At 44.4% G+C, this 60,948-nt stretch overlaps 2 protein-coding genes across 11 annotated transcripts; one reads left to right on the top strand and one right to left on the bottom strand.

Moving 5' to 3' along the window:
* The first annotated feature begins 272 nt into the window (after positions 1 to 272).
* myo6b (myosin VIb) lies at positions 273 to 34,804 on the top strand. Of its 9 annotated transcripts, XM_048270884.1 has the most exons (35): positions 273 to 402; positions 6,589 to 6,730; positions 8,929 to 8,998; positions 9,250 to 9,323; positions 10,027 to 10,156; positions 10,299 to 10,404; positions 10,545 to 10,600; positions 10,711 to 10,808; positions 10,974 to 11,138; positions 12,342 to 12,422; positions 13,371 to 13,379; positions 14,036 to 14,216; positions 15,199 to 15,343; positions 17,508 to 17,665; positions 18,166 to 18,257; positions 18,626 to 18,698; positions 20,260 to 20,387; positions 20,626 to 20,721; positions 21,040 to 21,210; positions 22,479 to 22,517; positions 22,700 to 22,793; positions 23,002 to 23,132; positions 23,294 to 23,371; positions 23,623 to 23,752; positions 23,917 to 24,007; positions 24,218 to 24,368; positions 25,258 to 25,466; positions 25,732 to 25,810; positions 27,548 to 27,708; positions 28,490 to 28,528; positions 30,216 to 30,254; positions 31,369 to 31,472; positions 32,104 to 32,235; positions 33,961 to 34,179; positions 34,486 to 34,804. In XM_048270884.1, exons 2-35 carry the CDS (start codon positions 6,614 to 6,616, stop codon positions 34,683 to 34,685), a joined length of 3,846 nt encoding a protein of 1,281 aa, XP_048126841.1. In that variant the 5' UTR covers positions 273 to 402; positions 6,589 to 6,613; the 3' UTR covers positions 34,686 to 34,804. The 9 variants fall into 9 exon arrangements, 8 of the variants coding, with proteins under 8 accessions (XP_048126841.1, XP_048126842.1, XP_048126843.1 ...); XM_048270885.1 differs by lacking the exons at positions 273 to 402; positions 13,371 to 13,379; XM_048270886.1 differs by lacking the exons at positions 273 to 402; positions 28,490 to 28,528.
* A 2,099-nt stretch (positions 34,805 to 36,903) lies between these two features.
* Positions 36,904 to 56,900, bottom strand: impg1b (interphotoreceptor matrix proteoglycan 1b). Of its 2 annotated transcripts, XM_048270893.1 has the most exons (19): positions 56,239 to 56,900; positions 53,680 to 53,904; positions 53,098 to 53,264; positions 52,976 to 53,007; positions 52,729 to 52,769; positions 52,579 to 52,622; positions 52,000 to 52,152; positions 51,274 to 51,332; positions 50,795 to 50,970; positions 50,475 to 50,702; positions 46,345 to 47,165; positions 45,887 to 45,970; positions 41,385 to 41,604; positions 40,553 to 40,763; positions 39,980 to 40,165; positions 39,656 to 39,845; positions 38,679 to 38,762; positions 38,260 to 38,293; positions 37,614 to 37,693 (listed from the first exon to the last, which is right to left on the bottom strand). In XM_048270893.1, the coding sequence occupies exons 1-18, from the start codon at positions 56,303 to 56,305 to the stop codon at positions 38,282 to 38,284; spliced, it is 3,000 nt and encodes a 999-aa protein (XP_048126850.1). In that variant the 5' UTR covers positions 56,306 to 56,900; the 3' UTR covers positions 37,614 to 37,693; positions 38,260 to 38,281. The 2 variants fall into 2 exon arrangements, with proteins under 2 accessions (XP_048126849.1, XP_048126850.1); XM_048270892.1 differs by lacking the exon at positions 38,260 to 38,293 and having other exon boundaries at positions 36,904 to 37,693.
* Between the last annotated feature and the right edge of the window lie 4,048 nt (positions 56,901 to 60,948).

Genomic DNA, 60,948 nt, shown 5'->3' with positions numbered 1-60,948 from the left:
GTGGGAATCATGGGGATGTGTGTAAACAGGTTGAGCAAAAATGGTAAAGCAGGCTGAATCACTTATTTTCAGTTGTTTCAACATATTCCTACACTAATCAGATCTACAAGTCGTTATTTTATAAAGTTGCATTTTTTGGCACAAATGCCTTCCTTTATTGAAGGAGCATTGTGTCAAGTTGCCTTCTGTCAAGGCGCAACTTCACAGGTCTAGCCCGCTGGAGCGTCTCCCTCCGCGCCGACGTCACCACTTTGCTGGACTTCAGTCCAAAGCCGGGCCAGACAGGGAGTACTACCAACAGGAGAGAATAGTGACAGACTAATGACAGCGAATCTGTCCTGTGGAACTTGAACGCACTTTTTCCATTGCCTAAACGGACTGTACGGTTTGAAGGACCTGCGTGTAAGTAGTTGCGACTTCATCTTTTATTCCCATGCTGTGTTTACATAATGGGTTTTGTAAAAACGTTGGCTAGCTGTTATTTGCGAATTTAACGCTAGCTTTATTCTGAGGCTTGCTAACCGCTAGCAAGGAAGTGGAGCGCATCTAGGGGAAAGCCAGTTTGGAAGTAAGTTAGACAGCATCAGTGACATTTTGCTATGTGTCATGGTATAGGATATAGGCTTATGTAACAATGCATATGTTGTATTAATTCATGGATTGCAAAAGTGACAAAGTAACTCCGTTGTAATGCTAATGAATAACTTGGGTATGCACGGAATATAGTACCGTTAGCAAGTAACGTTAATTGTTTTTGGTTGTTACAATAGGTCCTCAGTGTTTAGAACTCGAAGTTAATTGTATACGTCCAGTCTGTCCCTAGCCAAACACTTCTGTGCCCCATTACAGGGGCTTTCAAAAGTGACAGAAGATCACTGTCCGGAGTGACCACGACATAGTTAGCAAGTGGTTACACTGAACGGCGTGCTTGGAATGTCCTACCCAAGCTGCTCATGAGCTTAGCAAGAATACATAATGCATGTTTACTGTTTATTTATGACTACTTGGATACTTTCATAGTTGTGTGGTGTTACAACAGTTGTGGGACCAGCCTGCTATTGCCTAATTATATGATAGAATAGGTCAGTTCATTGATTGGTCTAATGAATTCCATAATGAGTGAGTATCTAATAATTTATTTCACAGTAGGCTGCAGTTCTACAAAGCTACCTTATGACTAACCTTGACGCCTGTATGACACGCCTTTATGAACTTCATCTGGCTACTTTATTTGATTGAGAGCTGATATTTCATCAAGTTAGATTGTCATTCTGAAAAATACATGGTAGTAGTTACATGCAGAGTTGCATGAAGTGTTACATGCAGTAGCCTAAACACTACTCAGGGAACACATTGTGACCACATTTTAAGCATACCCAAATCAATAATTTAGGATAGATTCATGCTGCAACATGTTTGAATCACCCCATTTCAAATGAAAAAAAAAAAAGAATTCCATTATCCACTGTCTGATTTGAAAAAGAAAGTTGTCCTAGAAAGATAGGTGAGGTTGGTAACCGTAGCTGTAAGCTCTTGGGTTAAGAGTATGTGAAGATGGTGAATGATCTGTCTGCCTTTCTTTGTTGTGATGAGGTTTTGGTCTGATGTGACTTGACTCCAATGAAACATGCTCATTATGAATTATGATTTGGGCCACTTTGGTCGAAGTAGGGAAGTGAATGGTACGGAGGATGTCAGCCAGGAACGTCGCTCGCCCCTACATCCTGTTGGTCTGGAACAGATAGCACAATGCATTTTCCATATCCTCTTGCCACGTCGAGAGTAGGAAGTGGACCGATGTGCATAGGGGTGGGCGGATTGGGGATTTTTCATGTCCTCTCCAGGAAGTTCCCGTCTGCCCTTTGACCCCTCGGTGAACAGCCCCATGTGTTGCTGTTGCTCCTGGCAACAGTGAACTGTATGCCACTGCCAACAGAAACTCACCTGTATGTATGTCTGTCTAGAGTAGACATCACATCACAACTCGTCTCTCAATTCCTCTATAGGCCTGATTCTCACCTCCTCTCAGGATTAGAACAACATGCCAAGAGGATTACAGACAAACTAAAAGCAACCTGTCCCATATGTGACCGCTTGACTAGCAGGTCACTTGTTAACTTTCATGAGACCAGCAGAGTGTAATCCACTCTAATGTATTCTGCATGATGACGGGGATGCAGATGGGAGGCATTTCTCATAGTGACGCAGAATGACGTCACACCATATAGGCTGTAGGCACCTTATAGGCCCAGACTATATTTATAATAGTCTGGTTTTAAAGGTATGAAAAAGCTTTAAAACCATATTAATTTGACTTTGTGAAAGGTGTATCATTGACAGCTTGGAATCCATTCAGTTCAATTCAAGTTGGAATTTATTGACAATTTGGAATCCACCCAATAAGCTGTTTTACCAGAGTGGTGTGCCTGGCTCACATGATACTCTAGGTACAGTACAGTTTGATGCACTAGTTTTATAAAATCTGTGTCATTGTATATGTGAATGTATCTAGAGTAGTTATTGCTGTTGCTTTTAATGATATGTATATTAATCTTTAATATTTTATCTTTATATTTGTCTTGCATTTTTCTGTGGTGCGGACAACACTGAGTTTTGTGAGGGTTATGCAGCTGCTCTGTAGCTATTGTAGCAGGTTGTAAACAATGATCCTTTGTCTACAGTGGCTAAAATAGCAATATAGCGATAAAACCCATACAGTGTCTTGCCTAAGCTAGCTGTTGCTTAACAAACACATTATGTTCTAGATAGGTTTTATTGCATAGGTTACTGCCGAGTCTCCATGGCAACATTATGCAAGTTGGTGACTTATATGGCTGTTGACTAATACACTAACAGAGAGCTAATCCAGTACACCTAACAGACTTCACAAACCATGTGAAGGGCTGCCTGGGAATATGTGCTATTGACCTACTGTTAAGAGGGCTTAAAGACACCCTGCTAAGATTCTGATTGTCATGTTTGATCCATCTGGATCTTTTACAGTCTTAAATCAAGAGTTTAGTTAAATGTACCATCAATGTAGTCCTCCCTGACTAAAGTAAGTCTATGCTCTGGTTTCTCTCAATAATATCATGGCTACTCTTCGCTTCAGTATCAACAGTTGTGTGCTATACTATTTCATGCTAATCTGTTGTAGTAATCCCATCATTAGTGGAACAGAAATCCCCCTTCACATTAATGTCATACTGTAATTCTGGTGAGTTGTAAGAGCCATGTGAGCTGTTTAATAACTCCTCTGTCATGGCTGTTTTGCTTTTGCACTTGGCTTCTCTTTATTTCCAAGTTGGTGTGAAATTCCATTCCCAGTCTAATTCTGTTCAGTTCCTCAATTGACTTTTCTGTTTGCAGTTAGCAGTTGGACAGTTTAATTGTGTCTATGTAGTTTGTAGCAAAGCTGCATTTAGGGCAGTAACACAGCATTGAGAGCCATACATGCTGATAGTGGAACAAGAAAGAAGTAGGCTGCGAATTCGCTATGCAATTCCGATAACTCGAATTTTGCTGATAGGTAACGTAAGCGACTGTGCCTGTAACCTGGATAGCCATACAAGCTCCGGGAACAGATTGAGGGCCTATCTGATAACCCTTTCGCCCCTTGTTGAATCAACAACAAGGCAGATCGTCATGGCAACACAGAACAGGAAAGTGTGCCGGAGTCAGATCTAAGCATAATGACATCACCGCTAGTCTTAGCCCTTAGTAGCTGGCGGAATCATGCCCTGAGAACTTCTGGCACCAATTGGCGCCAAGGCACACAGAAACAGTTGGGTTTCGGAGTTATGGAGCCAAGGAGGAACTTTGACCCGCTCCCGTCTCCAAGCAGTTCTAAAGCCTGACCTGGGACACTTGACCTCAATCCCAGTTCTAATGGGATTACCAGTTGACTGGCCATGTTCTCTGTGCGGCTGGGCCTGTATCATATCAGCTACACAGGGATTACTGAATGACTCAGGTTTTTGTGATCTGCATTCACACTTGTGTGTCCAAGCGGTTCTTTGTTCTATGCTGATGTGTAGGTGATTAGGAGAAGCTTCTGAAGGGAATCTTGGGTATGATAACAACTAGCAAATACATGACCAAGGTTTTATTTTTAAGGGGTTTTATTTAGGCTAGACAGTTATCTGATTAGCTCTCTCTCACTCACTCACTCACACACACACACACACACACACACAGAAAGAGAGAGTCACACACACACACATCATATAAACAGACAACCCGGCATTGAGGCTGACATTGTTTAATGGGAATGTAGCCATTTTATTTATCTGGTTTTATTTATAGTCTCCCTGAGTCATTGTCATCGTTTCTCACACACTGGAATACCTCCTCTTGACCTTGCTTCTTTTCTTTCTGATGAAAGCAACATTCTTTTAATGAAGACTGGAGTTATCCTTGCTATATAATTCTCTGTTCATTTCCGTATATGTGTGGCTAAGGGTTGAAAATCATCTGCTGAAAAAATAAAAAACCTTTAACAGTACAACAGTGTCCATAAGTTCAAGTTGGGCTTTCTTTTCTAGAGCGATTGTCACTTGCAATGCTAAGCATTTTTCGCTAGCTATTATGGTAACGAGCTTAAATGGATTACAAACTGACCATTGTCTCTATATTCCCTGAATCAATGGCGTTTTTGACCTAAAGCCTCTAATTGGGACAAGGGTGGCATACCCATCCACTGTGGGGCAGTGCATTCATCCACAATTAATAGTCACAGAATCACAGTCTGATGAGGTAGCTGCCATTCTTGTCCTTTGGCCAGGACAACATCCTCTAGCCAAACAGAGCAATTCCCCAGTTCTGTCACTTTTTATCTCTGGACTCTCAGTCAGTGTATTAGAACGCATCAGATTGTGCTTGTGGACAACAAGCACCACAGCGCAAATCTGGCAAGTGGACAAAGTGCTTGTTTGATGGGACGGGATGAGAGTTTGTGAAGCATGGCCTACTTAATTGATCATTACGGTCAGGGGTTCTCACAGACCTCCAGGCAGTGGTCAGAGTGCTGGGCTGGCTGAAGCTTTTAGGGCCCCCCTGGCCTGAGAGTCTGGGACATGCATGTGTTGGGGGTAGGGGCATGGGAACTGTATCCTGTCTTTGTCAGCAAAGCAGTGAATCGGTCAGTGGCCCTCGTAGCATGTGTGACTGGCCCATGTTCATGCCTGTTTCCTGCTTCCTGTTGTTAGAAGCCACTATTCTGCTTTCAACATGGTCTTTAAAATCCTGGATGTCTAAAGTAGCATAGAAAAAATATATGGGCTTTCTGAGAGTGCAGACCTAGCCTAGAAATCTAGACGCGCCCCTAGCGGCAGCAAATTAATTTGCTGCCAGGGCTAGTCTAGCAACTCTCCGTTGGCTTGTGAGCTCCAGAAATCGAAACTTATTCAGGCCAATGAAATCGTGTATAGAGTCGTTAGGTGGGCTTAACATAATGATTGATGGCAGAGTTGCAACGGTTTGGCTTGAATTCCCTGCTACTTGAAAACAAATCAGATGGATGTTGCTGCTGGTGAACAGTGTGACACGAGTTAAGCTTTTATTAAGTTGGCAAACGTTTGAACTGGCCAACTAGCTCCGCTGGTGGGAAACGCATGAGACTCATAGCACTGCCGCTGTTCTATTGCGTGCAGAGGGAATTTGAAAGACAACTGATTATCCCGCCCCTTGGACTGAGCACTGCTAACGGTGAGTGTCCAGACCCTACATTTTAATGTGGGTCTGGCTCGCCAGGCTAGTGCAGACCTCTGCAAAGGCAAAATGTCTTATCTTGCTACTTTAAAGTGAAACTAAATTAGGGACCTCACCTCTAAGTTGGATCTGCTCCAAAACTGAATGGCTCCTTCCTCAACCTTTGCTATACCTTTCCACACCGCACTAAGAATATAACCTTCTAAGTGGAGGTAATAAGCCAAACACACTATAGTTGGAATGCGGTGCATTATGAACCTAGAAAGGTTAATTCGTCTTGCAGTTAGTGCTGTGACATGTTCATTTATCCATCAAAGAGAGTGAAAGGCTTTAAAGTTGGAAGGTTGAAGCAAATCATCAGTTTGAACAGACTGATGGTTTGAGCTGGTTGAGATTTTGCTTGCATGCATCTGTTGTGAAGACTAGGGTATCAAGAAAACATATTGAGGTTTACTGTCAGTGGGTTCAAGTGACACATTTCATACCTTCCACTGCATCAAACATGATTTGCATAAAATAAAACAGCTTTATCTTTTTCAAAAGGAAATTCCCAAGTGAACTATTTAAAATAGTACAAAGTGGTCCCATAGGAAAAGTGAATTGCCTTGTGGATCATCTCTGGGAATACTGTATCTGAATAACAAGATCAGGGAAAGTCTGTGGAGACCAGCAAATGAAAAGTCTCCACTGATGGAAAGTTCTTACAGTGCTAGTGGAGGCTAAAGACTCGCTGTTGCACACTACAAGTTTTACAAGCTGTTAATATAAACAGGAGGATGATGTAGCTGTTGCCACCACCTTGCGCCAGGTGTACTGCACACCTGACCCTGACCATGAATTAATGAATAAGGAAGGTCCCTCTGATGTTATGGTCTGCAGAGCGGGTGCATTGCTGTGCTTCGCAATGGATGATGGGAAGCCTGTGTGGGCGCCTCACCCAACAGATGGGTTCCAACTGGGCAATATTGTGGACATCGGTGCCGACAGCCTCACAATAGAACCCCTCAACCACAAAGGCAAGGTGAGTGAGTTTAGTCCCCGACAACCCGTTGTGTACGACAAACATCAATGAATGCCACAACAGGGTTGAGAACAGTCTACTGTATGATTAACCTTGCATGTCATAGCTTGCATGTATTTTTAATTAACTGACTTTGTTATGATTGCTAAATGTTCGACCACCAAAGAGGTTGTATACCATAGATGTCATCAACATACAGCAACAAAAAAACATCAGACATGAGAAAAACAAAAAACCAAAGAGCCTCAGGCTCAGGAGACATTAGGAAACAGACCCTCCAATGATCAGCAGCCAAGTGCTATGGCAACAGTTCTATATCAACAACCTTTGGCCCTCTCCAGTCATCTCTCTAAGGAACAACCTCACGCCACTCTTATAGATTTCCCTCCGAACAACTGTCCTGAGTTTCTGAGCCGCTCACCTGAATTACAGCATTTTTCCGAGTGCATACTAAGTTAAACGTGAGAGCAAGTAAATGTAGAATGGCCCCGAGCATGTTCGGGGTGTCGCTGGCTAAGGAGATGAATTAATGATGCCGGCAGCAGGTGGGTCGATCATGTTACAAGCTACGCTCAGCTCATTAAAGGAGCAGGCCCACCTGTGGCACCCAGGTAGGTGTCACCCAGGGCCTGAGCAGCCTCTCTCCTTCCTCAGGTGACAGGCATAAACAAGAGAAACGCCGCACCGATGCCACACCTGTGGCCCCAGCACTGTCTATAAACGAATCTTTTTCTGGCGTTGGTTATGTTTCCTGGTTAATAACTAAACACGAGGAAGCTCACAGGCAAATTTTCTTTAAAATGGTTTTATGTTAGCATAACCATCTACAGCATATCCATAGTATATCCTTCTGCAGCATGATGGATACTTTTACTTTTTTCCATCTGATGTTACAATAACAAAAGTTGGAAAGACTATTTTTTTCTGTGGAAAACAGATGTCTTATTGTGGCCTTTTTGGTTGCATGTTTTGCTACACTATTGCCGCAAAACATGCATGTTAAATTAAAGCAGAGTATTCGTGAGTTTAAAAATAGAAATGCGAAATGGACGCAGGAAAAGCTTACATTTGATTGAAAAACCCAAAGTGACCCTTTAGTGACAACTCCACATGTGATCTAGAGTATAAAAGCACACCCGACCCAATTCTCAAATAGTGAATGTGCTCATCCCTTACAATAAAACACACACCAAGGATTATAGCAGTGTGCTGGTAGGGGCTCTATACACAGATTAAAGGTTATAGAGTCACATAGAGGTCACTGGAAACACAGAGAGTAGCATTAAAAAAGCAATAATCTCTCAGACATGTTGAATTCTTGTGAAAATTCAACCTGTGGGATGTCCTGGAGTTTCCCAAGCAGATTAATGTGAAAAGTCCACATATGGACGTCTAAATTAATGTGAAAAGTCAACCTGTGGGATCTCCCGGAGTTCCCTCAACAGAGGCCATGTCCCTCACTGAGCCATAGAGTGTCTGGACCCCCTTTCTGTCTTGCTGATCACCCCACAGTGGAGATGGCTGTCCCACTGACCAGCTGTTTTGCCCAGACACCCACAGCATGATGTTAATGACTGCAAATGCCACATGAGAGAGAGAGAGAGAGCGACTCTTAGACACTAGTCATACGAACGCCTTTCCCTATTACTCTCCCTGTGTGTGTGTGTGTGTGTGTGAGAGAGAGAGTGTGTGTGTATGCATGTGTGCACTGAGACATCATTAATGAATCCAGCGAGGCCCTCAGAATCTCCGGGAGAACACAGTGCCCCGGGCCTGCGGCACACTTTCCGGCACCATGCTGCGCTCGCCCCACAGAAAAACACACTCAGACTCAGACGCGAGGTTCTCGATACGCCGTAACGATCTGGGCCCCAACAGAAGAGTGAATGCAAATCATTTAGAGAGAAAAAAAGAGGATGACGATGAGAAGAACAAGAAGAAGAAGAAGAAAAACAACATGACCCTTTTCTGTAATTCCTGAGTTGAGGGTTAGGCCATATTGAATCGATGAGCAGATGTTGGGTGGATTTCCTGTGGCTGTCAGATTTAAGAAGGGGGGTTCCTCTTAGCATGGGGCCGGGCTGGTTTCTCATGAGAATGTTGATGTTGATAAAGAGGGCGGGGAGGGAGGTCATGGCAAGTTTAAAGATGTACGCTCTGATGAGTTTAAAGATTCTGTTGCGCTTTGGTGTTTACAGACCTTTCTGGCTTCCATCAGCCAAGTGTTCCCCGCTGAGGAGGATGTCAACAAACATGTGGAGGACAACTGTGAGTTTGTGTCTCTGTGTGTTTATTTGTTCAGATATTTTGCAAATTTTGGTCACACGCTCCCCCTGTCAAAAAGTTCAACAGGATTAAGATTTCTTCCTATCACCCCCCCGATAGACCCTCTAGGATAGATACCAAAATCGGAGGGATTGTACAGGATTTCATTGGGATTTGTATAGGAGCCCATAAGGATTTATACTGGGGCACAAGACTAAAGCCTTTAATTTCAAAGCTTCAATTTCCTGTTTCAGGCTCTCTCATGTACTTGAACGAAGCGACCCTCTTGAACAATGTCCGCATACGCTATAGCAAAGACAAGATCTATGTAAGTATGACACCTCTCCCTTGTCACAAGTTGCCATCAACATTCACACCTACTATCCATTTGTTCCACCTATTCAAGAACCACACCACCTGTGCATCACCGTCTTACCACACTCCACAAATGGGCTCATAATGTTCAGGCACTTTAACCCAAAAGGGTCTGTACTTCAGATAGGGGACTCTATTTCATCCCTTGTCCCTCTGGGGGAAGCCCTATTGTTGGTGCATTTGGAGCCAGGGGCCTTGGGCCACTGATGGGGGACGAGGGTGGACATTGTTGTGCGTTGATCAGCGGAGTGGCCACGCCTGTCATCGGAGGCTCACCTGAGCCCCCGGGCCCTGCCCTGCCCTGCTGCGCGCACCTGGTCTCGGATGACCTGGCTAATCGTGCGGCGACACTATCACGTTGCCCCATGAAGTTAATGAGGTCTTCTGAGGTAGTGCTGCTCGACAGACTTCAGGAGTGGAGAGGCTGGAGGGGGCTGAGGGGGAGGACAGAGGGTACTCATTGTTTACAGAGCTCCTCAGCCTCCCTCACCTGGCACCTGTCGGCCGCTGTGGGCTTGGAGGATTTTTGATGGTTACTGGATATTATTGTGTTGTTATTGTGGCGTTATGATAATGACGCTAGTGATGAGTAGCTAAATGCAGTAGCTTCAAGTCAACTAACTGCATCTCTTTCTATTCTTTCCTCTGTTTTTAAGACATACGTGGCCAATATATTGATTGCTGTGAACCCCTACTATGACATCCCCAAGCTGTACGCCCCAGAGACCATTAAGATGTACCATGGCCGCTCTCTGGGCACGCTCCCTCCTCATGTCTATGCTATTGGTGAGAGGACGCCGCCTCTGTCGGCTCTGCCACCACCTCTATTCTGACTCTTAACATCATCATTTTTCATGCAAGTAGCATGCAAACAAAACAAATCTTGTCTTTTTTCCCTTTTCTCTCTTCATTTTCTTCTGTTTCTCAGCGGATAAGGCCTTCCGGGACATGAAGGTCCTGAAGATGAGTCAGTCCATCATTGTTTCAGGTGAATCTGGAGCTGGAAAGACGGAAAACACCAAGTTTGTCCTCAGGTTGGAAAACCTTTGACACTTATCCTGAGCTGTAGACATGCATACTAATAAGATATATTTCAAATCTGTAACACATTTATGTCATTTTATGGGAAGCAAGAGACCACCACTCAGGACATTCTTTTCCTTTTACGTTATAGGTATTTAACATCATCATACGGAACAGGCCAAGATATTGATGAGAGAATAGTTGAGGGTAAGCAAACTTTCCTTTTGGACAAAAATATTTGTTAAGCACCACACAGCTGATGGTCCAGACAACCAGTCTTTTTTGCTTATTTATTTTGCATTTTTGTTTCCCTCTAGCCAACCCTTTGCTTGAAGCCTTTGGCAATGCCAAGACAGTCAGAAATAATAACAGCAGTCGATTTGGGAAGTTTGTGGAGATTCATTTCAATGAGAAGGTAATGTCAGCCTGCTCTCTGTTCAGCTGTGGCTTTTGTTCTCAGAATAGACATAATACATTAAAATGAAACACTGTTACTTTAATCCTATAATCTGTGCTCTCTGCTTTGGTATTGTCACCTGTGATGTCATGAAAAGTTTCACCTTTGACCTTTGCCTCCCAGAATGCAGTGGTGGGGGGGTTTGTGTCCCACTACCTGCTGGAAAAGTCTCGCATCTGCATGCAGAGCTCAGAGGAGCGCAACTACCACATCTTCTACCGCCTCTGCGCCGGCGCCTCCGAGGAGATCAGGAACAAGCTGCACCTCAACTCCCCAGACAGCTTCCGGGTCAGTGGAGCCACCTGTGCCCTGCACATCCCCCAGCCTCCAACACATGCCCCATACACCTTACCACAGATGCAACACACACACACACTTGTACGACACCTCATACCGAACACACAATGAGCGGCTGTCAGGTTCTCTAAAGACTGGAGCGGTAGATCGTCTGGAATTACCTGTTCATATTTTTAGCACTGGACAGACAGATTATGGGCCCGGGGTAATGAGAAACTACTGGCCCATAGCATCATGATGAAGGTAGAGGCTCATCCATGCCGAAAAGAAATAGGAGGATTCTGCCAAATTCTCTTCTATTCAACAAAACTGGTCAATGGAACAGTTCTTCGAAAGACATGTCACGTGTCTTGTGTTAACAGTGGCATTTTGGTGATTCTGGGGTTGAGAGGAGATAAACTTAAAGTTAAAGTTAATGCTGACTGATATTTAGCAGACGTTTTTATCCAAAGGAAACCTGGGTCGACCGATTGTCAGTCACTTTGATTGATAGCTGCTGCTCCACCACGCCTGCAATGTTAGTCATGTATATGACAAATTGTTTATCACATATTCTTCCTAAAGAGTGGTATGCAAGTGGTATGTTCCTCTGTGCACATTGAAGACGCACAGTCCCACAGGACCATGTCGCGGCCTTAAGGCTTCAGTTTATCCAGGGCCAGTGACTTCACTCAGAAGTTTTCAATGCTTTGAATACAGTATAAATAATGTGCAGATGGAGTGTTTGTTTAGTCATTTCAGTTGTATATTCTGTTATATATATACTGTGATGATATGTACCATTTCTACCATTTCTTTAATTCTTTCCCATTTTTAAAATGTACAATACTTTCAGTTACAATTTGTAGAAAACTGTCTTCTTTCAGTTTTCTCATTGACCACTAGGTGTCACTTTTGCTTTGTAGTCTGCATTGCAAGCAGATGGCATCAACTGTAGTACACAGTAAAAAAAAATAAGTAAAAAAAAAGTTGAAAAAAATCACTAATTAATTTCTCTGGGTTTTGGCATCAGTAGATCTATCTTGGCAGAGCAGAAGCATCAATAATACATTATGATGTTCAGGAACAGCTCTTTATTTCTGAAAGGTCTGCTGCGTACATTAACGTGTGGTAAAATGGGACGACTATTAGCATATTCCTACTCTCACACAGCTTTTTGCCGCCCTCTGTTTCTCTCCCGTCTGCTCTGTGCAGTACCTGAACCGCGGCTGCACACGCTACTTCGCCAGCATGGACTCCGACAAACAGATCATGCAGAACCGGAAGAGTGCTGAGGTACCTGGCAATCCCTCTCCCTCCCTCCCTCCCTCTCTCTCTCCTCCCTCCCATCCTCCCTCCTTCTCTCCACCCCCCAGGCTGCAGTCTGGAGCCTCCCGCAGATTAAGCCCACAGGGTGGCAGTTCCCCCAGACCTTGGGGGTGGTCACTTGGGGTCATGTCTGGAGACGAGGCCCGCTGGCAAGGCCCACGCTCTGGGGCAGGCACGCTCACCCCGAACACTGAACAGAAAAGATTAAATACTGTGATGATGAATGAGAATTTTATTAAAATGTTTTAACTGTTTTATTAGTTAAGGAGACATAGACACATTTTCCTTAATTCTCTTTACGGTTTTTGTTTTGTTAGAAATTTAAAATAGCAGTCAGAGTCTTGCGCTAAATCTGTTGATTGGAATGCAGAGGATGTCCTCTCACAACAAAGTGATCCGTGCCCAATACTTCCTAATAATATTAATAACACTGCATCAAGAGGAATTAGTGATGCACCAAAATGAGTTCAGGGCTTTGATGAATAATGTACGGAGAGTGGCGAGAACCGCAGCACCGCGCAGAAATGTGGGGAGCCGTGTAATTCCTGTTATTGTTATCGGAAAAACAGTACACTGTTTCCCTCCCTCTGTGACCAGACTACGAGATTTGTTATCAGAGAGAGAAAGAGAAAGAGAGAGAGAGGGAGATTTTCATCTACTTTTACTGGAGTCAGGCGTGATCTGCTTCTTAAGATGACTCCCAATGTAAACCTCTCCATGAGTGCCGCTATTGATTGACAGCTGTGAACACGCATTCACTCTGCTCTCAAACTGCACTGGATTTCACCAAGGCGACTATGAATTCCATATTTTTGCAGAGAGCCATGTGGTAACTCTGCCCTCTGTCCTTATCATTTGCTGTTATTAACCAGAGTTGTACATCTCTCTTACTTGCTCCATTTCCCGTAATTGAAGGACAATAAGGTGACTTTTAGGGCATACAGTATTTTCTTGTGTGTCTCCTTCTGGATGTAAATTCTGGGCGTTGGGATTTCCGTACGCCCAGCATTTACACGTTTAAGCTGGTAGTGAGAATAATGCATGCCTTCTTTTGGGGTGAATTTGCATGGGGCTGTTTCTCTAGAAGTGCTTGTACTGAACAAAACATGGGTTTCTTATGGAGTGCCACACGACATTTGACCGACTGAAGCTTTGCATGGACCCCAGTGTCACAGTAGGATGCTTGCATTTCATCATGTTGGGAGAAAAAGCCAGCATATAGTTTTAACGAATTACTAAAAAGTGAAACTCTTTCATTGTTTCAACCTGTGTTCCAAGGGTATGCTTTGTGTTTGAGTGTAATCCACTTTGGATTCATCTTATTGTGACATGTTGGGGATTTATGTTGCTTCTGCTATGTAGCCCTCTAATCAGAACAGACTAGATTCTCCATGCAAACCTACATTTGACCTTTGAACCCTTTCTTTCTGATTAAAGGGTGCCTACAAGTTTGAGTTCTAACAAAGCTGCTGTAGCTCAAGTAGCTTGGATTCTAGTGAAAGGTTTCAAAGGCGTGTGTCCAGAGCTCTGTTCTGACTTGACCAGAGGCGAGACGTCTGATTTGTCCTGTGGTCCTGTAGCACGACAAGGTCGGAGCGCTGAAAGACCCGCTGTTGGACGACCAGGGTGACTTCAACAGGATGTGCGTGGCCATGAAGAGGATTGGCCTGGACGACACAGAGAAGCAGAACCTGTTCAGAGTAGTGGCAGGTGTGCTGCACCTGGGCAACATTGACTTTGAGGAAACAGGAAGCACCTCGGGTGAGTTGCAGATTTCTTAGCTCTTGAGATCTCTACCCACACGCACCCCCCTTCACACACACACACGCATATTCACAAGCTGTCGAAGCATTCATTGCAACATTGTTGGATCACTCTCTTAATGATTCTTAGTCTCTCTCTCTCTCTCTCTCTCTCTCTCTCTCTTCCCTCTCTCCCTCCATCTCCCTCTTTCACTGCTCTTTATCTCCCTCTCCCTCTCTCTCTCTCTGTCCTTCTCTGTCTCTTCTTCCCTGTCTGGTTATTCTTCGAGCTCCTCTCTGGAGCTCATTAGCGCGGCTCAGATATGTTGCCAGGGCCTCAAAGAGGTTTGGTTTTGGCCGCCGCCGCACTGGGGGCCCACTATCTGCCAGCCAGATACCTGCTCCACTTTTTCTCCCCCACCCATACGCACACACACACACTCCTCCCAGCTCACATTAGTGCCGCCAGCCTTGAAAGTTTCTCCTCTTTCCATTTACCCGTAAAAAATAAGCAACAAACTATAGAGTTGGCTGGTGGAATGAGGTGACAAGCACTCGTTAAAAGTGTGGCGTTTCTCTCGCGCGCCCTGCATGCCAGGAGCTCTTCGAGTGGGCATCTGCACCCGCCGGCGAGGAGTGTCCTCTCTCCTGAAGGTCTCTATCAATGGCCATCTCTTATCCGTGCCCATCAAAAATGGATGGCTGCTCTCCGCCACTATCTGCAGCCTAATACAGTCTGTGGCACGGAGGTGTGGGGATGGCAGCGAGCCCATCTCCATTACTCTGCTCTTATGTCTTTGCCGTGACAGGTCCATTTTGGAGGGGACACAGAGGAACTGCTTTCATATCACGTCTCGCTCTCTCCTTAAAATGCCCTTAATGTTGTTCAGATCACATTAGTTATCGGATTTGATGCAGTGCTGGTACTGTGTGTGTGTGTGTGTGTGTGTGTGTGTGTGTGTGTGTGTGTGCTTGTGTGGGCTTGTCTCTCTGTGACCCAGGTGGCTGCATCCTGAAGAACCAGTCCAGTCAAACCCTGCAGTACTGCGCTGAGCTGCTTGGCCTGGACCAGGAGGACCTGCGGGTCAGCCTCACCACCAGGGTCATGCTCCCGGCAGCAGGGGGCGCTAAAGGCACAGTCATCCAGTAAGCAGCTCGGCCATCAAAGCCTCACCATGCCTCCTCTGCTAACAAGGAGCAGTACACCACTGAGTGTGCCCACAGCTTATAAATAAGCAGCATCAGTCACACAGTCTGTCTTGGTGTCATACATACATTACTGTACGTTGTATACATCCATGCCGTAGTACAGCAAGGAGAACCCTTTTGCGGTAAAAATACATAGAGGGAACTTTACATTTCTTACCTTACAGATCTCTCCCCATGCCCTTAATCTCCCAAAGTCCCCAAATGCAGTTACACCAGCAAATGTAATGGAGTGTGTTTCATTGATGTTAACGCCCTCACTAGGTCCAGTCATGATTAGTTCTTCTTTCCCTCTCCCCTGCTAAGAAAGTGCTGCCACCACTGAGCTAAAAATAGCTAATCGTGGCCCCTCTCCAGTTGAAAGATATGTGCCCTGATGTTTAATGAGAGCTGGCATTGCCAAATTGGCTGAAGGACTGTAATAGTCTGGTCGGCTCCTAAAGTCGTCTGTTATATTTAAGCCGCCTTACTTTTATTGGTTGCGCAATGGGAGAAAGCCAAAGTGGAACTAAGACTGATTTAATTCTGGATATGAGATAAAGCATAGTCTTTGCTCTCTCTCTCTCTCTTTCTCTCGCTAGCTTGCTGTCATTTCATACCTCCCTCCCTCTCTCTCTCTCTCTCTCTCTCTCTCTCTCTCTCTCTCTCTCTCTCTCTCTCTCTCTCTCTCTCTCTTTCTCTCGCTAGCTTGCTGTCATTTCATACCTCTCTCCCCCTCTCTCTCTCTCTCTTTCTCTCTCTCTCTCTCTCTCTCTCTCTCTCTCTCTCTCTCTCTTTCTCTCGCTAGCTTGCTGTCATTTCATACCTCTCTCCCCCCCCTCTCTCTCTCTCTCTCTCTCTTTCTCTCGCGAGCTTGCTGTCATTTCATACCTCCCTCCCTCTCTCTTTCTCTCCTCTTCCTCTTCTCTCCTCCTCTTCTCTCCAGTCAGAGACTTCCGCCTGTGAGCCGCATTAGCGTTGCCAGGAACAGTACGTACTCTGTGCCCTGGCTGGGTTCACACTCTACTGGGGCGGGTTCTCGCACTCTCGCCCTGACCTTACCACACTTAGGCACCGACTCTCAGAAGATCTTTAGAACATTCAGGAACCTCTTCACCCCCCTCACAAAAGAAAAGCGTCCCTCCACAGTCCTCGGCGAAGGGGTTTTGAGTGACAGGGGCAGCCTGGAGGCGGGAGAGATAAATATTTCAGTGTGTGCAGATGCAGGACAGGGGAGTATTTTAGCCTGATAAATAGTGAATGTGCCTCTCAGGAAGGGAACTGGGCACCGGCAGGGGTGTGGTGAAAAGGTAGGAGGCTGGCCTGCGACTGAGTAGGGGTCGGTCTGCTCTGACTTGGGGAGAAAAGCCCCATCTGACCGTGAGCAGCAGCTATGGCAGCAGATGGCCATTTGCAGGGCACCGCACAGGGAGGCCTGTGAGTGACCATCAGTCACCATGCAGTAGAAATTAAAGCTGTTTGGTACAATTATGAAGCATGCTACAAACACCTCCAACTCCTGTAGTTCACACAGGGTTCAGTCCCAAACCTTCACAGGTGTGCTCACACACACACACACACACACACACACACAGACACACACACACACACACACACACACACACACACTCAGATGCACTTGAGCACACACCCTCACAAACTCTCTACATTGTCCTCTATCTTGTGCTTTTCCCAAAGTACTGGAAACAGTTAGAGGTGAAGGCATGACCTGCCATTCCCATCAAGCGCTAGAAGTCTGACTACAGTCTAAATAATTGAATTCAAAAGGTGTGGGGAAGAGGTATTGTTGGAAAGTGGGAAGGCAACAGAAGTGCAATGGCACGCTTGACGGCCGGCAAAACCGGTGGTGTCAGCAAAGCAAATCAATAATGCACGGCCGTCCACCCCGCACCCTCCCCCACACCATCATGAGACTTCCCAGGTGTTTGTATTGTTTATTTTCTCCTAACCTGGGAAATTGTTGTGCTCTGAGAAGCACAACAGAAGCTGAGGCTGGGAACATGAAGGTGCCTGTATTGACCGTAGTCGGGACCACCCACAGTCCAGACTCCGACTCAGTGGTCTATTTATCTCCCATTCTCTCTCCTCTCACCCCTCCCTCCAGGGTGCCCCTAAAGGTGGAGCAGGCCAACAACGCGCGGGATGCCCTGGCCAAGGCTGTGTACAGCCGCCTCTTTGATCATGTGGTCAAGAGGGTCAACCAGTGCTTCCCTTTCAAGACCTCCTCCAACTTCATCGGGGTCCTGGACATCGCTGGTTTCGGTTAGTACTGCAGCTGTGGCCAATCAAATTTGTTTTAGCATGGTAATATCATATGGATTGATTACTCTTGTTTGCACACTGCTTTCCTTCAGTACACTCTAGCAGCGCACATTTTTAATTTCTAATTAACACACTTTATTTAATATATCTGTTCAATAGCATGGCCTTTTAAGGAAAGATCCAATTTCATGCTGATTTGGGTTTTACACATTTTAAGTTTGGGAATTACTTTTTGAGACCTTGGCTACTGGCAGGAAACAGAGGTGACAGATATAGAGAGGGCAGCTATGCCAGTCCATGGCCACTAGGAGACTGGCATAACTGATGGGGCACTTACATGTAGATACATTGCAAGCATGGAAATGATTTTAGGAGCTATTTTGGAACAGGCCTAGTGCTTTATAAATAATGAAATCTTAATCTCTCTCTTTCTCCCTCTCTCTTTCCTTCTCTCATTTCTCTTCCTCTCTTCCTTTCATTCCTGCTTTTTTGCCCTTCAGAATATTTTGAGCACAACAGCTTTGAGCAGTTCTGCATCAACTACTGCAATGAGAAGCTGCAGCAGTTCTTCAACGAGCGCATCCTAAAGGAGGTGAGAGAAAGAGATGGGGAATGAGAAAGAGAGAGAGAGAGAGAGAGAGAGAGAGAGAGAGAGAGAGAGCAAGTGTCAGCCATCTCCTCCTCATTAATGACTCACGAAGGGAGAATTTCACAGCTGACATCAGCTGCGTCAGTGCGCAGTGGGACATCTGTCGGTTCCCACCACTCTGATTCACTCTGATGGTTCCCCTCGTAACACAGCCCGCAGTTCAATAATCGCCTGACGTCACACGCGCACACACACACACACACACCACACCAGCCCTCCACTGGCGGATTAAGGATGCAGGAAATTGAGGTGCATGGGTATGTGTGGGGTGCTGAGGTTTTTAGTCTGACATCCCTCTGCTTGGCTTGCAGGAGCAAGAGCTGTACCAGAGAGAAGGCCTGGGGGTGAACGAGGTGCACTATGTAGACAACCAGGACTGCATAGGTAAGGCCTGATAGTGGAGCTAAATGGACATTAGTGGGGTGAATAACCATCTTTCCTTCTGTAGATTTTGGCTAATTTGGTATCATACACACATTATTCTCATGTTGCGCCACATGTTGTCTTCTCTCTCTCTCACACACTCTCTTTCTTTCTCTCTTTCTCTTTCTCTCTCTCAGACACACACACACACACACACACACACACACACACACACACACACACACACACACACACACACACACACACACACACACACACAAGCACTGTGTGACCCTCACATACGAACACGAGAGCACACATCAGCTGTGTCCCATTCAAGGGCTATATGATCCCCATGTCCAAATTGAGTTTTGGGAGAGTGAGCAAAAAACAGGTTACTGAAAACTGAAAGCAAACTGAAAGTCGCAAGTTCAGAGCTTTTATGAAGATTAGGGTAGCCAGTCAAACCACAAGGTTCTATACAGAGAAAAACAGCCATCTCTTTCACAGGAAGGAAACACCATTACTGTGAGCCATTACCAATAACCGTTACCTCTAGAGACAACTCAGAAGAGCAAGTCTGAATCTATGAAGCCATGCAGCATGCAACACTCTCTCTCTAACCCCTCTCAGTTAATGTTCTGCTGGTGGAAAAGAGAGAGAGAAAGAGAGGGAGAGAGAGGGGGAGAGAGAGAGAAAGAGGGGGTGAAATGAAAGTGGCTCTCCGGTAGAAGGGAAGACTGAGGCAGCATGACTCAGGAGTTGCACTGAAAGGAGAGAGCACAGTCTCTGCCACTTAAACAGATGATGCCACGGTGTGTTACGGGGACACTGTCATAGTGCATATTAGGATTCTTAATGTGCCCAAGAAATGCAGGTGTGTACACCATCCTATACGCATACACTTTTTGTCTCAACGGCTGTTACGCACACACACACACACACACACACACGCACACGCACACGCACACACACACACACACACACACACACACACACACACACACACACACAAACTTATTCATTCACACAATCCACATCTGCCCTCACATAACTCATAGTCCCATAATGGCACTCATGGACGGTGATGCACCTGTGTTTCTGTGCTTGGGAAATTGCTTTCCGCCTAATGAGCAAAATCATCCCTCTTAGCTGCGCTGTCTCTAGTTGCTTCCATTTACACCGTCTGTCAGAGAAATGGTGACTTGCCAGTAGACCTGGCACTCCCGCCCGTGTTCTCCCAGCAGCCTGGCGTTCTCCGGTCCAGGTGTCTGCGCACGCAAATGCACAGAGGCCTGGCTGTGCCTGGGAGGACTTAGCAGACACCTCATGAATTATTCTCTTTATAGCATAAAACCTTGTTATCTCATACTTAAACAAAGACTCGGGGGTCTTAAAGAACTCTACAGCCTGTCCGTTGACAGTGAGTTGACACTGCGCTCAACTTCAGATTTGCAATCAAGACATCTTGAGTTCCTCTCTTATGATTCTCCTTCATGTTTTCTTCTGGGCACCCTTAGTGCCTGTTATGGTTACGCCCGCCCCACTCAATCTCTACATTGTCTGTCTGTGTGCCGCCCAGACCTGGTGGAGGCCAAGCTGGTCGGAATCCTGGACATATTGGACGAGGAGAACCGTCTGCCGCAGGCCAGCGACCTGCACTTCGCTGAGGCCGTGCACAACAAGCACAAGGACCACTTCCGCCTCACGGTGAGCACGTCTCTCTGTCTCGCAAGCTCATCCGTCTTCATCACTCACCCTTAAAGTCGACCCGCTCTTTCCAGAGGGGCCGACTTCAAATAGAACTTCAACTGGGAAGAGGGAATTGGGGAACGCTATGTGAAAAATAGAACAGAGAGAATCAGAGCTACCTCTTTAAAACACGCTGAGCTTTTTAAGAGCTTTTAAACTCTATTTCCTCACCATTTCGTATGGCTTTGATCTGCAGGTTCCCCGGAAGTCCAAACTGACAGTGCATAGGAATCTGAGAGACGACGAAGGCTTCATTGTCCGGCACTTTGCGGGAGCTGTGTGCTATGAAACGGTAAGAATGCAGCATGGCGGACCTCCCATCAGTTAGATCTTCTACCACAGATGTAGTTCCTTAATTAGTTCATATGGACTGTGTGTCTGATGGTCAGCATGTGTGGAAGTTCCCAGTCTTATTTTTAGATCAAAAACAGCTCCTTATATATCATGTCTTAATTTGTGTCACTATATAGCTCTTCTGGAAAATGGGAAGTGTACTATGGGATAATAATCAGACTCTGTGTGTGTGTGCTTGTGCTTTTCCATTACCTGTTCATATATCTGTGTGTGTGTGTTTGTGTGTGTGTGTTTGTGTGTGTGCGTGCATGTGCAGACCCAGTTTGTGGAGAAGAATAATGACGCCCTCCACATGTCCTTGGAAATCCTGGTATGTGAGTCGAAGGACAAGTTTGTGAAGGATCTCTTTGAGAACTTCAACAACTCCAGGGATGCCAAGCAGAAAGCTGGCAAGCTCGGCTTCATCAGTGTGGGAAACAAATTCAAGGTGAGAAATATCTGTCTGCCTCCCTCCCTCATTGGCACCAGGATTTCTCTCTCTCTCTCTCCCTCTTTCTCCTTCTCTATCTCACTCCTTTTCTCTCACTTTTCCTAAACTTTTCAAACTTCATGCTGAGCATAAATCCTGCATTTTGCTGAGCATTAGGAATATTTAAGCTCTGAGATCATCTGCAGGGCATCAATTCTACATTTGTGCTGCCAGAATTAATTTGCGATTTTAGACTTCTCCTGGACATTTTTTTTCCCTCTCTTTGATTCTGGTGACCTTTGACCTAATCTTCCCTCTTCCTCTCTCCTCCTTTTTCCTCTCCTCTCCTCCTCTTCCTCCTCCTTCTCTTCTCTTAGACTTCTTCCTCCCATCTTCCGTGCCTTCCCCTGAGAATCAGTGTCTGGTGTGAACTGGAGAAGTCCAGGTGTGTAGAAGGGAGAGAGAGAGAGGGAGAGAGAGACAGAAGGTAGACGAGGGAGAGTTGAGAGTTGGGGTGGTGGTGGTGGTGGGGGGGTTATAGGGTAAAACAACAGTGAAGGTAATCCCACCCACCACCCACATCCACTAGTCTGCTCTCCACGATTGTCCACATCCGTTTACCAGACACCACTACACTGTCCAGTGTGTCCTGCGCTTGGTGCACATAGTCTCCCTGGCTCTTGCGCTGTTGCTCTGTGTGTGAGTGTTCATCTTTGGGTTATTGTGCTGCTGCTTCAATAACAGGGCATTGACACTGGCTTTGGTTCTGAAGCTCTTTAGCATGAATTAATCACAGATCATTTCCTCACCCTCCCATTCACTCATTCATTGTTTTTTTCTTGCACTCTTCATCGGTGGAAATCTTTTCCTTGTTTTTCCCTGCTTTCTTTCCACTATTTGAATTATATTGGTTATGGTATGATATTTATCGTGAGCCTTTACTGGTTTAATAAGCACCAACAATGCGTGTTATTATTTCCATTTCCTAATACACCGACTTCACCTGACGTCAGTTGACGTGTTTGCCATCCCATAACATATTATGTTCTAAAGAGGCCATCTGTTTGCATGCAAAGCGCGTCACTCTGGCCTACCTAATGAGGACGCACAGAAACCCCTGCAGCTTTCCATGGCCTGTGTGTGTGCACAGTTTTTGTGTGTACACATTCATTTCACCTCCCTAACCCTGTGTTTGCTGTGTGGTGTCCCACGGTGGCTACCTGTGAGTGAGCCACACAATAATAGCAACAATAATAACATGGTTTCCTCTCCTCCTCCCGCCGCAGACGCAGCTGAACCTGCTATTAGAGAAGCTCCGCAGCACGGTGAGTGAATTCTCTTTCACACAGAGTCCACCGTCTGCTGCTTTTGCCTTTCATCTGCTGCCAGTAGAGACCTCTGTTTGAACCTCTGCCACTGTGCTTCTCTGTGTGTGTGCACGCTCTCTCTCTCTCTCTCTCTTTCTCTCTCTCTTTTTTCTTTCTCTCTGTCTGTTCCCCTTCTCCAGGGCTCTAGCTTCATCCGCTGTGTCAAGCCCAACCTGAAGATGGTGAGCCACCAATTCGAGGGCGCCCAGATCCTCTCGCAGCTGCAGTGTTCCGGTACGTTCTGTGCGAGGGGAGATATGACCCTCACCAGCTCCCACTTCTATGCCTGCCGTTTGGTTCTCATCCCAGCGCCTTGTTTTCATTGCCAGGCCTTCTCATGGCCACCTGGATTGGCCTTCACTAGCCAGGGCTGTGTGTGTCTGTCAGTGTTTATTTTGCTGGCTCGCCTTTAATGGCCTATTGCTTTGTGTTCCTCCACCAGGCATGGTGTCAGTGCTGGACCTGATGCAGGGCGGCTTCCCTTCCAGAGCCCCTTTCCACGAGCTCTACAATATGTACAAGCAGTACATGCCTGACAAACTGACCAGGCTGGACCCACGGCTTTTCTGCAAGGTGCCCCCAACCGCCCCAAGTCCCCCCTCCCCCACACACACATACACACACATACACACACACCCCTCACACCCTTCTGAACTGCCAAGGTCCTCATAGTATGATTGAATATGTTTGGCGGGCCTGAAACTGATCCGTCTGCTTATCCCTTTCCTCCACAGGCTTTGTTCAAGGCTCTGGGACTGAATGATAATGATTACAAGTTCGGCCTCACGCGGGTCTTCTTCCGTCCGGGGAAGGTATTGTAACTGCTTCGCACGCAGTCCTATACATAGCTCCGTTACTCAGTCCATACATCTGCATAATATTTCCCATCTCCCAAGGGCGACAGCTCCTTCGGAACTTTTTTTGTCTTGCTGATTGCGTAAAACGAGTCCTTGTGCATGTTTTGTGTGTGTCGGTATGTCTTGTGTTTCGGTATGTGTGTCTGTCTGTGTGTGTGTGTGTGTGTGTGTGTGTGTGTGTGTGTGTGTGTGTGTGTGTGTGACAGTTTGCCGAGTTTGATCAGATCATGAAGTCGGACCCTGAACACTTGTTGGAGCTGGTGAAGCGGGTCAACAAATGGCTGGTGGTGAGCCGCTGGAAGAAGGTGCAGTGGTGCGGGCTGTCCGTCATCAAACGTACGTCACCCCCTCAATCAATCCCCTTGGCAAGCCCTCAGCGGCCCCCGCCAAAGACCACAGAGCCTCCATTCTCACTTAGCATTACCATTTACAATCTGCCAGCACAATCTGAATGCTTGTTCTCCTCATTTGCCCCCCCCCAACCTGCACATCACACACAGTAAAGAACAAGGTGCAGTACAGAGCCCAGGCCTGCATTAAGATTCAGAAGACGGTGCGCATGTGGTTATGTAAGAAGAGACACAAGCCACGGTGGGTGTCTGCATGCCCTCACATCACGTACTCAAATCTCCCTCTATCCTCCAGGAATACTGAAAGCCTTTCTCAGCGATTATGCTGTGTTTGCCACTGGTAGCATGAAATCCCTTCAATTAAAGCTGTACTGTTGTGTTAGCATGCATTAGCATGAGTTAGCGTGTGCTAGCGTAGCTCACTGAGTGCGCTGTTATGTCTGTGTCGCAGCGTCGACGGCCTGGTGAAGGTGAAGAACCTGAAGAAGACGCTGGAGAAGTTCACGCCGGCAGTGACCGGACTCAAGGAAGGCAAGCAGGAGATGTCCAAGCAGGTGCAGGAGCTGGGCACCGCCATTGACGCGCTAATGGCCAAGATTAAGGTGAGAACCTCGCACCACCCCAAGGCTCAGATTAAACCCCTTTTAGTCGATCCGCAACAGAGCTTTTAGATTGTCCCCGGCTACCACCTCTGTATTGGAAAGTCATTGAAGCGTTATTGTGTAACATAGCCCCAAACCAATTAAGGCTATACACCGCTCAAGGGCTAGAAGGCTACATGGGCTAGAGTCCCAAAACTTGTTTTTAAAAGCAGTGTGCATTGATTGGGGAGATTTTGCTTGTGTCGTAAGCTCTTTGTTATATGTAGTCAGTTAGTCAAAGGGGATCTTATAGCCTTCTGAAACTTAGCATTTTTAAGTGGTGAAGATGTCCACCCACAACTCACTTGTCATCACCATTACTGATTAGCAAATTAGCATTATGAAGCTATGACTCATGATGTATTGTTCTCTTGTCTACTGGTATATACCATACATCAGCCATGCATCATGCCAGCGGCTGTCTAGAGTTATTTTGTAATAAAAAAAGGGAAGGCTTGTTTCTCTTTATTCTGACAAGCCAGAGGGATGGGCAGTCATTACCTCCCTGTTCATGGTTCTGAGGAGAGATCAGTCTTCTTTTGATGAGTTCCTCCTAGCTTGGCTTTTATGTTGAGGAGCAGAGAGTTCCTCATAGGGAATGAAACAGTGCGCCAGGGCAGTTGTGTACACTTTGAGCTTTAATGCCGACGCAGCGCATTTGCAGCGATGTCTCTGAACTTTTCACTTCAGAAGTTCTGCAGCGTGTTGCGACTGTCATAGTATTTTGTCCCTCTCTGTTTCATCTCACATTCGGTGTCCTTTCTGTCCCCCAACCCCCCCCCCCCCCCCCCCCAATCATCAATTCAACACCATCACCACCAACGCCCACCTCAACCCCACCCAAACTCAGAGCACGGTGATGAGCCGTAAGCAAATCGAGCAGGAGTACGAGGGCCTGGTCAAGCGCTCGGAGCAGCTGCTCTCCTCCATGCAGAAGCAGAAGCAGGAGGAGGAGGAGCGTGAGCGCCTCAAGCGCATCCAGGAGGAGATGGAGCGCGAGCGCAAGCGCCGCGAGGAAGAGGACCGGCTCCGCAAGCAGGAGGAAGAGGACCGCCGCCTGTGAGTGTCACCTTGCTTTTGCACACAGACTCATATCCCCAGAGCCTGAATAAACAAACAAACAAACAAATAATTAATTAAATACTTTAATGAAATGTCTTGAAATGTGATGACTTGTTTACAAAGTCCCCAACTCCCGCAGGCGCTCTTTGTGCTTGTTGTGCTGTCTATTGTTTTATGCATCTGAGTGCAGTGCAGTCTTTGAATGCACCTGTGTTAACTTCTCCACCTGTCCTTGGTGCCCCCCCCCCCTTATTTTCTCCAGGAAATCTGAGATGGAGCAGAAGAGGAAGCAGGAGGAGGAGGAGTGCAAGAAGAGGGAGGAGGAAGAGCGCCTCCTGCAGGTAGGTGACAGTCATCCTCCTCATCCTCCCGAGATCAGGCCCTTGGGTGAAATCTCTGAGCAACTATCATGTGAAGGGTTGTGAAGAGTGCTGAGATTTGCAGCTAGTTGTATTCAGAGGATGGCAAAAATATTGAGGAAAAAGTTTAGTGGAGTAGAGTTTCTTAAGACGACTTGTGACTCTTGAGACGAGTTAAGATGAGTCGTGATCTGTTTCAACTTGGATCTTTCGTCCTCTCATTTGACTCCATAGCCCCAGTTGTCCAGTGGTTACACGACTCATTCTGGGATGCTCTTTTTATCTCTTTCTGACCTGCATAGCCCTGCAGTTTCCCTGTCTACATTGACATCTTAGCCGTTCACTTTCTCCACACCCTCTTATCACCAGAGCTGCCTCGGCTGTGGTCTTTTGGCCTTTCTGTGACTCCGTAGCCCCAGCAGTATCAGCGCTGACGCTGGTGTTTCTGACTGGCCTCTCTCTGCCCTGCCCAGCCCTGCCCAGCCTGCCTCCCTCTGGGGACCCTCTCCTTATTTATGGCCCCTGCGCTCCTGACGGGCCAGCATCACATTCTTCCCGCTGAGTGAAAGTCATTCTCTCCCCGGTCTCCCGTGGCGATGCTTCCACGTCGCCGCACCGCGCTGCCTGGTCTCCCGATGGCCCCCGCGTGCTCTTGATGGATCACCCCTGCCGTGGCTCTCCTTCCTCACGCTGCAGCCCCCCTCGTCCACCACCCCACCCCACTCTCCCCTCACTCATGCTGGGTTGCGTCCTCTCCTCCTCCCCCTCTAGCCATCCGTGCCCTACAGACCATCATCCATTTGCTATGGCTCTCTGTGCTCATTCTGTGAATGATGTGAATAACTATGTGGCTTTGTTATTGCGTAGCTACATATTGCACATGAGAGTACGGCAGAGTACAAAGCTTTATTCACGTCACCGGAGACAGGTTACAAACACACAAGCATCCTAGGAGAGCATGAGAGCAACAAGTCTTACCATTATTTATAGGATTAAAACAGGGTAGTCATGATGAATTACATAAAACAAAAGAAAAAGAGCTGTCATAAAGAAAAGCTGTTATTACTCCAGACTCCCTAAGGGCGGTTAACTACTTATAGATTCCAGCTTGTTCCTTGCCTTTCTTTGCCTTGGTGTAGTGTTTCTTAGTGTGTTCAATACTTATTTCTCACTGGAAGTATACTTACTGAAAAAAATGCTGACACGTTCAATACTTATTTCCCCCGCTGTATATGAAAAGGGCATGTTTTCTGATTAAATGACCAATTTTTATAAACATTTAATTTTGCAAGTCACCCTGTTCCTTTAAAAGTCCTTAGCGATCTCAAATAACTCACATTCTTTGGCAGGCTCTTTGTTTTGTTGCCAGCCTGGTCTGTTTGTAGGTCGTACGTCTAGACTCGCCATAGCAAGACAGGCTTATTAGCTGCCATATAACCCCAATAACATGGCTGATCAGGCCATATTTTCGTACCTGGCAGGGTTGTGATTAAATCCCTGGCACCACAGTGGGGTTTTTTTTTCTTCTTCTGTGCACCGCAAAAGCTTGTGCCTGTAAGTGTATGTGTACGTGTTTTGTGTGTTAGGGTTTACTGTGCACCAAACTGACACTGAGTGTTTGTGTGTATGTCTGTGTGTGTATGTCTGCGCGTGTGTGTGTGCGTGTGCGTGTGCGCGTGTGCGTGTGCGTGTGCGTGTGTGTGTGTGCGTGCGGTGCAGGCTGAGATGGAGAAGCAGCTGGTGCTGGAGCGTGAGGAGTCGGTGCAGCAGCAGGCCATGCTGGAGCAGGAGCGGCGTGACCGCGAGCTGGCCATGAGGATCGCCCAGAGCGAGGCCGAGCTCATCCAGGAGGAGGCCCAGATGGACCCCAGCCTGCGCAGGTGTGTCTGCTCACCTCAGACCACACCGCCACAGCACCACAGACATGACAACAAATATATCATCCACAACAAGCCACTCGGCTCAATCACATATTCTTGTGTTTATCACATGAAAGCAGTGTTCAGAATCCAACTGAGATTCATTGCAGTTGAGTATTTCTGTCAGCATTCATTTCACATAAAGTCAAATGAATTCTGACAGAAATATTCAACTGCAATGAATCTCAGTTGGATTCTGAATTCTAAGTGCTAAAGCACTTAGAGACTTACACATGTACCGCTCACAGCTAACAGCTCACAATTCACACGCTAATCATTCAACCTCAAGTGAGCACAAATATAGCTTACATATACAGCAAGACCCCAAAGCTTATAGGTGGTCATCAAACTCTTAAGAAGGAAAGACCATTGCACATGCACAATTGCAGAAAAGGAATCATATAGAACCCAGCCGTACATCATTTACACTGATGTGTAACTTACACTACACCACTTACCTTAGCTTACACTACCCACTTACCTTACCTTGGATTGTATAGGTATTGTATGTAGGTACTGTATTTTCAGCATGTCTTTATATATGTACACATAAGTCCAGTATGCTCATATGGAATGTATATCCACACATGATTACATACAGTAATTTCCTGTGTATTAGCCGCATTGTGTATAAACTGCAGCACAGTGTTTATGCAAGTAAAAAAAAAAAAACATATTAATACCATTGCAAAAGACTCCTTCATGCTGTGGCTGTGTAACGTCTCTCTTTTCTGTTCTCCAGCTACGATCTCTCATGTGCCTCATTCTCAGAGAGAGAGAAGTAAGATCTAGAAATATCCACCCCCCTCCCCTTCTTCCTGTTTCCAGACCGTCTATAGAGCTCAACAGTGAATCTCCTTGAGACCCTCCTCTCCCATACTTTCTAAATCTCACCGCCAAATCTCTCACCAACCTAGATAGAGGCTTACACCCTGACTGCCTAGCCATTATAAACAATGTGCCAGTTCTTTATTTGATGCCTAATCCAAATTCTCTTTAATGCACCCAGGAATCAATCGTGCATTGTGTTTGCTGGACCAGGGGGTCACTTGATTTGGCATGTATTTCATGTTCGCAACAAAAAAAAGAAGCGAATAGTCATCCAAAAAGCGAATTTCAAAGGCAGAGCATTCTCAAACTAGCAACTGCTCAGTTCGCTCAGTTTGTGGCGGTTGAAGGAATTGAAAGGCATTACAGAACCCCAGTTGTGGGATAGACTACAGGATATCCTAGGCTAAAAACTTTAAAGGCTTAGCTTTTAGGCATATACTGGGAAAATAAAAAACCCAAAACATAAGACATATACCATTGTCAAGCTCTTTAGGCAATGCAACAAGGGTTGGCCATGAACATTTTGCAACTAGCACTCTCGAAGCTCATATAGTATTTTAACCTAATAATGATATGTAGACAACCTATAATATAGAACCTACCATTTAATCTGCTGTGGTCTACTTACAGTATAGGTGCAATAGGCAGCATTACATCATGAGAGAAAAATGGCATAGAGCTCAGGATTGTGTTATGTCTTAATGACTCAGTGGAAAAGAACACTTCTGGAAATGATGTAATGAAGCATAAGGACTCCCTGAGGAATCGTTACTGTTGGAATATTGTTTCATTTCACTCCCTGTGGTGGAAAGCTGCCTATTACATCTCACACATGTTGGCCTATAATCTTTAATCCTATACATGTGTATTCTGTACAGAACCCTTTAATCATGGAAAGGATATTTATTTTCAGATTTACAGTGAGTGGTCCCAGTGCAGTCAGGTGTATTTGCTCTGTAGTGTGTTTCCTCCACTAGATCTCTGTGCTGTGGTGCCCCTACACAGGCTTAGGATTAGCATGGTGCTAGTCAGGTCCTGTAATGTGCCATCAGACTATGCTTCAGGTGTCTCTGCTGACACTGATCTCTGTGCTTGTATGTGTGTGTATGTGTGTGTGTGTGTGCGCGTGTGAGAGTTGTGTGCTTGGTGTATTTTGTCGTTGCGTGTGAGTGTCAGATCGTTTGGCTTATGGCGCTTGGCTATCGTCTATGCACATGCCGAGGGGACTCAGGCATGACACCTGCCATGGTGGGTTAATCACGCAGGTGTCCGTTTTAATGACTCCCGCTCAGGCACTCGCTTAAGAAGCTTCATAGCTTGTACTCATGTACTCACACATATGCGCACACACATGCACATGCACACATACACACAAGCGTGCGCAGACACACACACACACACACATATATATATATATTTATGCTAGTGAGGAGGAGGGGCTAATACCCAGGCTGATAAAACAGCGAGGAGACATCTGTGACGTCTCCTGTGGGAATGAGTGACAGGTGAAGAACAGGGAGCTCATGACTCGTTGCCTTGGAAATCGGACCGTGGAGAGGTAATTTAGATGGCAATGAATTTGATCAGGGTTGTTTGTGTCTTTTATGAACATATGCCTGTCTGTTATGTTCTTCCAGGAGTGACTTGGCTACAGAAATAGCTGAACTTCTGGCTAGGTGGGTGAACCGCACAAAGACCTTTGAAAGTGAGGGGGTAATCAACCCAACAAATCCATCCAGATGGCGAAGATTAAAATAACTTGAAATCACATGCAAGAATCACATCAACATACAGCAAATCATCCTCCTGAAATTTAAAATTTTTGATTCTCCATGTTTGATCTTTTCAGCTGATTTTTTGATTAGAGAACAATACACTTGGTCATTAAGACTAAATCCATCCCCCAAATCCATCCTGGCAATGATTGAATAGTTTCATAACCACATAACCAGATTTACTTGGTTATTCAACCTTTCAACCTGACTTTCTCCTGTGGTGTCACTTACAATCCACCACACAGTGTATACCCAGTATGTCTTTGGCGTTGTGTGGGAATCTCAGACCTCCTTCAGCCAACGGGTTGCTGTTTGCATTACTGCCCCCAGCTAAATGCCACTTACCCATTGTAAGCCTCAGGGCACTGGGCCAGCTAAAGGTCAATGGCACTGCGTGACTTTCAGACTGGTTGGTACCAAACATGGCACCCTATGGATGACAAGAGTTCTCTCTCCATGCCAATTGGATTAGGACTGCCACTACTCCCCAGTACTCCAAAGCTTCTGGGAGAGCCTCAGATGCCTCCACTAAATCCCCCGGCTCCATGGACTTATCGGTCTCAAACCAGCAGGAGATGGCTCCTCACGTGATCCCTAGACCGATGAGAGGATGGTGTTATGGGACAGGAGTTATGAGTCAGGCAGTGGGTGTTTGGGGTGCTGAAAGAATGCCAGTTCAAAGGGGCAATTCGTGTGACACAACTGATTTACGCTCCCCTTCTCCACTCCCTGCTAATGCTATGCTAACAAGCTAGCTAGGCTACTGGCTGTGGTGACGGTGACCTCGGACACTCAGAGAATCTATTCAGAAGTGGAGGAGGGTTATGTGCCAGGCCTGCTGTAAATGAAATAGCATAGAATATGCCAGTCTTGTATAATCCGTTTAGTGTCTCCTCAAAGGGACCACCGCTTTCACCATATTTGAGTGTTTCCATCAACTTTGAGCAGTAAATCTTTTTGTAGACTCACTGTTTGAATGAATCACTCTCATTCCCCTCTTTGTGTTCCACACCAGGGGAGTCCAAGTCCAAGCCACCAAGGCTGCAATTGGTGTCAAGAAGTATGACCTCAGCAAGTGGAAGTATGCCGAATTACGTGACGCCATCAACACCTCTTGCGGTAAGAGCGCTCTAACGGTCTGCACCACACCAAGGGTGCTCATCTCCAAAATCGAAATAACGAGCTGTAACTGTAAAAGTAGATATATTTGAAAGAAAGTACTTGTACAAGTGTGGAAACCTTCACAACCTATTAAGAGTTTAATGGAACACCATTTCTGTCCATTTGTCTTTAGTGTCACTCAGTGGTATTGTCTGTCTACTCCACAACCTCTAGACCTTTTCCATCTGTTCCTCTTCCCATATAGTTACAGTGGGCTGTGAGATGATTTTGCGACTTGAGATGATTTGCGACTATCATGACGCTTTAAAGATTTCCTGACTTTATATCTAGCTTTGAAGATGATAAGACTTTATATCATGTTGTAAAGATTACCAGGAATTTTATGGACTTTTCACTGAAGCAGCCTCTTTTTCTTTTTTTTTATTTCCCTGACTGAGACTGTTTTGTAATGTCACCTTGAGGGGGTGTTGTGATGATTAATTCTTAGAACCATCTAAATGGAATCAATATATTTCTCTCTTTCTCTCTACATTGCATGTTTTGTGAAGTTGCGTGTCTTATTAAAAATGCATGCGTTTGAACGGCTCCCCGGCCTCAGTATTGAGTGGTGGTGTCTCTTCACGTGTAGATATCGAGCTGCTTGCCGCCTGCCGAGAGGAGTTTCACCGCCGCCTGAAGGTGTACCACGCCTGGAAGTCAAAGAACAAGAAGCACAACACCGACACCGAACAGCGAGCCCCCAAGTCAGTCACCGACTACGGTAGGCAGCAGTAGCAGCATCTCCCCCCCCAACTCAGGAGTGTGTGCTCTTTGGTCCTCAGCAACAAACAGACACATTACTCACTCACTGCATGGCTTTCCCTTTGAAAACCAATCCCATTTTTTACAATGAAGTCTCCGCGGGCATCCAGCGAGCTTACAGTAATCTGTTTCAGAGTTTAAGGAGATGAAGCTTTACTCTGCATGCAGGAAAAGGCTCAGGTGTTATCTTGGATGGGGAAGCAAGGCAAGGTAAACACATCCAGCCTCGCTCACTGATGTTGTCGGTGACGACAATGTGCCCGCTGTTTGTTAATTATGGCAAGCTTGCTGTTTGTCCTGGCACTGAGGCATGCCCATAGGCCATTGGCACCACAATTGCCCCCTCTCTCTCTCTCTGTCTCTCTCTCTCTCTCTCTCTCTCTCTCTCTCTCTCTCTCTCTCTCTCTCTCTCTCTCTCTCTCTGTCTGTCTCTCTCTCACTCTTTCTCTCTCTTTCTGTGCATCGCTTTGTGGCATCCAGGTTGTTTTGAGCCGTGTCCCCCTCAGATGCGGTCTGCGTGCCTCAGGGGGTGGCATTTGCTGTTCCGATGCCTGCGAGCAGTGTGGCGTCTGGGGGACAGATCCACATGGTTCATGGCTCGCTCCAAAGCTACTTCATCTCTTTGATTTGATGAAAAGTTTTTTTTTGTGCGTGTTATTTCTTCCTGTGTGCATCTCCATGGAAAGAACAAAAGGAGTTTTATCCCTGCGCTGTTCTTTGTGGTAACCCTCCGTGTCCCTTGCATTTCTTTCCCGCTTGGTAAGTGTGCTTTGGTGGCAGTCGGATTCCTGCTGTGAATCCTAGCACTGTGTGTGTGTGTGTGTGTGTGTGTGTGTGTGTGTGTGTGTGTGTGTGTGAGGCTCATTGACATACAGACTGACGTTAACAAGGCTGCCTCTGGCAAAGAGAGTGGGACTCTTCAGTGCTAGGTGACATGAAGCTTAAGTTGAGTCCCTACTTAACTGACATACTTTTTCATACCCATGTGGTATGTTGATGATATCTCTCATATGGTACTGTACCACAGGACTAGTTTGATTTAAAACATAAAAATATTGGCACACTTGCTTAATACTCCCAGTAGTGTTTAAAAATGGCCTCATATCAACAGTCTATTCTTGCCAGTCATGTTCAAGGAATACAGTGTACACAAGTACTGCATACAACCCAGGAGAGATAGGTTAGTGACAATATTAAAGCGATTTTAATAGAATGATTTCATTTTATCACATGTAAAAGACACTGTGGTGAGCAAAGTCACTTACTAAAAGAGCTTGATTAGCAGGTAACTTGAAGATCTATAGACCAGACAGGATTGCTTGAACATCTAATGCTTGCACAGGCAGAAGTACCATATCATGTAGGAACCTGATTTATGCAAGTAGCAGTAAAGAATGCCAAACTGATCATACCTTATATAGTATCCCTTTGCTGGGTTATGGGATGTTCTCTTTAGGCAGTAAATTCTTATGAAAAGCGCATGCACACTTCACTCCGTTGCTCTCCTCCGGCTCGGTTGATGGGCCAGCGGTCGGAGTGATCTAATGAACTAGCCTGGCCCTGGCCAAAATCACAATCTGGACCTGCCATTAGTGTAACTAGAGTGGATGAAAGGGTGGAGAGCAAATTCATTAAAAGGCCAAGTGCCGATGCCACGTCTCCCACACTGTGCTGGACTCCACAGCTGAGCAGAACCCGGCGCCACCTGTGCCGGCCCGACAGCAGGAGAACGCCATGAACCGCCAGCAGCGCTACTTCCGCATCCCCTTCATCCGGCCGGCTGACCAGTACAAGGACCCGCAGAACAAGAAGAAGGGCTGGTGGTACGCCCACTTCGACGGGCCCTGGATCGCCCGGCAGATGGAGCTGCACCCGGACAAGCAGCCTATTATGCTGGTAGCAGGTGCAGACGCTCACACAATCATATCTGTTTTATCAACATAAACGTTATCATTACATTACATAAACGTTATCATTACGCCATGACCTTGCCTTTGAGCTGTTGCAAAAGAGGGTTTATTCTATATGAATATTACAGGAGGGCCCTCCAAGTGAAACATTCATGAACGATCATCTATTTTTAATGTCCCGTTCTGAAGGTTTCAAAGGCTACCGTATGTGTGCACAGTACGTACCGAGGTCTGTACCGAGGAGCCACTGTGACTTCCTGACCCCCACGCTGTATGTTTTTTTTCCTTCTCCGCTCCAGGAAAGGATGACATGGAGATGTGTGAGCTCAGTCTGGAGGAGACGGGGCTGACGCGGAAGCGGGGAGCTGAGATCCTCCCCCGGCAGTTTGAGGAGATCTGGGAGCGCTGCGGCGGGATCCAGTACCTGCGCAGCGCCATCGAGAGCAAGCAGGCGCGGCCCACCCACGCCACGGCCCAGCTGCAGAACCTCCTCAAGTGAGGAGGCCCCGTGAACACCGTCCACTCCTGTCCGGCTCTACTTCTGGACAATTAGGGTAATCTTGTGCTGTAGACAGTGCAAAGGGAACAGCACCCCCCCGCCCCCCCCATCCCCATCCACCCACCCACCCCATCAAGGGTAGTTAGAGCTCACTCACTTTGAGCATCCAGCAGAAAACTCTAAACTACTCAGCTGTTTTTTCTGTCATATTTAAAGCGTATGTTTCTTGTTTTTTTGTCCTTTCTGTTTGTTTGTATGATTTTGCTGTGAGACTTTATAGATGACAATTTCTGATTTGTATTGTTTTTTCCTGTGCAAATATGACTTATGCTTGAATTCATCATAAAAAAAAATTGGGGCCTTATTGTAATGGTGGTGTACCTGTTTCTGATGTTATTATGTTATGGAAAAGTTCCAGATCTTACTCTGTTAATGGTTGTTCATGTGTCAAGGTTTGTCTTGTGTGACTCTGCGCTTTTAATTGCGTCTCTCAGTTTGAACTCCTCCAAACACTCCTTTAAGTTTCCGACCTGTTTTTGTTGTTGCTGTTCTATGTCTGTTGTTGTTGACTCACAAGGTCTCGGCTACTTGTTGGCTGTCAGTGTAGTTTTCTAAATAATCGTTTTCGAAGAGAAACATTGGGGCCAGAACTGGACCTGTAGTTCACTTGAAAGCCGAGCTGAAGTTTACACTTCACAAACACAACACAGGCATCCACGCCTATTAAAGTCAGGGTGCACTTCGTGATTTTACATCACCTCAGCGAAACACCCTGCATGTCACCTGGAACATTTGATAAACTGTTGCAGTAGAACTGCCTTCACAGTCTCAAAAACATTCTATTCTTGAATTTTTTATTAGTCTAGCAGGTTTATTAGACTAAATCTATCCATCATTCACCTGCTGCTTTTTATTCTCTTCACAATTTTTGTACTTTGCGAATAAAAATAGCAACTCATTTGATGGAAGCAAGAGTAGTTTCTCCCAGTTAGTGCAGAGGAGAGTCAGGCTTTCTGAATGAATGATTTGCTGTGATGTCTGCGCTGTATGCTGGGTCTCAGATTGCCTCTCTAGAGCTCTTGTTTGTTGATGCACAAAAATGTCAAGCACCCTTGTTATGAACTGGAAAAAATAGTCCTCTCTGAGGCTGTTAGGCGCTTTACAAATCAAGTTATTTCAAATGCATATGAATATTTATATGAGGCATTGACCATTTTGCTGAGAAGTCATGGGACAGTATATGAAATAGAGTAGGGACAAGTGCAGTTTTTAACGTAATTGTAACGTTTTGATGAAGCCAGATTGCTTTTTGCAGTGCGATGAAAGCTATAGTAGAGGCAGAATATATTAGATTATGAAAGGATAATTCAGTTGAATGTTCCAAGCGATGATACTGATGTGTAATCATGTGATCTTCAATGCCTAGTAAACGGTGATGGAAATCTGAAATGGACAGCATCATTTGACTAACATGAGACTGGAAGATGGTTGGAGGTTATCTGAGATACGGTGCAGAGCTGTTCTTCAGGTCTGTTTGTGCTCCAGTGCTGCTTATTTATGATACTTGATCTCTCCTGTGTGGCACAAACACTATTTCATTATGTAAATCTGCTTAGTTCCCATAGTGGTGCAATGTGTTGCGACCTTGCCGCTGTTTTCAGCATCCAGAAGATGACTGATTGATTTGTCGTCCTCACTTAACAGGATTTCCTTTCTCATTTTGAGTCACTAGGGCTAAGCTAACGTTCCAAACTGCAGAGGGTCATTGCATTCCAGACGTGTCCATTTGTCGGCCGCACTGTGCTATCATAATAAACATAATTTCTCCCAACTTGTTATTCTGTTTTTCAAATGTTCTTCTCCTTCCCTGCTGTGACCTTGCATTGGTTAGAGAGCAGTGGACCTTAAACAGCTGGGTGGACTGTTCCCGATAGCTATATATTAGCCAGGCTGCTGTACCACTGTCACTATCGAGGGGCCAGGCAGCTGTGACATTAACTGCTGGAGCTGAAGCGCTATGTCCAATAGCTTTCATTTAGAGGATGCAACAGAAACAAACACGTGATGTATACACCTTCACGGTTCTAAAGGTCATTGTGGTAAGAGTCCACCAGATATTGATGATCCTTTAATGTAACTATTATAACACCTACAGTATATAAGACTTCTCATTATGTCTTTCAAGTGTGTTGTGTAATAGAAATGTTAGGCTTTGATTAAAAAAAAAGACTTATTTTATTGTCACAAAAAGTATAAAATCATTCATTTTTCACACATTGTTAATATTGTCACACATTTCAAATGGGATTTGATATGATCGCCACATGTGATTGGGAGGAGCAAGAGAGAAGGGTGGATGGCATTAAATATCACTAGATATGTGTAGATATGTGTGTAGATATGTGTATGGGGATATTTAATACGTGGGCATATGATTAAGGGGACATAAAAAGGAAGACATACTGTACAGTACTTCTGTAAATAGCAAGTAAGAAAAATAATAATAAGTAGCTTATTTTACATTCAGTTTCTTTTTGGGACTCTGAAGAAAGTTAGACAGCTATACATCTTCTTGTGTCCAGACATGATACCAGCAAGTGTATCCAATATGTATAAAACCTCATTGTGAGGGAAGAGAAACAACCTTTTTGACAAGGGTATATGACACGAAACAACATTCCTAGTCCTCAGTAGTACATGCTGCATGTGAGCGCATTGAGGCGGTATTTTAGACCAGTCAGGATTAGAACTGCATTCTCTTTTTAGTGTGAATCCTTGATTACTGATGTGAGATCTCCAGTCCCAGTTGGTCCTGTCCCCCTCAGCCAGAGGTCCAGCTCAGTTCACACACGGTCAGGAACAGCAGAGACCTTTGGTTCCTGTATTGCACTGTCAATCAGGGTGGCCTCGGAGGTCCACTATCATAAAACGGTCACTTCAAAACCCTCGCTGTCAGCTCCCCTCAGAAGGCAACAAGATGACCGATACTCATGGGCTATCCTCCATGTCTGGGCAAGGAAACAAGACAGAGGCAGAAACACAGTAAGAACCTCATTAGTTTGGTAAAGGAAATGCAAGTAGAGTGATGGAATTTGTGTAAGTACAGTCTTGAGCTGCTTTGTGTAAATGCTAGTTGCATTAAGTTGGTATAGGCAGGGTCAAGTGGACAGGCTGATCTCAGTACATATTATGTCACTAAATGCGTTTAGCATTCACTGCAAGTTTGATTGGGTAAGAGGAGAGTGAGAAAATGCCATTCACAGTTGTTAAGGTCAGAAAGCCTAGTTATTCGCTCATAATCAGCATTGGGAATAATATGTGGAATAATAACTTGTGTATGTTTTTTATGATAAAAATAAAATGTTAAATGATTGAATTTGGAAATGAACCTAACATATTTGTTATGAAAATAGTATTTATAATTATTATTATAATACTATTTTCTAAACCTTTGTTTGAAGTCTCTTATGTAAAATAGTTACTTATCACATATTACTCATTAATCTTTATCAAAAGGCATTGAACTTGACATTTGATTAATGGGCATGACAAGGTCAGATTTCAACTCTCTTACCTGAGCCCTGTGTCTTTCACATCTACAAATAATCCTGTATTTAATAATAGACGTAACAGTCATTAAACTGCCAGATATTCAGCTCTCCAAAATGCAGTCCTGATATAGCCTACTGTATTTGTTAGAATGGACCTGAAAAGAGGTTTAACCATTTTGAATGTTGCAAGTCCATGGTTTGATATTAACAGCTAAGACATACAACATGTGAGAGTCTAGGACTTGATGGAGGAAAAGATTAAAAAGGAAAAGCACACATCATTCCACATTCAGCATGTGGGGTGCACACACTGTTTCACACTGTGTATCTAACATACTCTGAGTCACTGCAGCATACATTAGTGTGTATCTCTTTTGATTGTCCTTATTCCCATCATAACATAAGCTGCCCTATGCTGAAGTGCATGTTTCCATTGCCTTACCTCATTCTGTGGGATGCAATGATGGAAATCGACTATGTCTGAAACTAGCTTGTCGGATCTGGTGGTGTAGAGCTGTCGGGGGATCTGGAACAGGCACGGAGGACAGCACAGTCAGCATCACAACACACAACGCATTTCTCTCAAGCAGGAAGCGGAGCAACTACAGCAATAAAAGCAGAAGCAAGCAGAGAGGTTGGCTTTGCAGCTATGCTAACTGCAAGCAGAGGTGTAGGTTTGGTGCAAAGAGATATGGCAGTGATAATTGAGGCTGGCTACTGGTCACACCTGCTAAGTCAATCCATGCAGAGCCATATGGGTCTAAATTTCAAGTCTCCTTTGGAAGAAAAACACCTAAACATCTGAAACATCTGTCATGTCTGAATTCGAGGGCCTTGTTTAAACTGTCAGAATACCCTAATGCTGCAATGATATGAGCCTGAGATGAACCTCTGCATCACAATTTAAGTCATTAGTGAGACTGAAATTAGGATTTACATGCCCCACCCAAAGAAAAAACCCTCACCGAAAATATAGTTGACTTGGTTGTCAATCAATGACATTTAATCTCTTCTCAGTATCTCATTAAGCTCTCATTAAGCTTAAGTAAAATCGTTGGATAGGGCCTACTCTGATGGACTGTTGGATTGATTACTTGTTTTCAGCACTGATCTGAAAACAATGAAAAACAACTGATTTTGTTCAGAATAAATCAAACCTCATTCTTTTGAAGAGTTCATATACGCCAGGGCATACTAGCTGTAAATGTTTTTGGGAAGGATTTATTGATTTTTTTAGCTACTTGGTTCTTTTGAAAAGCTACTGAATTCATTTGATCTAGTCTTTATCTATGCATGGAAAGAAAGTGCATGGTAATTCACCATAGTCAAAGAGCGTTAGTATATTTGAAAACCTAGCGGTGCAACTCAAATGGCTGTGGAGGGTTAGAGCAAGTGGATATAATAAGCTTTGCTCTTTACCTCAATGCTAACATGTATGTTTTCAACTGAGTGAAAGGTGTCTTGTTCAGAAACTTGGGAAGAACCTGCTTCCGAACCCAAGGGGTAGCGTATTCTAGCCACTTGGGTTAAGACACCATCATCATTCTGAAAAACTGGATTAACTCTCATTGAGCTCTCATATGGAGATATTCTCTCACTCTGAGTGTGCCTACAACATAAATGAGATGAGAATTTGAATACCATTCATACTGAAATGAAACAAAAAACACAGTACAGTATAGCAACACCTACTCTACGTAGGCATTCTCTAAAAGAAAAGCAAAGAGAAAGAGGCCTGCTTACACCAAAGTCACCGTCTTTCTGGTCCGTATACATTTCTTGTTTATGAGAACCAACAGGCCTATCACCGCGCAAACCAGCGCGAGGCCACCCACCAGGCAGGCTACGAGCAGGAGTGGGTCTATGGGTAGAGACACCAGCTCTGTGCAGCGCTCTCCATGGTAGTGCCAGAATTTACCTACAGGACATCTAGAACGGTCAAGAGAACACAGGGAGGGGTTAGAGGACCGCTGTGGAGGAGCCACGTACCCTCCAACTGTAACTGTGCCGCAGGATGAGTTACTGTTTGTCACACACAGTTGCCCATCTAGGACTTAAGGGATTTCACTTGATTCACTTTTACTACTGCGGGCACCTTTGGCTCCAATTCAATTCATCACTTCAGGGATTTAAAAAAAAAAAAAAAGAAGCAAAACAGGTAAAGACGCCAACACATTAACATTCACACAGAAACAACAAAAGAGTTACAGGGGCATACAAAACAAATACAAAAGAACTTAGTAAAAAGACAAATGTAACCAGAGGTAGTGGCCAGCTGGTCACTGCTCGGGGCGGAGCGGAGTGGCCCGAGGGTACCTGCATGTGGCACCGTGCCCGGCGATGATCTCACACTGGCCGTCGTTCAGGCAGTAGGCAGGGTCCAGCGCACAGATGCTCTGGCAGGGCAGGCCGTCCACCATGCTGTAGCCCGGGTCGCACAGGCACTCCGCCTCCATGGACCACGTGTTGATCACGCAGCGGGAGAACTCGTTGCACGCCATAAACTTGCACGGGTCCGCGTGGTCGGCTGGACAGCAGGCAGGAGGCAGCAGGAGGTTAGTGTTTATGACATGCAGTTTGCATGCCTGTCAGAGGGAGAGAACCCCTAACCTGACCACCCCACACCCACACACACACACACACACACACACACACACACACACACACTCACTCACACCACCTCCCTCACCTTCTCCCAGGGCACTCGAGGAGGGGGCAGGGGAGCACTCAAGGGCATTTTGATGGATGGGAGTGACAGTTTTAAACTAGGGTTTCATTAGGCGAGTAGGAAAACTCAGACCATAGGTGAGGCACTGAGCCATGATGCCAGAGAATATTAACATTTCCCAACCAACAATGTAGTAACTTTGACTCTAAGCATTTTTCATCACATCTGTGCCTCTCTGGATTTACGTGACACATAAAATATGACATTTGAAGCATCGAAATGATCTGAGATCACAAAAAATTCTAGGCGATGGTAGAAATGCATCATGCCATCTATCAGCTATAATTATAGGTCACATTATTGAGTCGAAAAGGAAATAAACTTGTGAATGCCCTTCTTGAAACCCACAGCATTACAGCGCTTGAGCATCTATATCTCATACAACGTCAGGAAAAGAAGGCTGATGACCATCCACCCTACCCGACTCCACATCCAGAGAGCCGCTGTCGATCTCCAGGTCGAGCCGATTGGAGGCGGCATTGCAGAACTCCTCCAGTACACAGGTCACTGCCTCCGTGACGTTGTAGGGCACCGGCTTCTCCAGTTTCATCTTACTATTCACCACCACGCTGCCGTTCCTGAAGTTGAGAATCTCAAGCTCTTTGAATCCTGTCAGATTTGATTGCAGATATGGCAGAAGCTGTGGAGGAAAAGAGAAGGAGAAGGAAGGGAAGAAAATAAGTCAGTACAGTCACCCGGCATGTCAGAGTATTGAATCATCCTCTCTCTTCAAAGCCACTCTCGCCAAAAAGCAATTTGTATCAAGAAAGTTTTTGGTAAATCTTTCTATGGTCTACAGACAATGTCAGATTTTGTCAAGATGGTTTTACTATGAACTGTTGATAAGTTAGTACTAGAAGAGAATAATTATTCGAGGTTAAATGCACACACAATGCACAATGCAGGCTGGATAGGTGATTCCATTCAACACAAGGACAATGGAAGTGAATAATTTTGTTGAATTGATTGAGTCTCTTTTTTGATTCAGGTGCACAATCATTTGTATGGCCTTGCCAAACTGGAAACAAAGCAGTGTCTTTCAGGATCAGCTCTCCAGCCCGCTGAAACACCAAAACAATTCAATCAATCTGAAACCCAAGGCTGCAAGGTTTACTAGTGCTTCAGAGTTCCTGAATGCATGTAGAATGTAAGATTTTGAGAGGCAAAATCCAAGGTGGTGTGGTTTTTAGGCATTGATTTTCCACGACCTCTGCCTCAAGCTACCATGTCTACAGTGCTGTGGAGAATTCATCTTTCAATTACAAGATTAATTATAGATTACACTGGAAAGGTCGCTCAACACATTAAATGGGGGCCTTGTGTAGCTTTACCAAAACATTAGGGTTTAATAGTTTCTGGGACCTAAAAAAGAATGTGCACCTGCATACCAACAACTCCTTTCATCTTACACACGTGTTACAATGATTGACCCGACTTAAAAACATGCTCTCAAAAACATTCTCAAATGTCAAGAAAAACAACAGCCTTTAATAAAATACAGCATAGCCACGCCGCTGTGCTTGACATTTGTTTACATAATGGTGTTTGAGGATCAGAGGGCTGCTATGCTTTTAGCACACCCTCTTCAAAAGGTGGAGTAGCGGATTAGAATGTCTTAGTGGAGAGGGCTCATGTCTGTATCCAAGGAGATAAGAGGCATTACAACCTGATCTGCCACTCCAAGTGCACTTCTCACCTCTCTGCTGGGCGCCAAGTCACTATAGGTATAATACACCACCCCACGAAGAACGCTGTGTTTCCCAGTAAGGGCTAAGCCAGCAAACCAGTGGCTGAAATAATTGGCTGGGCATACGTTTGCACCTTTGCATCCAGGTTTTTAGTAGGTGCCACCATGGCATTACTCCTAAGGTCACACAAGCACAACACAGAGGAACCAAAACACACCTCAATAATAGTTTTACATCGTTATCCCTCGGCCACACAACAGTCATGGCCCATTGGCCATACCAGTCCTAGGTTACACTTGTATCTACTGGTTGTTGGTTTGACTCCCAGATGATACAGTCCTGTTCTGTACTTGTCTTAAGACGTTTTAAGATGAAATGATTACTTTAACTCCATGATGGAATCATCTTACTTTGTGTCACCACCAAGCCATTTAAATCTCCATATCCAATTATATTGGTTGCAACACAAACCAGTAGAGACAGGGGTAAGAGAGGGGTATGCCAATTAGGCCCTGGGGAATCTGTCCAGTATATCTACTGAACTGCCTACTGTAGATAAAGAAAGCAAAGACAGAGTAGAAGGGCTCATGTCTGGGCGATCCTTTGATACCAGTCATACAGAATTTCAAATATAATGGATCCATGATTTGGCTTCCTGTGCTACTATGGAGTAACAACATCTATATTGTTTCAGTTTAATGTCCAAATCCTGATACATGAAGCAGTTTCAGTAGCCCTGTCATTTGGCACTGGATACACTATGCTAATGGGTCTCTACTGAGGTGTTCTATAATGTGTACTTACCAACGGAGGTGGACCTCTGACATTTAGATTTAGCAGTTTGTTTAATGCTTCACATAACCTTGTATTTGTGAAATGTGATCATTGGTTTGCGCAACCATTAATAATTGGAAATGGAGAATCAGCAACACTAAAATGTATTTTTTTCTAAGAACCATAAACATAAACAATTAGTGACAGCTACAGTCTAGTTCCTAAGGATTTTTCTCTTCCAGCCTGTAGATTTGGATATTTGGCCAATTCTCATGAATGATGTGAAAGCATACTTCTACTACTTCTACTAGAAGTGTGACCCGTGTTATTTATTAATTAATAATGAATATATCTCATACTTATGTGTGAACACAACATATACTCTATCTTATTTTCTGAGGCATAGGAGGAACAATTATAATAACAACAACCACAAACAAAATTCAGCAGCATGTGGACATAAATATTGAATTCAGATCATTGACATTTTCTGTTATAGCAATAATGCCATGTAGTACATTTCTGGCTAAACACAGGTCTGACCACTCATGCACACACACAGAGATGTAAAGTAACTAAGTAGAAATACTTAAGTACAGTACTTAAGTATGAATGGGGAGTATCTATACTTTACTTGAGTTGTTATGTTTCTTCCTACTTTTACTTTACTACATTTTTTCAAATTAAATGTATACTTTTAAGTAGAAAGTAGGCTAAAATAATGTGCAAATGAAAACAAATGCCACAGTTTTCATTCAGCATGATAGATATTCGCAACCCCAAGATTTTCTGACCTGATGTCACCAAGGGACACAGTAATGAATGAAGACATAGCAACATGGTTAAGGCCTAGCAAATAGAGCTAATACATAGCACACCAAGGCCTATGTAGGCTGTTGTTTATGGAGTGTGATGTAGCTGCCTTTCTAAACATGTTGCAGTGAAAAATGAATGGCAGTCATACCTTTGTTCAGGCTTCCAAGACATTGTGTATGAAGTGTAGGCACCAAGTTTGAAGGTGCTGCATGAACTTAATAGCCTATTCAAAGTTCTGACTGCTTTCTTTTTCATTAAAAGCATAGCGAAGGGAGGGGGTTGTCACTCCACTGGCCTTGAAAGCTCTACTTTCAGTACTTAAGCATTTTTTATAATGGGCTACTTGTCATACTTAAGTACTGTAAATAATACTTTAAGACTTTTACTTAAGTGGTATGCTTATAGAGTACTTTAACTTTCTGATCAAATATTTGTACTACTCAAGTGTGGGTTTCGGATATTTTATACAACTCTGCACACACACACACACACACACACACACACACACACACAACACACACACGGACACACCCTCTTGCACGTGTATCACCACACTGGCACACTGGCCCTAAGCTGATAGGAATCACCCAGTGTTCATGTAAAACATGCAGAGAGCTTATACAAATCAGCGTTACCTAAAGCCTCTTAGTTAGTCACTCAACAGCGAAGCATAGCGTGTACATTGTCACCTGATTCAGACCACCCTGGTCTTCCATTCTAAGTTGGTTCCACAGAAACCCAAGAGTATTCAGAAAAGCTTCATGACACCGGAAAACACGTTGTGACTTTACAGCTTAATGCTTTTAATATCTTGATCAAACTACTGATACAATTTGCTGTCTCCATCACACTCACAGCAGGAGCTCTCTTGCAAACAAGACTTTTCATCTTGTACACCACAGTGCCGAAGAACCCAAATTTTATAATTTTATAGAATTAGCTACATGTCCAGAGTACCTGTTACCACCCCCCCCATCTCCTGCCTCTCCAAACACTCTGAGACTGAATTTCACCATCAACCGTTATGCAGGAATTTCAGAGGTTTATTGGAATCCATATAAAAAGCATACAATGCAAACAAACACTTCACAAAAGAGACATTGGACCATTGAGGCTGATATAGATGCAGTTTCAGACAAACAACAGAATGGAATGAGCCTATTAGTAGTCTTTGGCTTTGTGGCTTCCAATCTCCTCAATCAAGACTAAGAGGTTCATATCAAAGGATTATAAGCTACTGTGCCATTCATAAGTTGGAGACCTCCTGTAACCCTAACATACCAGAGTTCCTCTGCAGCACAAGCTGAAGTACTGAGATACTGCACACATACACTGTAACAAGAGCAGGAGTTCCAGAAAACCAACAACACATGGAGAGCACACAAGATTAAGGCACAAAACACATCCCAACAAGGAGAACACAGAGCCAAAATTGAGCATTGTTTGATAAGAAATGTTAGTGTGGATTGCTGGTTAGTTATGGACAAACATGTATAGACATGGACAACATTTAAGATGATGGTTAATTATTTCCATGTCTGTGGAAACTGTTAAGGTTGCATCAGTTGCACTAGAAAAGTTAAGTTGTTAAATAAAGTTGGAAGCCTCTAGAATTCTAGAGATTGCAAAATCCCTCCAGTATACCGGTATAGAGGCTAATGTCCTCCCAGTTTCCGATTTAGTAGACGCTTCAGGAGTTGGAGTTTCCTCACGATCAGGCAACTGTCTCTAGTTGAAAAACAATTTAACCAGCAGTTTCACATGTTCTATTATTTGGGTTTACTTAAATCTGCATAATATCCATTGGATTCTGTATACATGCAGTATACATCACCCTTGCACATCACAGGTATTTTTTCATCTTCAGATACAAAAATACATTAAAAAAAAAATAGACATGAGCACCCTTAATTTAATAATTTCTTTACAGAAGATCCCTTTTTTAAAAAATCAAATAAAGTTTAACTTCCATGACAAAAATATCCAGTGACTTTTTGTTCATTTTGGCTTGTTTCATTCACATGAGCCTGGTGCTAAGTATACAAAAGCAGGAGAAAGGCATGCAGGCAAATGATAGGAATCACATAAATATGTTTACCTACCAGCTCAAGGAATGTGTTCTCCAGGGATTTGTACTCGGGGGAGCTCTTGTCGAACAGGTCGTCAGAAAAAATCATGTTAGTGACTCTTAAGCTAAAGAACACCACCAGATCATTGGCCTGGTTGGAAGCTACCATGGACGGCGTAGTCAAGAGTCTGAGTTGTGGAGGCGCAGTCCCAGTCTCGTTTGTCTCGGGGGCGTCCCCACTGCTGTAGTCCAGCATCTCAGTCTGTTCCCTGTCCTCTTGCATGCCCTGGTCGTTGTCTAGGACTTCAGCTTTTGGAGAAAGTGAGGCAGTGGCTGGAGCTTCCTGGCCTTCCTCCTCTGTTAGTGGAATAGCTGGGGTTCCAGTGTCTGCAGTGGAGCTGGGTTCCGAGGGGACCTCTATGGGTTCTAAGACTGTGGGTTCAGGGGGGATTTCTACTGGTCCAACTGGTTGTATCGTTGTCTCAACAGAAGGGACGTCCATGGGCAGGTCAGGCTCAGGCGTGCTAGGGACTGAGGGAGCTTCTACTGGTTCTACAGGCTCAATACTAGTTGGGCCTGAAGGAGCCTCTACTGGTTCCACTGACTCAATAGTGTCAGTTACTGAAGGTGCCTCAACGGTTTCTACAGATGCAGATGTGGTAGGTACAAGAAAAGTGTCTGTAGTTTCAATGGCCTTAGTAGTTTCCTCCATCACGGCACCCCCAGAGGGAGGGACAGTGGCTGCTGCTTCAAGTTCTACTTCATTATCATCCAACTCCATAGGTGCTGTGAAGTTTTGATCTACTCCCTCATCCAAGTCTTGTGGTAAGGCCTCCTCAGGTGTTGTATCAACTCCTTGGGAAACAAAATAATGCATCAGACACTGTTCAATCACAATGCATGGTCTAGTTTCAAGAGACACTGACTTTCTGAGAAGAAAACTATTCACCTGGCACAGATGTACAATAGGTAATGAATTGCTTCAGGTAAAGGATAGCTTTCTACAGTTAGATATTAGGCTAAATAATAGTTTCATTATCATCATGCCCAGGGACGGATTAAACAAATATGGGCCCCTGTGCACAATATCAAAAAAGGCCCCCCCTCCCCCTGACCGCGACCAGCCAGTCTCTTTGCTGTCGCTGTGCAGGCAAATGTACTACATTATGTCATATATTATAACTCAGGCCCACACAGTGAATTCCAGCAGCGACATTTTTCAAACAGTCTACAGCAACATTTTTTCACTTAACGGACCGGACAACAGTTGTCATATTTCTGACGGACCGGTAGCAGGGACGTTGATAGTAAAGGTGTTTGAGTCGTGACTCACTCGGATCTTTCACCCGTGTCTTTAAATTAACCCATGAGTCGTGAGTCTCTAGTATCATTAACTCGGATCAGTTATTGAGTCCTACTACAATTCAATCTAAAACGATAAACAGCGCCACACACAAACCTCTTGCAACATTAGCTAGCCTCCTAGCCCTAGCCATTGTAGCTGCCAAAAATGTAACAATTTCGTAGGCAACCACAACTCCACAAATCAACTCAAGCGACTGAGTGAGCAGGCAGTCCGAGATAACTGGTTAACTTCCCGCAGAGCCGGAAACATTGCAGACTCACAGACCATGGGACTCAGATTGGAGCGGCTGAGTAGCAATCGGGTTAGTCGGATCAGCCCGGCGGTTAGGCTACGTTGAGTACGAGTCAGTCGAATCAGCCCGGCTACGCTTGTCATGAGTGGATCTGCGAGAGCGAGTAGCTCCTCCTCGAGGTGAAAAGCAATTCCACAACAAAAGCCATTCTTTCACTTCTGAAATAACATTCAATGTTCTGCATGTAGCCTAGACATAATTAGATTTGGTGTATAGATGTAGCATATTAAAATGCAATTAGGTCGTGCAGACAGTCCGAACTGCACGCTCATGTAGCTGCTTGAGTATCTACCCGGGTCAGTCGAATCAGCCGGGCGGGCCGGTTACGTTGTTATGAGTGCGAGTCAGCCGAATCAGCCGGCTACATGAGTGGATCTTTAGAGGAGCCGGTAACTCCTCGCCAAGGTGAAAAGCAAATTCACAACAAAAAGCCATGCTTTCACTTCTGAAATAACATATGTTCTGCACGCATAGCCTACTTTAAAATGCAATTAGGTCGCGAAGACAGTCCGAAACATTGCAAGCTCTGTATGGAGTTGCTTGTGTAGGCTAGCCTACCTGGGTCATTTGGATCAGCCGGGCGGACCGGTTCACGCTTATGTTGTTATGAGTGCCAGTCAGTCCGAATCAGCCGGCTACATTGTCATGAGTGGATCTGTAGACCCGGCCCGTAGCCTAGTTTCTACTCGTGTCAAGGTGATAATAATAATAGGCCTAATGAGAATAGTAGTAGTAGTAGTAGTAGCAATAATAATAATAATAATAATAATAACAATAATAATAATTTATTCACTGCAGGGCATTTCTACGTTCCTGTTTCTATGTCTACATTGAAAGTCAATTGCTTAGGCTAGGTTAAGACAATAAATAAACAGTCTGGCTCAAACTGCTTTCTTTCCCGTGTGTGGGTGGAGGTTTTGATGCTATTATATTAGGCTATTTTATATTATATTATATTATATTATATTATATTATATTATATTATATGATATTATATTATATTAGGCTACCTAACAGTATAGCTATGATTAATAGTAATATTAGTTGCCTAGTATTAGCAGCCTATAATACTTAGAATACTTAGAATAGATTCCTAGTAGCCTACTATGAGTATATAGTAGTGGTAATAAACATTGTAGCAGAGTAGCATTAGACCTAGGCAAACTTTTCTATTGTTAACAAAACAACAACAAATAATTAATTATTATAATATAGGCTACCCTCTCTGTCAATAAGATCAACATTTCTGAACATGAGCACCAAAAAGATGAACAATGTGTGGATGCACTTTGACCAGGAGAGCAAAACTCTAAAGTCTAAATGCAAGTACTGCAAAAACCTGGTTTCAAATCATGGAGGATCCACATCCAACATGAGAAGGCACTTAATGAAATGAAGCACCCTACTGCACTGCTTGAACGTAGGACTGAATTTCTTTGCGATTTAGCAATACTGACTCAAGTGACTCGTTCAACCCGGATCAGTTTAGTGAGTGACTCAGAATAACCCGGATCCTTAAAAGGAATCGAGTTTGACAGGCATAGTTGATAGTAATTTGTGAGAGGTGGTGCTGATCATATTACGGGAGGTTCGGGGGTGTGTCCCCAGGGAAAATGTCGAAATTATGGCTGTTAAATATACCCTTTTAACGCAGTTTGGAATGGGCATACAAACTTTAACAGAGCAAGCAGGGCCCGTTTTCTGTCTGACTCCGGTGACGTGAACATTGGCTACCTGCATGATAAGGTTTTCACGTTAACAGTGGAGATGTTAGCAGAACTATAGCGTTTGGTAAATGGAGATGCAGATCATCTCCCTAATTAATTTCTTTGCGCAACAGCCCACATTATGCGCTCACTCCAGAGAGACGAGTGAAATAAGTGTAGCCTAGGCCTATCTGTCATCGGCATCGCCATAGGCTATTTGCTACGACATAAGCTACTGTTAGGCCTACAACAAGTCGCGATTTATTAGGCTATCCAATCGCTATGCTGTTTTCATGAACATTGCAGGAATCCACTTTATTCACCTACCCACGAGAGGGTCAGTTTCACTTTCGCAAACACGCATACACATTGAATGAGCACTCATAGCCTAACACTTGCACCTAATGTTATGCCTCTATATTTTATGAATTAAGAAGTATTTATTGATCAGGAAAACATTTAGTTTATTTTTCTTTCGGTCCGCGGTTCCATAACACCATTCAGTTGTGCCGCAAATTAACAAACAGAAGCACCGGGCATAATCTAGCCTAAATTCACGGCATTTTTTTTTTTAAAATCGAGGGCCCCCATTGGCTGAGGGCCCCTGTGCACGTGCACACTTGGCACAAACCATGATCCGTCCCTGACCATGCCCTATATACTGTCAAACTGAATCCATTTCATTGACCCAGATTTTAACGTCTCAGTCAGATTAACATGCACGTCTATTCTCTGTTTGGTCAACATCTGGGGTAGGCTATACATCTCAGGGGCGGCATTGATTTAAATGGGAATTCTACCTTCTGTCTCCTGTTCATCAGGCATGAGATTCTGGAGCTCCGAGTCCCCCTCTGTGTCCTCCACCACAGGTGTCTCGGCTACCTCATCTATCTCCTCATCCACAAACTCTGGTACTGCATCAGGCACAGTCTCGTCCATGACGTCTTCAGGTACTACTTCACCACCATCAGGGGCAGCTGTGTCCTCTGCTGCCCCCTGCTCTTCCCCTCGCTGAGTGGGTACGGAGTCTGGAAACAGATATTGGGGGAGTATTTGACTAGCTAACTTAGCTCTTAATACAGCACAACGGCTGCTTGTGTATCCTAAAGCAACACCTTACCTGAGACAAAACTGAGTGAGAGGATGTCCACCGGAAGTGACGTGTCCTCACTCAGGGCTTTGGCTACGAGTTGCCTCAAGTCCATTTCAGTGGGTGGCTCCGCCGCTTCTCCACCCGGCTCAGTGGGGTGGCCATTCTCAAAAACTACAGCATAATGGACAGAGACCTCCTCGGGCCTAACAAACAAAAGCAGGCCAGCAGAGGAGAAGCGAGCTCAATTAGCATTGACTAACGTCAACAACATGAAAGACTAATTAACCTCATAACATGTGGTTATGATGTATGGCAATTTGTCTGTCCAAATAATAATACATTGAGGGGAACTACTGTGGCATTTTGAATACAATTTGTGTGCATCCATTCCTAAGGCACTTTCACTACCAATCTGTTCATTTAAGAAGGAAGCTGTTTGTGTGAAACGGCAATTTGCTGGCTCAATGGAGGGTTATATCAGTGAACTTTCACTGTTAAAAACCCACCGAAATCCCAACATCCGAATCTCTTTAAATCCAGGGAGTTTGTCCAAGATGTGTACCATCTATGGGAGAAGAAACCAAACAAAACAGTGCTAATGTTACGTGTGTATTTAATTAAAAAGTCTTGCTTGATTAAAACACTTCACTTGCTAATCCTTTTGATAACCGTATAGCAAACATGCTTCAATTTAACAATCGCATTCTGGTGTGAAATAAAGCCTCTGAGTTTTTTTCCTCTGGTATTTGCATGCTCATGACCTTTGTACAAAACAATGCCTTGAATAAAATATTTAATCAATCAGAAATATTTCCTCATTATCATGCATAGCCATAGTGCCATTGTACAAATTGGCAGCAGTCTTTTGAAGTTGCCCAACGCTTTAGTCGGCTTTATCATATTTTGACCCTTTACAAAAGGCCAAATTAAAACCCAAGCTAAGAATCTGGTTTAACAAATCCATGCATTTGCAGTCAAAGCTCTAAATACAAGAGCCTTTACAACAGATCCTCCCAACTATTTATTAGGGAAGATTTATTCTGCTCCAGAGTTATGGCCGAACGGCGCAAGGCATGCAAAATCCATTGATCCAGAGCATATTTTCATTGAACACAGAATGTGAGGACTCTGGCTAGAGGCCATCTGTATTGTCCTTGAATGTGGACTAAAACAAAGACTGCCTAAGGAATGTCTGAGTATAAATCCCAACTCATCAGATCTTATGAGCTTACCTGCTCATGGAGAGTCTGTGTTATGTCGTGGTACTGGGGGGTGTCAGGGTCAGCCAGAAGCTCACTATAGCCTTGTTCCACTATAGTCACACTGAACTCCACTATGATCTGCTCATCCACCTCCTCAGGAATGACGTTGGGAGCCTCTGTTTTCTAAAAGACAGAGTGACAGCATTAGGTAAGTGGAAACATGACACAGCCTTTTGGCCTTGCCCACAGACTTGGCACAGTAGGGCGTCAGGCTACTGGCCCAGTGAGTGGGCATGACCTCAGCTACCACAGTAACTGCATTACAGGGGGATTGGCCAACTGGCCGCAACCCCACAGGACATTCACAGCTAACTGAAACAGCGCTGGGAGGGAGTCGTGATTAGTATTAAGGACTTATCCACAGGCATAACTGTAGGCCCATTTTAGGAAATTTCTCAATATCAATTTCCTTCAGTTTCTTTTTATTATTTTTCAAGCATTTGTTCATCCCATGTTAACTTTGTCATGACAACAAGTCTTGTTCCACTTTGAAAGGGTGATACACTCTGCAGTTTGGGCTTTGAAACTCTGTATCAGTCTCAGCCTCACCTCTTCAGTTTCAATGATCAGTAGCTCGGCGGCAGTCTTTGAACCTGTGAGGTAGTAATGAGCCAGACATTAGTAATGTTACAGCCAGAAGACAGAGAGAATTCTTTCTTTCATTTTAGCAGCTCCTTTCAATATAGACTGATGACTCACACTTCTCTCCAGCAGGCTTGTGTGTTGCCAAAGGAAAACCACTGGTATAAGGAGAAAAAAAGTTATGACATTATGACAATTGCATACATTGGGCTATTTAAATTCAATGAAACACTATTTAGTACCAAACAACTTCATCAGAGCATGTATTTTACAAACACTATTTCAGTAAAACCTTGACTTAATAAAAATGTCAGTGTGAGAGACTTTTTTTCCCAAATTTGATTAAATGAATTCAGTTCCTTACCTCACCAGCTGGAGCTCTGTGGGATTCACCCTCTGTGGGGAACAACAACATTGTTAGGTGTGATCCATTATCCTGCCACAGTGAAACTCAAAGTTTCGCACAGAGTCAGCAAAGGTCCTCACCTTTGCAACCATGTCGAGATGCTCCTGGTTGCTGCTGAAGTTTCTGACCAGGTCATCTACACAGAGAGAGTCCCTTTGACAGGCCTCCACCCACTGATGGTACTCGATAGTGTCAGGGACTCTGTCCAGAAAGATCTGGAACGCCTCCCATACCGCCTCCTGACAAACTGAGCAGTGAGACACATCTCTCAGTCTTAGTTTTTTGTCAAAGGTCCTCTATTATAATTGCATCTCTCTATCTCTCTCTCTCTCTCTCTCTCTCTCTCACACACACACACACACACACACAAACACCACTTTTGTACCAATTTGCTTTGGAATGCTTGCTGTTCATTCTAGTACAATACTGCGACTTTTCCAGCTATGAGATTAAAAAATAGCAAACCTATGTTTCATCTAAGCCTCAAAACTAAAAGTACTGAGCCAAGGCAACATCAAAGCAAACGCATATTTATCAATAGGCCTACAAGCTAAAATTAGAGATAGGGATTTTGTTGTGGTGTAGGCTAGATTTTCACGTTCGTGACCTATAATTCAACAATAATTTATCTAATTCCATGGTTCCCAGTGGGGCTGGTTTACCTCTCATCCTGTAGTAGGCACGGTGGCTGGCTATGACCTCCGACATGGTCTCCTGAGGACACACTTTCACCCCAGTGTTGAAAACAGTGGACCTCTTCATCCTCGTGGTCCTCAGATCGTGTACTGCCGTATCGCCCGTGCTCCGTTTAACAACTGGTCGTAACGTTTCCAGGAAGTGTCTGTACTTGACGTTCCTGATTCCTGACAAATCTTGACTGTTGGTGTCTTAAAAACAAACAAGAGTGGCCAAGAATAAGATAATCAAGTCTTTTAACAATGAGTCTGTATAAGAGTGCCAAATGGCTAGAATGAACAGTTGTTTATCTTTTTTGGTGATCACATGAAAGTATGTTTGTATGTACAATGTTCATTTAATAGGATTAGAGTCGGAAGAGCTCACGATCTGTTGTAATACCACCATGGCAGATGTTAAGGAGCCTACGCTGCAGAACAGATAGAACAGCCATACAGTAGGTCTGTTTAAGTGAGTGGTGTCAAAACAGTCAAAGCCTTTTTAAAGTGTTCACGATGGTGCCCTTTTCCAATGAGCTCTGTTAGGAGATTATCATAATTTTAGCATATCACTACAGTTATATAGCAACTATGTAAGGCTGTTTGACTATATACAGTATGCCATTTAAACTCAAATGTCATATAATACAGTGGAAATGCAAGTGTACTGTGAATGAATGTCTAAAACATTTTTACACTTTGTTGTCTCACCACTGCCAATGTAGAGCCACCAAGATGATATGATACCAGCTACTTTGTGCCAATATGCCCATCACCAAGTCCTCAAACCAGGTCTGATGGACACTATAATCTTAGTGATTCTCTAATATGAACTTATCTATCACCTACTGGGTCTGTTCCTGTGTGCATAATGTAAATACATTGTATCATGTATTTGCTATTCAACTACTGCATCGAAATATCACATTCTTTGTTGTAACTCTGATCCACTGTAATCAAATCAGTCAACCAGCAAACTTTTCTTATTTACTTCCACACTGAAAACTTTACAACCTCCCACTGCTGCACTGCCAGGTAGTGCCATGCAATTAGGCAAGGTCATTAGGCCAGAAAGCATAGGCTCTCCATTCAAGGAGGCCATTTTCTCAAGATCGCAGCATTGTGTGACCAGGTGGTAAACTTCAGACTTCAGACTTCAGGCTGTTCTTAAGACCTTAAGCCTTAAGGGGTCAGCGAATGGCACACTGCTGCTCCTGTGCTCCCTGCCTGCGGATTAAGAGCCCAGGTTTGACAGCAAGTGGCGTAAACGATATCAACACCATAGCTTTTGGCCCAGGTTTGTGTGGGTCACTGACGTCTCTCAATAATAGAGCTTAACAATGCCAATGTGTGAACAGAAATGGTCATTCCAACGGATGACCTACGACGAGAGTGACCAATCGAATAGTGAGTGGTAGGTCACCATGGGATGGCTTTTAGCATTCACACATCTTCTGGGTCATAGAGCACAGCCTAGCCTATGCAGATGACATAAGAGGCCCACAAACACAACACAAGCTGGCGTGGCAATTGCTGATAAGACTTCGGCTGCCTATTAAAGGCAAGCACCACAAAGGAGAGCAATCTTCTATTTGACATCTCTTTGACAAGTAATTGACAAGTGGAAACAGGCTGTGAGCCTTGCACATGTGCCTACACGAGGAGAGAGAGAGGGGGGCTAAATGGGCCCTTGTTATGAGCGAGCACAGTGGCGGCCTCACAGAGAAGCTACAAGTCAGAAAAGATTAACGTCCCACACGGCCACAAACAGAATGCCTTTGTTTCCCTGCCCACTAATGAATGAATCGGACAAACACTGTGGCCAAACATGTTTTTCATGTTTTTGAGGTAGAAAATGCACAAAAAAACTTCACAAGCTTGGATTCTTTGTGCTCTTTGATGATGAAAGTCTGAGTTTGCATCAGTGAGTTGGATCTTCATTATTTCATTAGGGCATTAATTAAAGATTGTGGAGTATCAACAGATGGTGTAAGGAAAAAGTGGTAAAGATAAAACATATCAGAACAGTTAATTTACAAAATTACACTTAAGTCAAACAGCAATTGAAATGTTTGACTTAAAATAAATATTCCAGACACAACAGAAGACAAACTACACAGAAGGGGGCATTGCACTGAACATAATTATAATTAACAAATTATGAATTAGTAAGTTAGTTACTTAACAAACAAAAGGGTCTACCACTGTTTCTTTTATGTCCTGTAGATTCTTTAGGTAAAATAGAAACTCTACCGTTGCTCTAAACTGAGGGAGGACATGATGATGCATTTGGTGTTGCACAACTTCTACTAACAAAGCTATTTTTGTCCACCTCCTGTGGTTTGTGTATATTCCCTCCCCAAGCGAAGAGAGACTGGCCGGTACCTGTACTCTGAGTCAATGCAGAAGAAGCACACTCATGCGTAGAGCTATACGTCTCTCACTGTCAGACAGCACCTGCACACTCATCGGAATTCCATGAGAGCATAGAAACAAGCACCAGCCACTACCAGGTGTCACTGCAGACTCCCTGGGGTGAAGGCTTACCTTTGATTGTGGTCACTTGGAGGGTGAACAGGAACAGAAAGATAAATAGTCCTGTTTTCAATGGCATGGTGAACTTCAGGATGCGCAATTGGTCATTTGGAAAGGGTGTGGGAGAAAAAAAGTATTTTTTTTTATCTTGGATCCATGGGTAAAAAGCAAACTCTCCGATGCCTGAATATCCAAGATGCCATTAAAAAAGGTGCTCTCTGTCCTGCAGTAGGCTTCGGGTAAACAGATCCAAGGTAGATGGCCGGGGGGCTTCTGCGTGACGTTTGATCCCTGGAGACGTCCTAGGTCCTCCCGTAGCGATGTCCAGAAACGCTGACGTCCTGCAGACCCTTGGGGGCTGGAATTGTGACTCGTGGGGTTAAACGGCGCTGCTCCTGAGTGTGACAGTAGTGACGAGGTTAAAAAAGCAGGCTCCCTTTTGGGACTAATCTGTTTACCTTGCGCTCGCAACCTAATCCTACTCCCCGGCCCACGTGGGGGCCTATCTTCATCCTGTTAGGTGCCTTCTGGACCAACATCTGTTAGCCAGGCAGCCGCGAGAGGGCTACCCCCAAGGAGACCCGGAGCGCTGCTCTCTTCACAGGCAGCCCCAGCACGTTTTCCCCTAGACCTGGCCTGCTCTGCTTCAGCTCTGGCTCTCCCCCTGGACTGTGCCAGGCTCTCTTGACTGCCAAACTATGTGGGAACTATGCAACTCTCTTGGCTTAGACAATGTGCCTTATCCCTTCCCACCAGAGTGTGGCAGCTGATCTGGCCTCCCCTCCTCTCCCCTGTATGTGTGTGAGTGAGTGAGTGAGTGTCTGTGTGTGTGTGTGTGTGTGTGTGTGTGTGTGTGTGTGTGTGTGTGTGTGTGTGTGTGTGAGAGAGAGAGAGAGTGTGTGTGTGTGTGTGTGCGTGTGTGTGTGTGTGTGAGAGAGAGAGAGTGTGTGTGCGTGTGTGTGTGTGTGTGTGTGTAGGTGAGTGTGTGTGTGTGTGTGTGTGTGTGTGTGTGTGTGGATGTGGTCCTGTGGTCTCCAGTCCACTTCCTTAGGACAGAAGAGGATTACTGGCTCACTGCTTGTGTTAACGTTTTGATGCCAAAAATATGCCTTCACAGAACAAATCCATTCACTAAGTTCACTAAGAAATGACCTTTCAACTTTCACTGACAGTTGTACTGTAGTGAGCGTGTTTGCTGTGTTTTTTTTAAGCCACTTCAACAGTTCAGAGATGCCTTAATAAATTAAATATAGTGAAAATACTTCAATGAAAAAATAATACCCTTTACCATATATTAATGAAACTCTTGAAACTGTCAAATGTTGCAAAGGGAAAAAGAAATGCATTAAAATTCAAAGCAGGCCATGTTTAGTAAAAACTATGAATGTTCTCCCATGCTATTTTCTTATATGCCCTTTCCTCAGCGGTATTGCTTTGTAATCTCTGCAATACTCAGATATTCATCTCTGATTTTCCCCCACAGCACCTCTTTTACCGAATGTCACTATGGCTGACGTGCCCCTACTCATAATCAAGGTGTTTGTTATAGTGGTTAAATAAAAGGAAAATAATAATCGATTCATTATACAGCTGATTCTCCCAATGACTGAGCTGGCCCTTGAGGGAGTATGTTGCATTGAGTGGCTGTAGCCAAGCATGAATGGAGATACAATGATCAGATCGGAAGCAGGCGCTTGGTTGCAAATCCCTCAGGCTGCTACGGGATTGCACAAATTCATCAAAGGCTGTACAAAGCCTTGATTTACCGCAAATAGTTTCTAAGGCAATGCCAGGGAACAACTGAACCACAGACACAGAACATTTTCTCCTGGAATGTTGAGTTCACTCTAGCAATACTACACTTGTGATTGCAGAAGTACCTTTGGTCATAGGTCAGAGATGCATTTGAGGGTTAGAACAAAGAAATAAGAGGTAAGATATTACAACTGGATTGTCTTTTATATTATGATGAGTTAATTCATTTTCTTCCGGGGGGTGGGAGGGGGATTACTGTGCTGCAGTGTCCATTCCACATTTGGGTCCAAGTGCCCACAGGGGCCCAGGTTAATGTCCAATGCAGGTCATTTCCCAATCCCACCTCTCTCTCCCTCTCGCCTTATGTCACTCTCTTTGCTGTCCGAGGCATAAAACCCCAAAAATACACTTTAAAAATAAAAAATAATTTTCTACTTAGGTGGGGTCACTTTGAATTATGCGTAGAACGGTGAACTCTCTGGACCATCTGCCAAAAGACATATCATGTCTGGAATGCCCTTACCATTTAACTGAGGACTGACAGATTGAGATAGATTGTGTTCCTTTCACGTCCTTTAAGAGACCAGATTTATTTTGAATGGAACAGACTGGGACACGATAACCTTCAAATCATTAGAAGACATTAAAATAGTCATCTGCACAGCACGATCATCAGTGTTCATATACTCTATGGATGATCACTTTGAGGTGTGTAGTGAATTGATTTCAAGTGAAGTGAATGTTTGAAGTGTGATGCAGAACAGGAGAGTATGTCTGCACATGCATACCCAATAAAACATCTCCTCCCTGGCATCAATAAATGAACAGCAAGCAGCTTTCCCAGAGGATGGCTCAGACATGAGAGGGCCCTCAGATCTAATGATAGACATTGATAGTACTCTTCTTCATGTTGAGAAAATCTGTTGAACCAAAATAACATGTACATCTATGTGTGTGTGTGTGTGTGTGTGTGTGTCTGAGTAAGAATGTGTGTTGGTTTGTTTTGGTATATAGAGGTAATAGTCAACGTACCTTTCCAGGTGCATTAGCACTTCTCCCAAACTCTCATGCCAGCACAGATTTTCTATATTTTGAGTACTAATGAAAAGGGTAAAAGGCACTGGTAAAATGCAACAGGTTGGATCACATCAAAACACCTCCTTGAAATAGACTCATCAATTTGATAATGACTTGATTGATGAAAATTACACAAAAGCATCATACATGCTTGACGTGAAGGACATGGTACACAAAAGGTTAATACCTTGCTCCAGTCCCCTTGTGAAGTGTAGTTCACTTTGATGGCCTATCTAAATGTCCAGCTGTCTGGGAAATATGCTCCTCTGAATGGGGAGCTATGTAAATTGCTCAGAATGTGGGCATCTGCTCAGCAAATGAGCAACATAATGTATTCTGTTGGGTACTGAGGTGGATGTGGGAGCATGAAAATGAGGTCCTCCAAAATCCACATAGAAGTCAACAGTGGTGAACGCTGATCCTCTGTAGACATGCCAGGGTACTCCTGTAGAATGCATAGTGGGACTCGGGTAAAGAAATTGATTAAAGGGTATAAAAGGATTCATTTGAACATGACATATACTGTATGAAAGATGTAGTAGTCTTGACATCTCAAAATCTCATACAATTTGGCAATCTGTCAATAATCTATTATGAATAGTCCAATAAATACCAGACCTACTGATGCGCGGGTCGGATTGGTCGGACCCCATTTGGATTTCCAATCCGTCACGCCTGACCCACAAAACATCAAGTCTAACCCCACCTGACCCGCAAATTGCTAATTTTAACGATAAATAACGTGATTGCATCCATCCGTATCTTATAGTATGAGTAGAGTACCCATGATAATGTTTCCTTAGACTATCATGTAACACATAGAAATAAGAGCCCTTTTTAATTCATATGACAATCCAATGTAGTCACTACTGGGCCATTATATAGTGTACCCTAAGGCCCACAAAGAAATTCCTGTGTGTTTGGAGATTCAGATTGATGACGTCATGCGGGGATGAATTCCCATTGCCATGTGGACAAGAAAAACAAAACTTTTTGAAAACGCTAACATTACTTCAGGGCCATGGCAAGCTAATGTTAACTTCTTCTACACCAGACATAATGGCAAATGTAAAACGACCATTACATTTCCACATATATAGCCGTCACAAACCTTGATCTTGAAAATTAACTTTATTAGTTTTACAGGTGTGCCAATGTCAATCTTACGCCAATGCTCCATTCTGTTGTTGTCTCTTCTTTGTGAGACCTCTTGCTGCAAGGCACTACCTACTGGCTGGGTATGTGTACTGTAGCCTACTACTGTTACTACTATGTAGCATACTACAGTGTTTTTACTCATTTTTTGTGTTTCCGTGTGGACAAGGATTTTTCTGAAAACGATGAACTTTTTGCCAACGCAAAGGAAAAATATTGTTTTCAAAACATTTTGTTGTTGTGTGGAAAGGGTCTCAGAATCTAGTGATTTTGACCTGGCCCACCCTGGACATCTTATGCATATCACTACTAAATAGTTATGTTTAAAGGAGAACTCAGGCTATTTTTAACATAGAGCCCTGTTGCTCTAGTCTAGGTCACTGAGTACTGCAGGTAAGAAAACAAGTGAAAAAAATTGGTGCTACCTAACACAGGTTATCCTGCTAGCAGTTAATATAACCAGGCTGCTACAAAGCTATGCTCTGGGGGCATCACTTAAACTGTGCCTTTGTGCCTCTTAACAGACTCAAAATGTAATTACATGTGCTGTGCAACATGAACAGGGTCCTTACATGACGCCACTGTGTGTCTTCAACTCAGTAATTGTGAAGAAACAGTATAAATCCAGTGTTTGTACAGGCAGTCACATACCTCTGTTTCCCTCCATTGCTTCCTGTAGCTTAACGTCCATACCAAAGTCGAACTCATGCCTTTTCTCATTTCCATGAAGACCAA

The sequence above is a fragment of the Alosa alosa genome, chromosome 19 (assembly GCF_017589495.1).
Source record: "Alosa alosa isolate M-15738 ecotype Scorff River chromosome 19, AALO_Geno_1.1, whole genome shotgun sequence".
Lineage (NCBI taxonomy): Eukaryota > Metazoa > Chordata > Actinopteri > Clupeiformes > Clupeidae > Alosa > Alosa alosa.
This window is presented reverse-complemented; position numbering and strand designations above follow the sequence as displayed.

Excerpts from the sequence above, each read along its gene's own strand:
- myo6b (XM_048270884.1), top strand. The coding sequence starts at position 6,614 with ATGGATGATGGGAAGCCTGTGTGGGCGCCTCACCCAACAGATGGGTTC. Across the intron at positions 14,217-15,198 it reads GGAAACAGGAAGCACCTCGG|GTGGCTGCATCCTGAAGAAC; the intron begins GTGAGTTGCAGA and ends TCTGTGACCCAG. Across the intron at positions 20,388-20,625 it reads AGGACCACTTCCGCCTCACG|GTTCCCCGGAAGTCCAAACT; the intron begins GTGAGCACGTCT and ends TTTGATCTGCAG.
- impg1b (XM_048270892.1), bottom strand. The coding sequence starts at position 56,305 with ATGCCATTGAAAACAGGACTATTTATCTTTCTGTTCCTGTTCACCCTC. Across the intron at positions 53,905-56,238 it reads CCAAGTGACCACAATCAAAG|ACACCAACAGTCAAGATTTG; the intron begins GTAAGCCTTCAC and ends TTTGTTTTTAAG. Across the intron at positions 40,764-41,384 it reads CTCTCTGGATGTGGAGTCGG|CCGACCACGCGGACCCGTGC; the intron begins GTAGGGTGGATG and ends CCTGCTGTCCAG.